This window comes from Salmo salar, chromosome 07 (assembly GCF_965601325.2).
Source record: "Salmo salar chromosome 07, fSalSal1, whole genome shotgun sequence".
Classification (NCBI taxonomy): domain Eukaryota; kingdom Metazoa; phylum Chordata; class Actinopteri; order Salmoniformes; family Salmonidae; genus Salmo; species Salmo salar.
In genome coordinates this window covers 53,610,749-53,677,426 of record NC_138297.1, presented here as the reverse complement: position 1 = coordinate 53,677,426, position 66,678 = coordinate 53,610,749, and the positions used below count along the sequence as shown (strand labels likewise).

Sequence of the window (66,678 nt, the reverse complement as noted above, 5' to 3'; positions counted from 1 at the left end):
ATTGTGTGGCTCCAATACCCAAGTGACTTTTTCTTCTGTTCTCTGGCTTGCAGAAAGGTGTGGTTCAGCACCAGAGGTAGCTAAAGTTCTATTGAGTATGCACCCCAAAGGAGCCTGATAGTGTACTTTCTCTTCCTCTATTGCAAGAGCAAAGCATTTCCTCTTGAAATGTATCTGGTTGTTTAGATAGAGAACAGACCAGGGTAAGAGGATATGTAATATACATCTATCAAGATAATGCACAACTTGTGTATCAGATAAGGTTGGAAGAAAAACCAACGTAGACTAAGTGTAGACAAAATATTGCCTCTACAACCCTAGGAATACTGTTATATGCATTCTGAAAGAACATAGGTTTCAGAGAGAAACACAGGTGATTCTGCTTAGGACCATTGCAGTATTGGAATACAGAGACTCTTAGTGAGACCGGGAGAGGGGTCAACCAGTTCTAGCAGAGATCGATATCAGAGATCGATAAGCTACACTGACAAGCACAGTTCTGCTATAGATAACTGATCCTGGGGGTGCTTTAAGTTCACTAGGCACCGCCATGCCATTTCAAGCCATCATCCTGGATTTTCCCATTAGGCTGCGGTTCACCCACTCCTGACCCCAATCTCAGAGACATCTCGCAGAGACGTGATGGGGGGGGGGGGTGGGGTGGAGATTCGTGGGCACCTTTTCTCAATATCGCCTACCACCCATCCCTTTGACACAGCCTTAACAATTGAGTAGGGGAGCAGTGGGCTGACCTTGACCGCTCAGATGACGGAGTGGGGGAATGCCTCATGTGAGCAGATCCCCTAAAAATAGCATAGGCGGCAATTAAGCGCCAATCTAATCATCCGCCTGCGTAAACGAGCCGACGATTCCGCCCTCATATTCCCCAGGCTTTCCAGACCGTTTCCTCATCATCTTTGGCTATCTGTTTAATTACGCCCCCGTCAGCCCCAGATGAGGGAGCGATAGCCTTATCACCACGGCTCATTTCCAAATCCATAAAATTAATCAAGCTAACCTCCCATCAGCAGACTGCTATGGCTTGGTGGCTCGGTGACATAGTGGCTCAGAGTCAGTGTGAGGACTTAGCTAACTGGAACTTTAGTGCTTTTCCCAGGGAACAAAGGATGTTCCTAGACCTAGAGCAGTGATGTTCCCCAAGGTGCTCCTTACATACAGTTCTAACGTACAGCTGTTTAGATGCATAATTCACAAAATATGATCATGTTGCCTTGATAAACCTGACCAATTGTAAGGTATTAGTGAGTACCTTTACAAAGTGGCATCAGTGGCAGTGCAGCTGTTCCAACTGCCAACCCTCCAGAGGAAAAGACATTGCTCGGCCAACCAAAGCCAGTCTGAGTTTCTCTCCGAGGTGCACTCCATTCTGACAGCCAGGGTCTCAGACATCGATTTTGGAAGCGAAGGTTGGGCGGAGCCGTCACCACGTCGGGGGCTGGCAGCTGAACCAGACAGGCGGATGGAGAGCTCCCCCTAGGTTTAGGCCGTCATTTATCTCTAAATGACAGCAGATGGTGGGCTTGGCGCCGGTGCCATCCTCTCAATCTCCCAAGGTGCATTTCTCTGATGGATGTGGATGAGGGGAGGGCTGGGAAGTGGCTGTGCACATCTGTGCTTCTCGATAACGGGGGGCTAAGTGTGTCTGTGTGCTAGCCGTAACTTCTCGCATATTAATCATACCACCTTCCTCTGAGTTTATTCACTTCTTAGCTACATCTCTCACCGCTAGTCCCTCTCAAGTTGTGAGAGAAGCCCTCCATTCGATCCTGTGGAGAAATTCTTACCAACAACATTTCACACTGTTATAGCCCAATGGACACTAAATTCTGTTCTGAAGATAAAGTATTCCTTAGTTTAGTTTTAATAGTATAGTATAACACAGTATAACACAGTGTATCCCAAACTTGGTCCTCAGGAGCCCAAGGGGTTCCGTTTTAATGGTATAACACAGGGTATCCCAAACTTGGTCCTCAGGAGCCCAAGGGGTGCACGTTTTGGTTTTTGTCATAGCACTACACAGCTGATTCAAATGATCAACTAATCATCAAGCTTTGATCAAGCTGAGTAGTGTTATGACAAAAACCAAAACGTGCACCCCTTGGGCTCCTGAGGACCAAGTTTGGGATACCCTGTGTTATACCATTAAAACGGAACCCCTTGGGCTCCTGAGGACCAAGTTTGGGATACCCTGTGTTATACCATTAAAACGGAACCCCTTGGGCTCCTGAGGACCAAGTTTGGGATACCCTGTGTTATACCATTAAAACGGAACCCCTTGGGCTCCTGAGGACCAAGTTTGGGATACACTGTGTTATACCATTAAAACTGAACCCCTTGGGGGCCTCCCGAGTGGCACAGTGGTCTAAGGCACTGCATCGCTAGCTGTGCCACTAGAGATTCTGGGTTCGAGCCCAGGCTCTGTCGTAGCTGGCCGCGACCGGGAGGCCCATGGGGCGGCGTCGGGTTAGGGAGGGTTTGGCCGGCAGGGATATCCTTATCTCATTGCGCACTAGCGACTCCTGTGGCGGGCCGGGCGCAGTGCACGCTGACACGGTCGCCAGGTGTACGGTGTTTCCTCCGACACATTGGTGCGGCTGGCTTCCGGGTTGGATGGGCATTGTGTCAAGAAGCAGTGCGGCTTGGTTGGGTTGTGTTTCGGAGGACACATGGCTCTTGACCTTCGCCTCTCCCGAGTCCGTGCGGGAGTTGCAGCGATGAGACAAGACTGTAACTACCAATTGGATACCACGAAATTGGGGAGAAAAAAGGGGTGAAAAATACAACAAAAAAACTGAACCCCTTGAAGTCCCAAGGACCGAGTTTGGGAAACCCTGTGTTATACCATTAAAACTGAACCGCTTGGGGTCCCGAGGACCGAGTTTGAGAAACCCTGTGTTATACCATTAAAACTGAACCGCTTGGGGTCCCGAGGACCGAGTTTGAGAAACCCTGTGTTATACCATTAAAACTGAACCGCTTGGGGTCCCGAGGACCGAGTTTGAGAAACCCTGTGTTATACCATTAAAACTGAACCGCTTGGGGTCCCGAGGACCGAGTTTGAGAAACCCTGTGTTATACCATTAAAACTGAACCGCTTGGGGTCCCGAGGACCGAGTTTGAGAAACCCTGTGTTATACCATTAAAACTGAACCGCTTGGGGTCCCGAGGACCGAGTTTGAGAAACCCTGTGTTATACCATTAAAACTGAACCGCTTGGGGTCCCGAGGACCGAGTTTGGGAAACCCTGTGTTATACCATTAAAACTGAACCGCTTGGGGTCCCGAGGACCGAGTTTGGGAAACCCTGGTATAACATGTATCAAAGATGATTGTGTTTGTAACACATGAGTTGTAATATATTCTGAGAGCTGTAAGGCCTCAACATTCTGTATTCCTTAAAACTAAGCTCTCTTTGTCACTCACACAAACACGCAAAACACGTAGTAGACAGTAGGTGTATTTGGACAGTAGAGGCCCTCCGTCATTGGCTGACCTCCTTGTTAGGGTCATCTCATGGTGTTAATAACCCTGGCCTCTTGCCAGAACCATTAGAGTGGAGATACGGCATCATTAGCCCATCCACGTCCTAACGCTCACATCTCCATGGAAACCCTGGGCTCTGGCTGCTCCGCGAGGTGCCCTTGGGATGCTCCTTGCGTCGTCATGGGGTGGCAGCTCAGGAGTGAAAGCTGATTTAGCGGCTGCATCAGGGAGCTGGCAGATTAGTGGCAGGGAAATAGGGGCCAGCAAACAGTCAGCAGGGTGATTGGCTCAGCAATAACAGAACACCCCTTTGCCGACAGGGACCGGCGCTATGTGGATGCAATGACAAAAAAGACAGTTAGCGAACTCCGTCGGGGCTTTACGAGGCGTGACTTGCTTTTGAATAGCCTTGATTGTAAATGTGCCATTCAGTAGTGTGATTATGTAATGATGGGAAACTGTTACAGAGCATTTGAAGCAGTAAAGGGCACGACACATTGGTTCATAGGGTACATTAAGCATGGCATAATGTCCATCTTAATAATACAATACATAAAACTTACATGCACCTTAATGTTGTACTCATTGTGTTATTGTACTCTTGTTATTCAGTGCTGTCAGCATGTTATAAACCTGCTGCATCCTATCAGAAATGGTCCCATTAGATAACAGTACATCTTCCAACATCCCTCCGTCTTCAGTGAGGTGGATGAAGAAATGATTTAATGAATTAAGTCATTTATGCCCAAATAAACAAATCAATTATTATGTTTGAGAATGACACTGTGCTTTATTGAGAGTTCAAAGGAGTGTCAAACTAGTGAGTTCTTATATTTCCTTTCCAAGTCTGCTGGTTCAGGCTGTTTGATCACACTTTGGGCAAGGCAATCGAGCAGATTGTCTTGACAGATTGGTGTGGAGGATGAATCTGGAACAAACGTGTGGGAAGCAGAAGATTCTGTTGGATAATTATCCTCCTTACATCCCCTCTCTTACTAAAATATATCAGTGTAATATACCAATGCATACACTTTGTGGGCCTGCAAGCCATAGCTTTGCATTCAGCTCTCTATATGCTTGTAACACGCCACGGCATGTTGATAAACCAACAGCTGTTGTTACGGTTGTTTTCATTGTTTGAATTGGCAAATGTCTTTAGTGATGGCAAAACTGAAACGTACCCTTCAATCAATTTCAGCGGCGCCCAATGATGCCAGACGGTTGGCGAATGTATCCCATAACAGGAGTTACAGTGGATCTTCTTTAGACTTAAAAAAAAAGTTTTACAGTCGCAGATCATTGTTGGAATCAAAAGCTAAACAAAGTATGTATCATACTAAAGGGTGACGTAAGGGTTATGCTACATTTGGCAAAGTCACAGACTACGGACCTGTTTAACCAACCATTATGAATAGTCAAGGAATATTCTGTATGACCCGCTATGCATTACACAGGGTTTGATATATACTTCATTACAAATGGTTTAAGCTACACTTTCTGAGACAGATAACTCCTTTAGGGTTAGGGTTTTAAAAGAGTAGGTGTCTAACATAAAACATGAATGGAATAATGGGCAATATGTGGTGTGTTTGTTTAGCGAAATGTTGAATCATGAACGGTCCAGACGGTTTACAGAGCTTCTAGGAAAGCTGACACTCACTTAGCCCCCAAAAACATCTCTATCTAGTCAAGATCCCCCACTGCCTCCTACCATCGATCCTCAGCATAGAGAGAGACGGCTCAGGTCTAAATATTGTCCTTTGTGTGTAAATAACGTCTCTTAGCGACAGACCCAGTTACAGAGGCTTTCCGGTGTACTTGGCCTGAATGGGTTATTGCTGTTACTCTGTGTAGACCACATCATCACTTGATGCAGACTGATAAACTGCTGAAGGACAGTATTCTGAAACAAGATGTAAAGTATTACAGATTCAAACACAACAGGAAGACTGCTGTATAGCTGGCTCACAACAGAGAGTCACTTTCAGTTGAAAACGGACATTTAATATGCTATTTGTCAATGGGACAGAACATGCAAAGACAGTTTGTGTCTTTGGAAAGGGCCTTTGCAAATATGTATAAGCAATATTGACAGAGCTTTGGAAGTTCTAGTGCTGTAGTGGTTCAGACACAGTTCTGAGGACCTTTGGGCAGAGTTGTGGAGTAAAATAGCAGAACTAGTTTAGCACCTGTTCTCCAAAGGAGCTGACAGGGTGACCTGCAGAGTATATGGTTGGACGGCTGGACTCAAGGTTAGAGTGTCCTCTTCCGCCCTTGAGATCACACGCAAAAACTCCAGGAAAGTTTTTACGTTGCGCCTGCCGCCTGCTCCTTGCTGACTGGCAGCTCATTAGGGCAGCGACGCGCCATGCACGTGTTTTCTCCCAGACAGGCCGCACCACGGGCTGCATGCTAATTGGGGAGGCGTAGCCGGTGTTGAAACGACCTTGTGTCCGCACCAGGCTCTGATTATGTGAGGGGGGGCGGCTTGGCGGGACGCCCACGCGGGCGATTCGCAAACACGTTTTGTTGTCTGCCTAGCAGGGGGTCTCTCTCCTCCTCCGTTCCGTCTTGCTACTCCTCACCCCTTCTTCCTCTCGTGAAGCCTTGGTTCTAATCTGACCTCCAGGTTTCATAGCAAAGTCAGCCAACTCTGACCACTCATCCAACGTGAGAGCTGTCAAAGGAAAGAGAGAGTGAGAGAAATGAAAGAAAGAGAGAGATGTGAGAGGATAACAAATAACGTTGAATAAGGACACACATAGAAGAATAGAAGAATGTTGTAGAAAATAATTCTACAAACAAAGTTAGACTTTTCCAGTTGGAATCAATGCAGCATGTACGGTTATGTTAGTTGTAACCTAATGCTATACTTCTGCCGAGTCATTCACCAACAGGCAGAGAAATTTGAAGGTGCACTATGTAGAAATCACTCTGCCATTTCCTGGTTGCTAAAATTCTAATAGTTTGCCTAATTTCAGTTTATGTGACAAAACAAGCAACCATAGTGTATAGAATCATTGTACCATCTAAATCGTTGTGAAATATTTTTTCAATAACTGAAAATATTGTATTTTCAGCTGTTTGAAGCTGGTGTACTAAACCGAAAGTAAAAGAAGCAAAAACGACAGATCTATAACTAACATTTCTATGTGAATTTAATCCAGTTGCCCAAAAAGTTACATATTGCAGCTTTAACTGCAATATTTTTGTCTTTCATAACATTGTCATCATATGGTAGATATATCATAGCAGAGCTCTCTTCTCACAATGCAGGAGGCAGGTTTTCAGAGTAAAACATTATGACTGGAGTAGGCTGAATAAAAGCCAATCAATGATCCACAGTCGCATGCACACACACACACACACACACACACACACACACACACACACACACACACACACACACACACACACACACACACACACACACACCGTGGAGAGGGTTGCCAGCCAGAGTGTTTAAGTGCCATCAGTCCTCCTGCCCTGCCCTCGTAGATAAAGAGGGACCTGCCATCAGCCACACGGCCGTCTCGTTCAGTCCTCATTAAAAAGCCATCGTATTAAGAAATCATTTCAGCTTGTCCTGATGAGCCTTTTATTGCCTACTGTAAAATATTTTCACTTATCGAGGAGTCGAAGGGAGTGGGAGTGCTATGAAGAACGAGAGGTAGAAAGAGAACGAGAAAGAAGCTGAATGGAAGATTGCAGAGGAGGACAGATTTGATTTTTAAGAGCATTTTATCATGTAATTTTGAAGGCTATTTCATCCTCAAGGGTGAAATGCTGGCTTTGGCTTCTCCAACATCAGATATGGCTGTCCTATCTTGCTGCAGGAAAGACTCTTCAGAGAATTGTCGGCTAAGTTGGGAAGGGGTCTTCAGGCCAGGTCTTGGTTGTGTTGAATTATTGAGTGCAGTAGTCTGTGTGAGGAGTTGCTCCATGATTTCTTTGGACTTGCAGTATTAGGGCAGTTTTCTGACTTGGATGTGTTCTTTGGTCTTTAGCTCAACGGGTGTATCATCGTGAAACATGTCGTAATAGCTGGAGAGATGCTGGTTATTAGAAACAGTGTTGAGGGGAGCTTCCTTCTACTAACATCTCCTATTCTCTTGCATGCAGTTTGGTTTGGTTTTGGGGTGTGGCTCAGGGGCAGCCATTACAGCAGTAGCCCATTACTCATCCTCCTAGCTGCTGTCTCGGGGCTCCCGCTCCAGTGCTAATGCAGATTACAGGGATATATGAGGGCTATTTTGTTCTCAGTGGGGTGGGAATGATCACTAGCAACCGTAGCTCTCTCAGATGCGCGAGTATACATCTGTTCCCACTGTGAAATCGCACCCAAAGATCCATCAGAGCCAGAACCCAATCAAATCTGTGGATAGTACATAAATTACACGTTAATTAGCACTTTATAGGAGTTTAATTATTCATGTACAACATGTTAATAGATGGCAAGGCCTTTGCAGTTTGGGGTAGTTCCAGAGTCCACTACTAATGGTTAGAGTGAGTCATTATTCATCTGTTGTGTAAATAGCCCATTTGTCATGTAGTGCTATTGGAGCTAAAATGTTTGAGCAATCTGTCTCTCCAATAGCGCCAGTTTGAGGCAGATCAATCGATCTTTTTACAATAAATATGTCACTGCTCATTGTGTGCCATGTAATACTGAACCATTTGGAACAAAATTGAGACGGGAAAAAAATAGGACACTTTGAAAAGAGAACCTATTTTTTGCACATCTATCAAACGAGGTCCATAGGGTCTTATAGGAGGCTTCAATTGTGCTGCTAATGGCAGTACTACTAACTCAATTTTTACTGCTGCCATTAACAATAGTGATGTTTAGAAATGGTGATAGTAACTGTCACAGCATTACATTTATATTATTTGATATAATAATTATAATAATCTATCCCTCCGTTCTTCTTTCAGGGCCCCACAAAATCATTTGGAAGAAGTTGTTTCAGCGACCAACATGTCAGCAATTATCACATTAACAGGTGGGTCGGCTGGTGTCACCATCTCACATACAGGTTAGTCATGTCTTCTGAAGACATCTATTATAGAGATAGAGCGAGGTTATCGGTCTATATAATATTTTAAGCATTGACCATGTTGATAACTGTACCTGCAATTTTGTAACCCCCCATCCTCCCTCTTTCTAAAAACAGGTCACAAGATGTGCTGGGCTCCCCCTCCATGAATCCCAAGAATCCCATCATGCCCTAGGAGTTTAAAAGCTCCAATCCAGCTCGAACTCAACCTCACATGACTCCAGTTCCCATCACCAACTTGACTCCAGTCCCTTGTTGTTCAGTCCTGCTGTTTCCACACAGCGGTCTAGTTGTGACAGTGGCTTTCAATGAGAATCCAGTTGGCCTTCCCTCTCTTGTACCCCTCATTAACGTTGGCCCCCATGTCAGAGCCCTGGGCTGCAGAGGGGAAGGCTCTCATGGTGTCTCTGCTGTACGGAGAGCCAGATCTGATCCCAGCCATGAGGAGCCCACAGGCGGAGAGCCCTGTTTAAAATTCCGCTCTGCAACGTGTCGGCTTTCCAATCCACCGGGATTGCATTATTAAACTTACACAAGCTCATTTCCATACAAAGCAGGATATCAGCGGCAGAGAGTCATGCATATTTATCGCCGTGTGCCTGGCTTACGCACGAATACACTCGCACAATAACCCGCACGCAGGCATAACTTAGTCGTGGTACATAAGTGAGGAAGGAAACCGAGGTGCATTCCTAATGGTTTGAGCATGAGAGGTCCTGAGTGAGGATGGTCAATGAAATCTACATGTCAATCACCTGACAAACCGACACATAAACAGGCAGTTTCTCACACGCAAACAGAGGAGAGGAGATGAGTTACACTTTGAGATCTGACGAGAAGTGTATTAGTGAAAATCTACACGCAAAGTAATGCACACACGGTCCAGCCAAGCCTCCACTTGTCCATGTTGACTGTTCCCTGCTAGTAGCTAGTTCCCTCAATGTCCCTGCCTGTGTGTCTCCCCCCGTCCCTACGTCCCGGCTGCCCCACTGTTCTTCTCCTCCTCCACTAGTTTCCGAGCACCGGTTTCTCCTCTCCTCCTCCTCCCCCTCTTTTCTTCCTTGCCCTCCTTCAGGTGATGTCCGTCCCTCCTCCTCCTCCTGTGAGATTGCTGCTGTGTCTTATGGCTTTTTATTCCTACGTGAGGATAGATGTGTTCATGTAGGGATAGAAGCCACTAAACACACGGTGAGAGGTCAACGTGCAGGCCAGTAGAGCCAAGGCTTCCTTTTCCACACAGAGCAAATACCCTGCGGTGAAGTTATGGTGGAGTTTACTGTCTAACTCTAGGTCTACATGCAACCGTTAAGTTACTTCTAAACAGAAATGCCAAACACATAGGCCTAAACAGAATGGCAACTCTCAAAGACCCACCAACAAAGGCCCAGTACTAAAGGCTGTAACAAAGCCAAAGAAGGTCCTAAGATATAGTCCAAAACTAGTCTGTAATTCACTGGTTATCAAACAACCTTGTTCAAGAAATCCTTAAGAAAAGGGAAGCCATGTTCTGCTAACAAATGGATGGAATACTTCAAGCTAAGGTAGGTCCACTACATCCATCTAAACTGAGGTGAGTTTCGTCCAGGTTCCCAACCCCAAATAGGATGAACATTAGAATCCTGAGATGAATCATTGTAAAGCGTGAAATGTTATTCTATGTGCTTCATAAAACCTACTTCTAGCTGCCATCATAGCTGAAGTGTAATAATTCAACACCCTCACTAATGTACATGAATGTTCACACTATAAATCTACATCACAACACATGATAGGAGCATCAATTATTGACAGTGTTTTCTATAGACCTCAACGCTTTCAGGGAGAATATGTTGGAATAGATTACTGCCAATGGATTCACTGCCTGAGGCAGAGTTGAGTTGATGCATTAATATAAAGTCTTTGTATGTATATACATGCATCTCTGTCTTTTAAGAATCTATCTCCTGGCAGACTTTGATTTTCCTGTAATAAATAATGCTCTTTTGTGTTTTGTGTTGTTGCCGTTCTTCATTTGTTTTCATATTTTCAATGGTGCGAATTGATTAATAAATTATGCATTCAGCCAACCTTCTGTACCGATCTGTTTCTTTTGCTCATCTGCACTGTTATTTAAATGATACACACACACACACACACACACACACACACACCAAAGCATTGTTTTCGCAACATCTCAAATGAAATGCTGAAAGGCTGTCGCAGGGGTTGAAAAGTCTAAATTCCTACTCATTTCGTATGTAAATAGCAATTAAAAAACACACCCAATCATGACCTTTGACCCCTAACACTTGTAAGAGCACTGTGTTGAATCCTTTCATAAATTGTCAAAGGAAAATGTTGATACATTTGTGCCAATGTGTTGTCATAAAAAAAATAAATCAAGGCAATATTGATGGGTAAAAAGTTGACACTGGCTTGGCAAACAATATTTCGGACATGATTGTCAGGGAAAGCCAGAGAGAGTTTGAGTGATTTCAGGGACAGGCGAACCGTGACAGCAGAGTGGAGCGGAGCAGTCTGGAGTGAGTGATTGAGTTAAAGTGGAAACTTGATAGAAGACCAGCATGTTTTTCTTCTTCACTGTGGTTGGGAGCAACCCGCCCACACACACCAGCCATTTGTCTGGGGGATCCAGTTTGTGGTTTCATGATGAAACTAGAGGAAATCCGACTGCTGCCGGCACACCGCACATTCTCTTTTCTATTTCTTCTCTCCTTTCTTCAACAATTCCTCCTCATAGCCTTTTCCCCCGAGCGCCGCTTCCACTTCTTACCGCAATTAGCGGAACGCAAAGAAGCCCACTTGTTTGTCAGCACGGAAATAAAATGGTAATTGGATAATCCGTGGAATTTCGGCAGTGTGTTCGGGGAGTTCGTAATTAAACCTGAACTTCTGATAAATATTGATTCAGATGAGCCCAGCGAGTGAAACGCATGCTAAACAACTTCAGGATGAGCCAAATGTAGCCTAAACTATGCCAGTCAAAGAAGGATTAAGCTGTATTTACACAGGCAGCCAAATTTGGATATTTTTTTCACTAATTGGTCTTTGGACCAATCAGATCAGCTCTGAAAAAGATCTGAGGTGATAGGTCAAAAGACCAATTTGTGGTAAATAAATATCAGAATTGGGATACCTGAGTAAATGCAGGCAGAGTCATGTGTATATTTGTTTCCCCATTAATTCAGAAAGTGATACTCAATGGTCATGTCCGAAATCTGTCTTGCCTACTTTTTACTAAAGCGGCATACTGTATTGGCTGCTAATCGTAGTACACACTATTTTGAATGTACTGTTTAGTAAAAATGATGCAGTAAACAAAACATGTCAGCATATTAGGACTCACATATACTGAGAATGCGTCATCTAATGCACAATTGCATTTCCCGCCAATTGTTCATTTTTGGTACAGCCTGTCCTGCCAGCGGATTATCAGTTGCTGTCAAACACACATGGGTCTGAAAAGACGATTCTCTTCCTCAATAGCATGCAGCCAATTCTACTAGATGAAAGGCCTAAATTAGTTTGACATTTAGCGTTTAAACAATGACTGACAGGGGAATGCTGTTTGGAAGCCACCACACAGCCATTTTGGTACTCCTCCATTGTAAAAAAAAGATTTCTTAAGCTACAGAAATGCATTTATTAACGTCTACAGTCGTTTTGACAAGTATATTCTAATACAGACACCTTAATGCATACTTTACAATTATATTATGTAAATAAGACATAAACATGAATAATATATAAAAACATATTCCTTAAAGTAGTTTTTAGAGAGTGCAAATGTTACTGTCCCAACTACAACAAGGAAATACTTAAATACATGTAATTATGTCCTTGAAACATTTTTGTGAAATGCTATAGCATACCTTCATTCCTATGGAGGACTGTGCCTTCTGAGGAGTACCAATATTTTTTATAACATTTTTTTATTTCACCTTTATTTAACCAGGTAAGCTAGTTGAGAACAAGTTCTCATTTACAACTGCGACCTGGCCAGATAAAGCAAAGCAGTGCGACACAAACAACAACACAGAGTTACACATGGAATTAAACAAGCGTACAGTCAATAACACAATAGAAAAAAATAACGTTTATATACAGTGTGTGCAAATGGCGTGAGGAAGTAGGCAATAAATAGGCCATAATAGCAAAGTAATTACAATTTAGCAGATTAACACTGGAGTGATAAATGAGCAGATGATGATGTGCAAGTAGAGATACTGGTGTGCAAAAGAGCAGAAAAGTAAATAAAAACAATATGGGGATGAGGTAGGTAGATTGGGTGGGCTATTTACAGATGGACTATGGAATATGGCGACCAATGCCTTCAAAGCCTCTCATTGGCCAATACATAGCATCAGCAATCCAGGGTTTATACACATTATTTGATTTAAAGCGTACTCAAATGTTGAAATTGGCTACTACAGTATTTATAACCCAAGTATACTGTAGGTATGGGTTTTCGGACAAGGTCAGTATCTGCGTCCTCAATACCAGTAGTTTATTTAGTCATCTTTGACCTATAGTGAACCTTGCTGCTGAGTCTTATTGGCTAAATATGTCTTAGCAAAACATATCTCACAATAACGCTTCCTTATCCCAGGTCCTCAAACAAGTGTGTCAGCAATCTGGCAGTGATCACAGTGGTTATGACTTTTTAATGGTTTGTTAATGGTCTTTGCTGTGTTGCATCCCAGCTGCCCAAACAACATTAATTGCTTAAATTGCTGCTGCTGTGTCCAGTATCAAGCTAAACCTGTAATTACTGAGAATGTTTGAGTTTTGCTCAGTCAACAACTGGATAATGTTGGCTAGAAAATAATTCCATTCCTGATAGGAATGGCTATATTCTCTCCCCACAACCATCCAGTGTAAGGTTCTGCTTTTCTTTTCTTAGTCAACCTTGTGTTCTTTTTCTTTGTGTTCTTGTACGTAGCCCTGTTTCTTTGTGTTCTGGAACGTAGCCCTGTCTTTCATTTTTGTTCATTGATTTCACCTGCGTTCGTTTCTCACCTGGTCTCATCAGCTCCCTATTTAGTTCAGTTCTTTCTGTTTGTATGGTTGTGAGGTACTGTTTGTTTTTGACTGCCTACCTGTGTTTGACCATTGCCTGCAACCACGATTCCTGCCTTCTGTGAAGGCTTAATAAACATCTGCCGCACTCTGCGCGTGAATCTACACTTTTTTCTCCCTGAGTATTCATTACATCCAGACAGGGTTGCATACTATATCTGCTGCATTTCTATAGGGTTATATTTCTATAGGGTTATATTACTATAGGGTTATATTTCTATAGGTTTATACTATTATAGGGTTATATTGCTATAGGGTTATATTTCTATAGGTTTATATTTCTATAGGGTTATATTATTTCTATAGGGTTATATTACTATAAGGTTATATTTCTATAGGTTTATACTATTATAGGGTTATATTGCTATAGGGTTATATTTCTATAGGTTTATATTTCTATAGGGTTATATTATTTCTATAGGGTTATATTACTATAAGGTTATATTTCTATAGGTTTATACTATTATAGGGTTATATTGCTATAGGGTTATATTTCTATAGGGTTATATTTCTATAGGTTTATACTATTATAGGGTTATATTACTATAGGGTTATATTCTATAGGGTTATATTTCTATAGGTTTATATTTCTATAGGTTTATATTCCTATAAGGTTATATTTCTATAGGGTTATATTTCTATAGGGTTATATTACTATAGGGTTATATTCCTATATGGTTATATTACTATAGGATTATATTACTATAGGGTTATATTACTATAGGGTTATTTTTCTATATGTTTTAGTTACAACAAATAATCCCACAATCTGCATTTTCCCCAGGACTTGAATTATAGCATGTATGTACATCCTATTAATGGTCAGTGAAGTGAATGTTATTACTACAACCCAACATTGCTATAAGAGCTACACAGTTCCATTTGATGAACCCATCGTGTCTTTGCTCAATGAAATATGATCGTCTACCTGTCTGAATAACTTAAAATATCAGTTCACAGCCAAGCCACAATTGGTGCAATCCAGTTTGTTGTGGTCCATGTTGAATAAAACAAGCCAATAGGTACTCCAAAAAGGTTTTCCTGCAAAGAAAATTGCATTCACCACTGAACAGGTGCTTGAAGATAAATGAGACCTGATTGAATGTCCAGTTGAAGACAATTTGTCCCTTCATGCCGTACACATACAACCACCTACCTACAGCATGGACTAATGTCAACATCGATCCCCAGCACTGTATATTAAGGTAGTGCATAAGTAAAGCAGCTCAGTGATCACACCTGAACCCAATACTGGGTACAGACTGAAATAGACACAGCGCCCCCTGCTGTTGGCTGATTCTGCAACACCCACTCACTTTACATGCCACTCACTGTACACTCTTACACTCGCTATCTAGAACCTAAAATGGTTCTTTGGCTGTCCCCATAGAAGAACTCTTTGAATTACCCTTTTTGGTTCCATGTAGAACTGTTTTTGGTTTCATGAAAAAACATTTCCACAGAGGGTTCTGCATGGAACCCAAAAGGGTTTTACATCAAACAAAAAAGGGTTCTCCTATGGGGACAGTCGAAGAACCATTTTAGGTACTAGATAGCGAGTGTAAGAGTGTACAGTGGCATGTAAAGTGAGTGGGTGTTCTACACTCAAAAATTCTAAGAGTGTAGAATAAACCTTTCTGAATCCATACATGATAAACACAATCAGATTGTGTTACCTAGAGTGTCAGCCATTCCAAAATGCCACAGGGCAAACTTAACCATTATGGAATTAAAGGAGCCACAATGAGTCCCAAATGATGTGGTTTGACCTCATATAATTTCACAGCTGTTAGCCAACATATGAGCCTATTTTTGTCCTATTTGGACTATCTACAATATACTCACTGGTTTCTACAATCGATCTGAAACAAAGTGTATTAATACAAAATGTACTCTCAAACTTTTCGTAATGCTCATGGCAGTGTATGAATGGGTTTGACTTTCCTCTCACAGTGGGCTATTGATTGTGTCTGTGCCCCAGCTGAAGTCTTCCCAATTAGAAGATGCAATTGCTACGCTCGACAAGTGTTCCTCCCTACAGGTGTCATCTGATTTAGCATGGTAGAACAATGATCAACAGTGCTCACAACTGGGGTCTACTTCCATCCCCTCCTTGTACACATTTGATTAAATTAATTAGTGTAATTTGCTCTCAAGCATTCAGCGTAACACAGAACCCCTACTTTTCTCCACCAAGATCCTGGTTTGTAAATACAGAGAATCACTATCATACATAAAGAGTGGGATTAGTTAGAGGGGAGTGTCTCACTGATTGGTATCTTTATGGGAATGCCTGCAGGAGCACTGACTGGGTGTACAGCCAAGGACACAGAGGAGGATATTTGTAAAACTTTTCTACCACGATAAATTTACTGTCTGTTCATGGAAAACCAATTTAAGAATTGACATGAAAATGTGGCGCTCCCTCGGAATACTAACAAGAAGTTGAAGTTATATTCTCAAATATTCATTCTATATTATCAGACTGTTTTTTTATTATAAATATTTTTTGACAACGAGCCAAATGTTTCCTTAATGCAAGAATGCAGTTATATGCCGTGTTCACGTGCTAGTCGGAACTATAAAACTCAGACATTTTTGACTTACTAAATGGTTGAAAGCGGCACACTTAGAACTACAACCAGTTAGCAAGTTGGACATTTCTGAGTTTCCTATAGTTCTGACTAGCACGTGAACACGGAAATAGGCCTACTTGTAAAATCATCATTTCTGATTCCTGGTTTCAAAGACATTATCTTTTAATTTTATTGGTAATCAATAAGTATATTTCCTCCCTCATTCTCTTACTCCAAGCCTATAAAAAGTGCCTAACAAAAGTAGAGTGGAGGGCCTCATCAAACAAAAGACACTAAAAAGAAGCCTGCGTTATGTTCAGATAACAACAGGCTTTCAGAGCAACCAGCAACACAGTACACACAGCAGTGCAAACACACACACACACAAACCAGCCAGGTCACCTGTAATACAAGTCAGTATTCAACGTCTATCCATGTCTGAGGATGTCGGGAGATGACGTGGAAACCGGCCACTATGGGCAACAGTGAGCGCTGTTACCTTCAAGTAGGTTTTGGTTTTGCCGGGTGTTGTGGACAGGGATGGTGGATGGGCGTAAGCATCCGCCTCTGATACCAAAACGTTGCAAGTTCAAAACCAGCAATAGAAAGTTGTTTTTTAGATTTTTGTTTTAAGCCTTTCCCGAACTTTAACCCTTACCTTGACCGTTTGGAGTTAATGCCTAACATTAAGATTTTGGAGTTAATGCCTAAACTTAACCTTAAACACTTTGAAATGTGACATTTGGAACAACTTCGAAATTTGATGTTTGAGAAACATGGATGAACGTCTAATTCTGACGTGAGACTGTGAGAACTAGTTGACGCACACACACACACACACACACACACGCACACACACACACACACACACACGCACACACACACACGCACACACACACACACACACACACGCACGCACGCACGCACGCACGCACACACACACACTGTTGCCGTCTCCATGATGCCAAGGATTAATTAGCACAGCAGACTATCGGCCCATCTCTTGCCAGAGAAAGCTCCGTCCCTTGATGAAGTTGGCTGTGCCACCTGTCTCAAATATGCTTCTTCACCACGTTCCTCCGCTTTTCATTCATTCCCCCATTCCTTACTCATTAATTTTGCAGCCATCCTTTATCCAGGTGGGTTCACCATCGCTTAGCGACAGGGTTAAAAGTAAGATGTAAATCCACCTTGTTCATATGCTTTCATTCTTCTTGAGGACACTTGGTCATGTTAATGAGGGAAATGTCAAACGTTACCGTGTGTTATTACAGCAGTATGCCACGTTTGACTATAACGGACAAATGTTCCATTGACAGTCCTTTATTACAGTTTGACTTGTGGGCTCTTTCATTCTAAATGTCCTGACAAACATCTAAAGTGTGTCTTTAGAGGAAACTGTATTGTCATTAGCTTATAGTTTAGTAGATTATTTTTACCCAACTGTAAAGTGTCCATAGAATCAGTGGTGATTTTAGCAAGTATATCTTGGTGGGGCAAACAATACATTTTTGGATTCACCTTGTTGTGCTGTGCTCACTTGAATAGGAATGTGGCGTGGTGGTCCTTTGTGGGCAAATTTTGTCATCAAACTTTGTTATCAAAGTCTGGCATTCTCCGGATTTATGGTGCTTTCAAGACAACTAGGAACACTGAAAAAAACAAAGTCGAATCATGATGACGTCAGTGATCTTCAGGTCGGAGCTCTGGAATGAGACCTGAGTTTCCAACTTGCAATTCCAAGTTGGATGACCGTTCCAAACTTATTTTCCCAGTCTGAGCTTGTTTTTTTCCAAGTTCCCAGTTATCTTGAACGCACTGAAGTCTGAGATGTCCCAGTTCCGAGTTTCTAGTTGTTTTGAGCGCGGCTGAAGTCATGCTGGATTGACAGCATGGCCAATGTTGAAGGTTTATCCTTTTAAGCTTGGAAAAGAGACCCTTAAACCCAGACTTGGACCACACACACACTCCACTGAATAGCAGTCTAGTGATTGCTTTGCAATGCTTGCAGTTAGCCACTGATTCCTTCCAAACCACTCATTGTTGAATTAGCGATTTCAAACTTCTTGTGTAATGTTTATGTCCAATGGCTGATGAGCACCGATAGGTTTTATCTATAATTTCTCTTCATTATTTATCTTCATATGACAAGGATTAAAAATTATTTGCCGGTAGATTGTCAACTTGATTCCTGATGATGACTGCTAGCTTGCTAGCTAAGATTTTGAAAGTAGGATGTTGACATGATCAGTCCAATCAAAGCTACTGTAGATATAACGTGATTTGACGTCATTTTAGCTGTGGCCAATGACCTTGAGCCTTCTTGGATGGGCACTTCTAATGTAACTCTATGGCAGCACCCAAAGGGCTTGAATCTTTTAGCTCTACCATATATTTTGCAGTGACGTAGTATCCCCATGAGTGACTGAGCCAACACTGAGCCAATCACGGCACAAGTAGAGAACATTACCAACCCCTGGCTGCCCCACCACCACAGAAAGCACTGAGCTCGGCTGAAACACCTGCATTTTGGAGCTGCCTTACTCAAGAAAGCAAAAAAGAGACCAAGTTTGAATGCAGCTTTATTAACTCAATGAATGTATTTTTTTCTTTACATTGTTTGCAAACTGATATGTGACACGTATTAATGCAAAAATAACATGCAAAACAGGTGCCCCACCTGCACTGAATGACGGGTCGCCACTGCATACAATATAATTCAAATTCAAATTGGCTTAGTAACAGAAGGCATCTCAGAGCTTCAGCCTGATCTGATCTGGCTGCAGAGTGTATTATCCTGCCCTGATCAGTCTGGAGCTGCTGCTAATCTAACCTCAGAGAGACGGAGCGGAGCGGCAAGGAGGGAGGCTCCCTATCAGTGCCTGAGTCGTTGAACCTGGTTAAATATAGAAGTGGACGAGATGGGCATCGATTTTTTTTGGAGTTGACGGCCCAGACTGACAGCGCTGAATGCAGCAGGCTTCACAGAGCCGTCGAGGGAATTTGCCAGACGAAGGTGATGAGATGAGATGGAAAGATCACGGCTACAAAGCTGCACAGCTACGCGCTCCAAGTTCCCTCCACCCCAGCACAGCGACGGTCTCCCCCAAAGTAATTACTGCACACACCCCCACTCTCCAACTCTGAGAATGCAATAGGATTTTGGCTGGCTGAGCACCAGCCTGCCTCATCGCACTCCTTTTTGCCAAAAAGGACGCACACACACACACACACACACACACACACACACACACACACACACACACACACACACACACACACACACACACACACACACACACTACAACACAGTCTCAGTCATCCTTATATCTCTTTCCCCCCTCCAGCTATACACCCCCTCCCATTTACAGACAAACGCTCAACTCAATTGCTATACAATTACTAAACTATTGTGCAACAATATGTTAATAGGTCTACATTCATTGTTGTTACTAGTGCCACCAAAAATAATTTTTTCTGATATCAGGATATAATTTTCTGTCTCCTACTGTATGTTTTAGCCCTGCTTTCTTTCAGCAGGAAGTCACAAAGGCTTCTGAATCTGCCTGTAGCACAATGCATGCTCCACTTGCATCCTAATACACCTCCTCCCCCTACAACCGTCATGGTCAGCCACAGATGATCTCACTCTTTGATTGGCTTGAAATGTCCTCAATGTTCAGGAGGGCACTAGGGCAGAGCGGCTGTTTGCAATCTACCGTGGCCAACAAGGGAATCGATGACCTATTTTCATCCCAGTGACCTGGGCGAGATAAACCGCAGCTTATCATTTTACCTGAGATTGATTGAGGCCAAGTGCAAAGACCCACCTCTGCTGGCTTCCTGACATGTAGAAAGACAGAAAGTTTTTATCTAGACAGCCCTGTCAGTAATTCAATAGCCCTTTGGGCAATCAGGAGAATGGTCTCCTGTTTAAGTCTATGGTGACTCATTTGAAGTCATAAGGTCCTAATCAACCAAACTTGGGATTCTGGGTTCTAAAATATTACCGCTAGGCCTGTAGCTTGGGTCTTTAATTACAACATGCTGTCATGCTGTCGTTCAGGCACCATATTGTACTGCCCATGGACTATGAACAAATGTGTCGAAAAATAACTAATGACACATTGTCCTGTTAAATAAATAATACAATTATTTAACAACTGGATTGGTGTATATTGAATAGTGGCCTTGCTTTGTCTTATCATTTCTGACTCATTTCACTACTGGTATGTTGAATCAAATCAAATCCAATTTTATTTGTCACGCGTCGAATACAACAGGTGTAGTAGACCTTACCGTGAAATGCTAACTTACAAGCCCTTAACCAACAATGCCGTTTTAAGAAAATAGAGTTAAGAAAATATTTACTAAATAAATTTGAGTAAAAAATTAAATACAAAAAGGTAACAATAAAATAACAATAATAATGTCACTCATTTAATTTGTTATAGTTTAATTTAAACTTTCATGTTATCTCTTTTGAAAATTCCCTCAATGTCCCCAACATAAAGTGGCGTGGCTTAAAATCCTCTACCAGTTTCACAATTGTGAAATGTATTTCATCAGAATCCTGTACTTAATGAAACTATTTTTTTAGGAGGGACTTTCTACCTTTTTCTATCAAATGTCACACTTCTAACTATGGAACACTACATGACCATTTCATAATATGAGGACAAAATAGAACAGGTTTTTAAACAAATTTAATGAGCCTTTTGAGGCCTTGAGACATTTCGCCTAATGAGGCATTCAGGTTCGTCTCTCGCTCTTCCTGCCCTTGTGGTCTGTCCACCCCTGGTTAAATTGTATGAGTATTGAGACAGATCTCTTTCTTTTGTCTCATCGCTCAATTATAACCCCAATCAATTGCGATGGGGACATGAGTCAGACACACAGGTTGACGGTAGGTCCGCAAACTGACAACACTACTCGAATACTGATCTATGAAACACATAGACCAATCTAACATAACTCATGAATCAGAAATAGCTGGCAATACCAAGACATTCATAGTAATTCACTGGATACACAATATGTGACTACAGATCCTTTCATGGACGAGCCAACGTGTCAACAGTGGTAGATGCTCTGTTCCATCTCTTAACAAGTTCTCTTTCAAAAGTGACTGTTCAAAGTGATTATCCTATTAACCTGTGTGGGTTCTGTACTGTAACGTGTAACAATGTTATTACTAGTAGCAATGTTCTTGTAAGTAAGCATTTCACTGTAAGGTGTGTGACAAATACAATATAGCTGTTGTATTCGGCGCATGTGACAAATACAATTTGATTTGATTTTAGCTGTATGAACTTACGGGCTTCCGAGTGGCGCAGCTGTCTAAGGCACTGCATCTCAGTGCTAGAGGCGTCACTACAGACCCTGGTTCGATTCCAGGCTGTATCACAACCGGCCGTGATTGGGAGTTCCATAGGGCAGCACCCTATTGGCCCAGTGTCGTCTGGGTTAGGGTTTGGCCGGGGTGGGCCATCATTGTAAATAAGAATTTGTTCTTAACTGACTTGCCTAGTTAAATAAAGGTTAAATAAAATAAATAAATAAATACAAATGTCCATCCCTAGTCGTCTTGCCACAGACCATATCATCCTCTCTATACCAAGGTATTTGTCTCTCTCTGGTGGTGATTACTGGTAAAAGTAAGCCCTATCAGAGCACTATAGGGACCTCAGAAAATATACTATAGTATTGTGCATCAAATAGACCAGTGGTTCTCAAATCTCTCCTCGGGAACCCCCAGCCATTCCATGTATTTTATCTATTCCAGAGCCAGCAAACCTGATTCAGCATGTCAACTAATCATCAAGTCCTTGACTAGTTGAATCAAGCAAGCTAGTTCAGAACTGTCACGTTCGTCGTATGGATTAGACCAAAACGCAGCGGGAATGTGTATACTCATCTTCTTTATTGTGAAGAAAACCAAAATAAACACTTAAACAAAAACAACGACGCGAAAACAGTCCTGTGAGGCACACAGCTACACTTGGAACAACTACTCACAAAAACCCATAGAAAAACACCCCTACTAAATAGGACATTCAATTAGAGGCAACGAGGAACAGCTGCCTCCAATTGAAGGTCAACCCAATAAACTAAACATAGAAATAGAAAAACTAGAACGAACATAGAAATATACTAACATAGAACATTAACCAAAAAACCCCGAAACACATAAAACAAACACCCCCTGCCACGTCCTGACCAAACTACAATAACAAATAACCTCTTTACTGGTCAGGACGTGACAAGAACGACAAAACATTTTTAACCGTCTAGGGGTCCCTGAGGAGAGGTTTAAGAAGCACTGAAATAGACAACAGAAGTACAAATTACCAAACATGATAACACAAATTAAAGTAACTACCTGAACGGACACACATTATACACAACCCAACACACACAAAAAAGCCTACACAACTTCTACTGTGATTGCTGATCAAACAGTCCAAAACAGAGCAACATCACAACATACAGCTAAATGTACTGCTTAAAACAACTCCAGCACATCACACAGCAGTGCATAGGCATGCTTATGCCACATCACATTATTAAGGCGTACACAGACTAACATTTAATTGACTGGTCTGCTGGCCGTGCATTACGCCAGGGATAGCCTATGCCACAAAGCTGGACAGATAATATTCTGAGATAATTGTATACTTCAGAGTTCGTACAGTGAGAGACACTTGAAATGTGCATGTACTGTAGGCTATACAGATGTAGGATCTTAATTTGATCACTCTTTTGATGCTGAGAATTTTCCTGTGCAATGCATATGAGCTTCGTGATTTACATAAATTACTGAGGTTATATTAACAGTTTCCCACTTTTTATGTAGCCTCATTTTGACCAGCTAATAACTTAACCACCAATCAAGCAACATTATGGACCAAACGTTCAAATCCTGTTGCTGCAGGATTATTTTGCTACGACAATACAGGTCAAATTAATATCCTACACCTGTAGGCCTACCTAACTCGACAATGAACAACCCATATTAAGGAGCCAGAAATGCAAGAGCTAAATCTTAACGTTTATCTATGTAAACTGACAAACTTACCGATCCTGCTATGTGCTAGAAAGGCCTGCCTTTGAAGTTACAGCAGGAGGCCCCGCTGGAGAGGGTTATCGAAAACTTCCAACGCCATTCATGCTTCATCCAACTGTATTTAAAAATATATATATATATTTAACCTTTATTTACGTAGTCAGTTAAGAACAAATTCTTATTTCAAATTATGGCCTACCACGGCCAAAACCTAACACGGGCGACGCTGGGCCAATTGTGCTCTGCCCTATGGGACTCCCAATCATGGCCAGTTGTGATACTGTCTGGAATCAAACCAGGGTCTGTAGTGATGTCTCTAGCACTGAGATGCAGTGCCTTAGACTGCTGCGCCACTCGGGAGCCCATGAAAACTCAATAAGGTTATGTTCCCCATTGACCAAATGAAATGGTGCATTCAAGGGAACTCGGAACTTGGACAAAACAAGCTCCGACTGGGAAACATTGTTTTGAACGGTCATCCAACTCGGAATTACAATTTGGAAGCTTGGGCATCATCTAATGCCATGTTTAAGACAACATGGAACTCAAAAACTCAGACATTTTCAACTTGGAAACTTGTTGTAGAAAGATGAGGCCCAAGTTTCCCACTTGGGAAATTTCAGAATCAACCAATAGGAAGCTCCACGCAAATAACTTAATCCCAAACTACTTTCACTTAGAGTATCGTGTTCTCCAATAAGTGTTATTTATGGACTTTAATGTTCCCCCTTCCCTTTTTTCAGAGGTTCTGAGTTTCTGAATTGTCTTCAACGCAAAACTAAAGCACTGACTTCTCCGACCTGAAGATAAAATAAAATAAAATAAAATAAAAATGTATTGGTGGTACACATGGTTAGCAGATGTTAATGCGAGTGTAGCAAAATGCTTGTGCTTCTAGTTCCAACAGTGCAGTAATATCTAACAAGTAATCTAACAATTCCCAACAACTACCTAATACACACAAATCTAACAAGTAATCTAAGAATTCCCAAACAACTACCTAATACACACAAATCTAAATCTAATACACACAAATCTAATGCGAATATGTACATATAAGTATATGGATGAGCGATGGCCGAGCGGCATAGGCAAGGTGCAGTAGATGGTATAAAATACAGTATATACAGTTGAAGTCGGAAGTTTACATACACCTTAGCCAAATACATTTAAACTCAGTTTTTCTCAATTTAATCCTAATAAAAATTCCCTGTCTTAGGTCAGTTAGAATCACCACTTTATTTTAAGAATGTGAAATGTCAGAATAAAAGTAGAGATAATGATTTATTTCAGCTTTTATTTCTTTCATCACATTCCCAGTTGGTCAGAAGTTTACATACACTCAATTAGTATTTGGTAGCATTGCCTTTAAATTGTTAAAACTTGGGTCAAACGTTTTGGGTAGCCTTCCACAAATTTCCCACAATAAGTTGGGTGAATTTTGGCCCATTCCTCCTGACAGAGCTGGTGTAACTGAATCAGGTTTGTAGGCCTCCTTGCTTGCACACGCTTTTTCAGTTCTGCCCACAAATTTTCTATGGGATTGAGGTCAGGACTTTGTGATGGCCACTCCAATAGCTTGACTTTGTTGTCCTTAAGCCATTTTGCCACAACTTTGGAAGTATGCTTGGTGTCATTGTCCATTTGGAAGACCCATTTGCGACCAAGCTTTGACTTCCTGGCTGATGTCTTGAGATGTTGCTTCAATATATCCACATCATTTTCCATCCTCATGATGCCATCTATTTTGTGAAGTGCACCAGTCCCTCCTGCAGCAAAGCACCCCCACAACATGATGCTGCCACCCCCATGCTTCACGGTTGGGATGGTGTTCTTCGGCTTGCAAGCCTCCCCTTTTTTACTCCAAATGTAACGATGGTCATTATGGCCAAACAGTTTCTGTTTGGCCATAATGCACAGGAGGCTGGTGAGAGATGGAAGGCTCATAATAATGTCTGGAATGGAGTGTTATCAAACACATGTGAACCATGTGTTTGATACCATTCAATTCATTCTGTTCCAGCCATTACTATGACCCCGTCCTCCCCAATTATGGTTCCACCAGTCACCTTTGATTCCAATGTGATAATGATGGCAAATGCAAACAAAAAAATAGCACAAAAGTGATCCATTAAAAATGATAAATGAAATGATACATATATTCACATTCCAAACAAAACGGTAGATAAACACAGTTGAAACCTGTGTCTCTGCTTGGCATCTATCACAGTCTATTAGTATCTATTAGTATTAGTATCACTTTGCTGGTGCAACACAGGTAACTTACCAGGTATCACAATAAACAAATATAAGGTTTTTTACATTTATTTTATTTACATTCATACACAATTTTAGCACATTTTATTTTCTATCAAAGTGGCTATAACAAAATTTACTTCAAAGATTTCTCTGCTGTCTGAATGCTAAGAAAACGTGTACAAATAAATGCATGTCATTTTCACCTTGAATATTTAAAACCACAGGGGGGAGATGTGCTCAGACTTGATCATGTGCATCTGTCTATGTGCTTTACAACTCATATCGTGCTTTACAACTCATATCACCTCTGGTTGGCTAGGAGTCTACTTCAGACAGACGGTGCTCACAAGCACCTTGGAACTTTGGCAGTAACAGGTGAGACAGACAGCATCCATTGACCTGTTGCCTTATAGGATAGACCTACACAGATTAAGGATTTACTCTACAGAATAAGAATTGATACCGAATGGAATATGAAAAACAAAATGAAGTTTGGATTGATTCGGATTATGAGGAGGAGGAAACAGGTGAGTTTCTCTCTATTTCTTGTTTTGGATCAGTGTTGTCAATGGTTTCTGATAAAGGTTATTCTTTCCTCCTATCCTAGCTAGGTTATTCCCCTCAGGAGTTTAAAGGAAATTCCAAATAGAGAATTTAAGCTTTTCTTTACTATCAGGTTTATTTATTTATGGGAATTTCATTTCCCTTGCTTCCTGAATTTAAATACTGTATGAGGACCTTAATTCTCAAAAGGAGTTAAGAACAACCGTGTTATCTACTATAAGAAGTATAAGGCCCTCATCCTGACACCTACATGTTTCTCTCTCCCAGGTGATTCCTCTGATGGGCTGCATGGCATTGTCTACTGCTGGAGCCATCTTTGCCTCCCTCTACTTCCTATTTACAAAGAATGATGTCATGTGAGATTTGATGTATACTATTTAATATGGATTATATTTGTTTGTCTTGCTATTTGTTTTGTTTCTAGTAATGTGAACTAGAAGTACTAACCTGACTTATCTAAAGTGAATTTGCTTATCAGTCTCTGACAGGTCTGCCGGTTTTTTACTTTCTCATTTGATAAAAGACAAACCCTGGCATAGCAGGCAGGGATATATTCTGTTTTAATAATTTGTCTTCAACTTTCTTTCAGTTTAAATACAAGTAGAAACCCTGAACCCTGGGAGGGAGTGGACCCATCTAAACCACAGAAGGTGATTTATAACATTATAAGCACTATTTCTATGTCTATTTCTGTCATCTCTACGTTGGCATTGGCATCAGTAGCCATTTGTGTCAGTGGTTCCTTCTCTATTCTGCTTAGTCACACAAACAGAGCAGCATTGCCAAGTATAACTATAACTCACTCATCGTGGGCAGGATGTATCTATCCCATTTTAACTGTCATCTAAACGTCATTTAAACTGTAATCTAAACGTCTGTATTCATGGGTGATTCTCTGCATGGGCACCTATTGGTGAAGGAGGCAGGCGCCAGTAGTGTTACATGATGGGTGATTTATTGACTGTGGATGTAGCGAGAAGCTAGCAGTGTTGGGGAAGCTACTCTGAAAATAAAGTTTACCAAGCTACCAATTACTTCACACTGAAAGAAGTTAAGCTACTCTAAAGCGACCCCTGTGAAAAATATAGTTTACTTAACTAAAGTTGCGTTGAAAAAGTAGTTCACTATATGTAAATCTGAAAATTATAGGTAGGTAATTTAGCCTATTAAACACAAAAATGATGTTACAAGTGAGAATTAAGTAAGTCTTATTCTGAAAAGGAAAGGAAATGATTGCCTACCTCACCCATATTTAATTTTCTTTCTGCAAAAAAAGTAGTGTGTAGTTCCAGTAGTTAGCTACACCACTACATGGTAAAAAAGTATTGTGTAGTTCCAGTAGTTAGCTACACCACTACATGGTAAAAAAGTAGTGTGTAGTTCCAGTAGTTAGCTACACCACTACATGGTAAAAAAGTATTGTGTAGTTCCAGTAGTTAGCTACACCACTACATGGTAAAAAAGTATTGTGTAGTTCCAGTAGTTAGCTACACCACTACATGGTAAAAAAGTAGTGTAGTTCCAGTAGTTAGCTACACTGCTACATGGTAAAAAAGTAGTGTGTAGTTCCAGTAGTTAGCTACACCACTACATGGTAAAAAAGTAGTGTGTAGTTCCAGTAGTTAGCTACACTGCTACATGGTAAAAAAGTAGTGTGTAGTTCCAGTAGTTAGCTACACCGCTACATGGTAAAGAAGTAGTGTGTAGTTACAGTAGTCAGCTACACCACTACATGGTAAAACAGTTATTATCTACTTAATAAAAAAATCTAAATAGACAAACTACATGTAGTTCAGTGCTCCCCAACACTAGAAACTAACAGGGTTGGTATCAATTCCATTTCAATTCAGGAAACTGACATTCTAATCAAGCAATGAGGAAAAATGTCACTTTGCATTGTGAATTGACCAAATGTAAATGGAATTGACCCCAACCCTGGTGAGTATTTGTAGTAAAATGTGATCAGAAGTGGTGCTTGTTGTTGTAAGTGTTGCTGTTGTGTAAGTGACTGTGCTGTTCCTATTCTGAAGCTGGTCACTATCAACCAGAAGTGGAGGCCGATTGAAGAACTGGAACAGGTGAAGAGCATGACCAAGTGATCTGCTCTCTCTCTCTCTCTCTCTCTCTCTCTCTCTCTCTCCACCCACTCCCTTTCCCTTTCCCCTCCCCCTCCATCCTGATTGGGAGCCCACCAAGTTGCCTGCCTCCCCTTCCATCAGTCGAGCGGAATCATTTCTACACTGACCAGATTCTCTGATCCTGCAGTACATCTGTACTGCACTATAGCTGACTATAAGTGTGACCAAAGCTATTTGTTTGTGAAACATAATGTATGTGTGAGGGTGAAATAAGTTATTTCAATTGAAAATGAGCATTGCTCGTGTTATTAATGATTAATGAGGAGTGTGTGCCTGTGTGATCCAATCTAAAGCAATGGCTGTAAGATGACAATGCCACCATCAAAAAAATTGCTTTAAGAAAAGGTGGTCTTTCCAGCTAAATATATTGTACTATAGAAGTAATAATGCACTGATAGTTCCTTCAGAAAGTATTCATACCCCTTGACTTAAGCAACATTTTGTTGTGTTACTGCCTGAATTAAAAATGTAAATGAATAACTTCACCATGCCCAAACGGATATTCAATATCTGCTTTTTCATTTTTACCCATCTACCAATAGGTGTCCTTATTTGCGAGGCATTGGAAAACCTCCCTGGTCTTTGTGGTTGTATCTGTTTTTGAAATTCAGTGCTTGGGACCTTACAGATAATTGTATGTGTAGGGTACAGAAAATCATGTTAAACACTATTATTGCACACAGAGTGAGTCCATGCAACTTATTATGTGAATTGTTTAGCAAATGTCAGCTTTTTGTGTTTTATTAATTTGTAAAAATTTCATACAACAAAATTCCACTTTAAAATGATGGGGTATTGTGTGTAGGCCAGTGACAAAAAAATATATACATTTTAAATTCAAATTTGTATGACCTTCAACAACTAAACTTCAACAACTAAAAAAAGAATCGTCCTTTCACTATTCAACTGCGTTCATTTTCAGCAAATTTAACGTGTGTAAATATTTGTATGAACATAACAAGATTCAACAACTGAGACATAAACTGAACAAGTTCCACAGACATGTGACTAACAGAAATTGAACAATGTGTCCCTGAAAAAAGGGGGGGTCAAAATCAAAAGTAACAGTCAGTATCTGGTGTGGCCACCAGCTGCATTAAGTACTGCAGTGCATCTCCTCTTCATGGACTGCAGAAGATTTGCCAGTTCTTGCTGCGAGATGTTACCCCACTCTTCCACCAAGGCACCTGCAAGTTCCCGGACATTTCTGGGGGGAATGGCCCTGGCCCTAGCACTCACCCTCCGATCCAACAGGTCCCAGACGTGCTCAATGGGATTGAGATCCAGGCTCTTCGCTGGCCATGGCAGAACACTGACATTCCTGTCTTGCAGGAAATCACGCACAGAACGAGCAGTATGGCTGGTGGCATTGTCATGCTGGAGGGTCATGTCAGGATGAGCCTGCAGGAAGGGTACCACATGAGGGAGGACGATGTCTTTCCTGTAACACACAGTGTTGAGATTGCCTGCAATGACAACAAGCTCAGTCCGATGATGCTGTGACACACCGCTCCAGACCATGACGGACCCTGCACCTCCAAATCGATCACGCTCCAGAGTACAGGCCTCGGTGTAACGCTCATTCCTTCGACGATAAACGCGAATCCGACCATCATCCCTGGTGAGACAAAACCGTGACTCGTCAGTGAAGAGCACTTTTTGCCAGTCCTGTCTGGTCCAGCGACGGTGGGTTTGTGCCCACAGGCGACATTGTTGCCGGTGATGTCTGGTGAGGACCTGCCTTACAACAGGCCTACAAGCCCTCAGTCCAGCCTCTCTCAGCCTATTGCGGACAGTCTGAGCAATGATGGAGGGATTGTTTGTTCCTGGTGTAACTCGGGCAGTTGTTGTTGCCATCCTGTACCTGTCCTGCAGGTGTGATGTTCGGATGTACGATCCTGGGCAGGTGTTGTTATACGTGGTCTGCCACTGCGAGGACGATCAACTGTCCGTACAGTCTCCCTGTAGTGCTGTCTTAAGCGTCTCACAGTACGCACATTGCAATTTATTGCCCTGGTCACATCTGCAGTCCTCGTGCCTCCTTGCAGCATGCCTAAGGCACGTTCACGCAGATGAGCAGGGACCCAGGGCATCTTTCTTTTGGTGTTTTTCAGAGTGAGTAGAAAGGCCTCTTTAGTGTCCTAAGTTTTCATAACTGTGCCCTTAATTGCCTACCGTCTGTAAGCAGTTAGTGTCTTAACGACCGTTCCACAGGTGCATGTTCATTAATTGTTTATGGTTCATTGAACAAGCATGGGAAACAGTGTTAAAACCCTTTACAATGAAGATCTGTGAAATTTTTTGGATTTTTACGAATTATCTTTGAAAGACAGGGGCCTGAAAAAGGGATGTTTCTTTTTTTGCTGAGTTTATATTGGTAATGCAAAAGCAAAGTGCACTATCTAAAATCTAAATGTGTTTATCCAACTTTCTTGGCTTTCTCATAGTGTGTGTGTGTGTAACGGCGCCATGATTGGGATAGCCTGAACTCAGGGCCCGATAGAATATCAAGGCAAATCACAGTAACTTCAGTGAAAACATGGTGGAACAAAGCCAGAGTGCACTTAGTAACTTCATTTACTGCTATTTGCCTTGGTTTTTACTTGGATTTTGTAGTTACAGCAAATTTGACACAAGATAAACCAATACTACAAAGCCTGATTTCAGTTTTAACTCAATTTTTTGACCAAATGTGTAGTTACTGCTCTTTTCAATTGTATTGTTTTTTTGTCCATTGTGTATTTCCGTTTGCGGAATGTTTAGATAAAGCCTGGAATAAAATAAAAAGGGATACCTAGGATTAAATTGTACAAATATTTAGCTTCTATATGTGGTAAATGACACGTGTGTACAGTATATAGATTGTGTATAGGCTTGTCTCCCATATGAACCTTCTCTTTGTGCCAGAGTGGGTTCAAATGCCTTCTGGTTCTTTTGTTCTGTATTTATTTATCTGTATATGTTATGTTATGTATGTATGTATGTATGTATGTATGTATGTATGTATGTATGTATGTATGTATGTATGTATGTATGTATGTATGTATGTATGTATGTATGTATGTATGTATGTAGCCAGGCAAAAGTTTGGACACACCTACTCATTCAAGGGTTTTCTTTATTTTTCTATTTTCTACATTGTAGAATAATAATGAAGACATCAACACTATGAAATAACACATGTGGAATCATGTAGTAATCAAAAAAGTGTTAAACAAATCAAAATATATTTTAGATTTTAGATTCTTCAAAGTAGCAACCCTTTCCCTTGATGAGAAATTTGCACACTCTTGGCATTCTCTCAACCAGCTTCACCTGGAATGCTTTTCCAACAGTCTTGAAGGAGTTCCCACATATGCTGAGCACTTGGCTGCTTTTCCTTCACTCTGCGGTCCAACTTAATTGGTTTGAGGTCGGGTGATTGTGGATAAAAAGGGGCCTTTTATTGTCCCAAGCACAATGTGCACCTGTGTAATGATCATGCTAGTTTAATCAGTTTCTTGATATGCCACACCTGTCAGGTGGATGGATTATCTTAGCAAAGAAGAAATGTTCACAAACAGGAATGTAAACAAATTTGTGCACAAAGTTTGAGATAAATAACCTTTTTGTGCATATAGAACATTTCTGGGATTTTTTATTTCAGCTCATGAAACATGGGACCAACACTTTACATGTTACGTTTATATTTTTGTTCAGTGTAGTTGAAAACGATGTGTTTGCTTGGTGTCTGTCAATGACTGACTGCACCATATTCATTTGCTGGGCCAATACAGGTAACCACCAGGTGTCACAAGAAACAAAATAGAAAAGTTTTCTAAACATATTTATTTTCCCTAAATAATAGTCTCTTTACATTCCATCAATTTAAACACATTTTATTTTCTATCAAAATGGTTCTAACAATTATATTTACTTGAAAGAGTTCTCTGCTTTCGAGACGCTCAGAAAACGTGCAACAGAAGTGCACTTGGCATTTTCACCTTGAACATTTGAAACCACAGGAGGGCGATGCGCTCACACTCACAGAGGAAAGTTGATCAACCGCCGGCTCAATTGAAACACTGTGAAGGATTTCGATAGCGAATATGTCTACGTGCTTTACAAGTCGTATCACCTCTGGTCGGATAGTAGCCTACTTCAATAGATGATCAGGATGCTCTGCTCACAAGGACCTTGGGACTCTGGCAGCAGCAGGTGAGACGGACAGCATCTACTGTATAGTCCTGTTGCCTTATAGGATGGACCTACACAGGTTAAAGATTTGCTAGACAGAATAATACTTTTTACCAAATTAATATTCGACTCAATCATTTAAAACAATCCTATGTGTTTTCTTTTAAATACCTGAAGGGAATTTGAAAATAAAAATCTAATATGGATTTATTCAGATGCTGAGGAAGAGGAAAGAGGTGAGTTTCTCTCTATTTCTTGTTTTGGATCAGTGTTTCTATGGTTTCTGATGAAGGTTATTCATTCTTCCTATCCTAGCAAGGTTATTCCCTTCAAGAGTTTAAATTAAATTCCATTTCCCTTGCTTCCTGAATTAAAATATGTAGACCCTAATTCTCAGATGGAGTTAAGACCAACCATGCTATCCATGTATAAGGGTATAAGGTCCTTATCCTGACAGCTACATGTTTCTTTCTCCCGGCTGATCCTCTGATCGGCTTCATGGCATTGGCTGCTATAGGAGTCACCTGTGCCTCCCTCTACTTCCTATTTACAAAGAATGATGTCATGTGAGATTTGATGTATTTTATCATGTATTTGCTGTACATTTTTAGGGCTGATTTCCTAGACCCAAATAAACCTAGTACTGTACAAAAGCATTTTTGTGGAGATTCTCAATTTATAATTTTTAGTCCAGGGTAAGATTTAATCTGGGTCTAGGGAATCCACATTTCTTCTTATTGCATGCACATTATATTTCCTTGTGTGGCTATTTCATTGTGTTTCTAGTAATGGGTACGATTAGAAACTTGAAGTACTAACCTGGTATGATCTAGCTTTAACTGTAGCCCCATGCTGATTTCCAAATGTGTTTATCAGTCTCTGACAGGCCTGCCCCTTTAACTTTATATGTTGATAAAGACAAACCCTGGCATAGCAGGCAGATATATATTCTGTTTGAATCATTTCTCTAACTTTCTTTCAGTTTAAATAAAAGCACAAACCCTGAACCCTGGGAGAGACTGGACCCATCTAAACCACAGAAGGGGATTGATAGCATTATAAACACTTTTTATGTCTGTCTATTTCTTACCTGTCTATGTTGGTATTGACATTTCTTGCTTTTTTTGGGGGCTTAATTAGTGTGCTGTGTATGCTTTACATTATAAACACTCTTCATATGCCTCGTTATTTCTGATAGAGGACCACTCTAAATTGATATTGATATTGGTATGGGTATTGAGACCACTCTGTGGTTAACGTTATGGGTATAGGTTGTGTGCCAACGCAGTGGTTCCTCCTCTATTCTGCTGAGTCACTCACACAACAGAGAAACGTTGCCAAGTAGGACTATAACTTACCATAAAGGGCTGGGCATCCATCGGGGGGCGGGACTCTCCTATTTCTACTGTCATCTAAAAGTCATTTAATCTGTTATCTAAACATCTGTATTCACAGTTGATTCTTTGCATGGGGACCTATTGATAAAGGAGGCAGATGCAGTAGTGATGATTTGATGCCCTGTGGGATTGATTGACTGTGGATGTAGTATGAAGCTAGCAGGGTTGGTGTCAATTCCATTTCAATTTTGTCAATTCAGGAAGTTGACTGAAACTGTAATTCTAATCAAGCAATGAGGAAAACTGGAACTTGAACTTTACTTTACTTTGTCAATTGACTAAATCTAAATGGAATTGACCCCAACGCTGGTGAGTATTTGTAGTAACATATGACCAGTAGTGTTATCGTTGGTGTTGTGCAGCTGGTCACTATCAACCAGAAATGGAAGCCCATTGAAGAGCTGGAGCTGGTGAAGAGTATGACCAAGTGATCTCTCTATCTCTCTATTTCTCTCCATTCTCTCCCCTTCCTCCCCCTCCATCCTGAATGAGAGCTGCCTCCCTGTCCTTCCCTGCACCCCCCTCCCAGTCTAGCAGAATCCATTCTGCACAGACTAAATTCTCTGATACTTAGTGTGCGGAAACGCTTCTCCTATGCTGGTGGGGTATCACTGTGCTCAATACTGTTCCCAGGACTGAGGATGTCCACAGCTGTAGTGTTACTTACATCGCCAGGCAGTAAAGAGTAAAATCTTTTGTCTGCACTGTAAACCAGCTGTCTGTCTGTCCCAGTGATGTAACTGCATTGTACTGCACTATAGCTGACTATAAATGTGACCAAAGCTGTTTGTTTGTGAAACAAACTGTATGTGTGTGTGAAATAATAATTATTGCAATAAAACATTACCATTGCTCGTGTTATTAATGAGGAGTGTCTACATGGAGTTAAGTACGTCCATTCTGGTGGTTGTTTTCAAAAGCTTGTGTCCCCAACTATCATCAAGGTAACTTTATCACAGCTCTGTCTGGCTTGTCTCTGTCCCCAGAAGTGTGTCTGTTGGAGACATTAACCTGTGTAATAAAAGCCCTTGTGCCAAACTGTCCATGAGGTGACATCATAGTTCTGTCTGGATTCTGTCTGTGTCTCAAGCTGTCAGTCTAGAATTAGTATTCACAAAACATTATTGGCCATGCATTGTCTTGACTGATGGAACAGTCCTAATGCACCAGACTGGGCTGCTTGGAGCCAATCCCTCTCTTAACATGATTACTGATTTCATTGAGGCAGAGGGAGAGCAGGATGGGGATAGAGTTACCCTCAGGACACTGTGTGTGTCTGTTGTGTCCGCGTGCATGCACCTTTGTGTTGCTCTCCTTGTGTTTGGCATTCAGAGACAGTCCTCTTACTGGTTGGTGGAGCAATAACACCTACATGTCCCTCTCATAAAGTGTTATTATTATATCACCACTTACTACAAGTATACACTGAGTGTACAAAACATTAGGAACACCTGCTCTTTCCATGACATAGACTGACCAGGGGAATCCAGGTGAATGATCCCTTATTGGTTAACTGTTAAATCCACTTCAATCAGTGTAGATGGAGGAGACAGGTTAAAGAAGGATTTTTATTTGAGACAATTGAGACATGGATTGTGTGCCATTTAGAGGGTGAATCGGCAAGACAAAGTATTTATGGGGCCTTTGAACAGGTTATGGTAGTAGGTGCCAGGCGCACCGATTTGGGTGTGTCAAGAACTGCAACGCTGTTGGGTTTTTCATGCTCAACAGTTGCCCGTGTGTATCTAGAATGGTCCACCACCTAAAGGACTTCCAGCCAACGGAAGGCCAGTGGTCATTGATGAAAGAGGACAAAGGAGGCTGTGACACAAATTGTGCAGAGCAACAGGCGGGCTACAGTTAGCCAATTGACAGTCCAGTACAACATTGGTGCCCAAGGATCTATAAAAGAATGCACAACTCGTCAACACATGAGTGGGAAGCATTGGAGTCAACATGGGCCAGTATCCCTGTGGAATGCTTTCGCCACCTTGTAGAGTTCATGCCCCGACAAATTGAGGCTGTTCGGGGGGGGAAAAAAAGGGGCACTGTAGCTGCCATTACCACAAATGAGCATGTGTCATTTAATTTAACCACTGGGTGAGCCTGGACAGGTAGACTCCCTGTGAGGCAAAGTCTGAACTCTTGTTACCTCGGTACCCATATACAGTTGAAGTCGGAATTTTACATACACTTTAGCCAACTACATTTATACTCAGTTTTCCACAATTCCACCACTTTATTTTAAGAATGTGAAATGTCAGAATAATAGTAGAGATAATGATTTAATTCAGCTTTTATTTCTTTCATCACATTCCCAGTGTGTAAGAAGTTTACATACACTCAGTTAGTATTTGGTAGCATTGCCTTTAAATTGTTTAACTTGGGTCAAATGTTTTGGGTAGCCTTCCACAAACTTCCCACAATAAGTTGGGTGAATTTTGGCCCATTCCTCCTGACAGAGCTGGTGTAACTGAGTCAGGTTTGTAGGCCTCCTTGCTTGCACATGCTTTTTCAGTTCTTCCAAACACATTTTCTATAGGATTGAGGTCAGGGCTTTGTGATGGCCACTCCAATACCTTGACTTTGTTGTCCTTAAGCCATTTTGCCACAACTTTGGAAGTATTCTTGGGGTCATTGTCCATTTGGAAGACCCATTTGCAACCAAGCTTTAACTTCCTGACTGATGTCTTGAGATGTTGCTTCAATATAGCCACATCATTTTCCATCCTCATGATGCCATCTATTTTGTGAAGTGCACCAGGCCCTCCTGCAGCAAAGCACCCCCACAACATAATGCTGTCACCCCCGTCCTTCACAGTTGGGATGGTGTTCTTCGGCTTGCAAGCATCCCCCCTTTTCCTCCAAACATAACGATGGTCATTATGGCCAAACAGGTCTATTTTTGTTTCATCAGACAAGAGGACAATTCTCCAAAAAGTACGATCTTTGTCCCAATGTGCAGTTGCAAACCGTAGTCTGGCTTTGGTGGTGTCACGTCCTGACCAGCAGAGGGCGTAATGGTGTTCGTTTTGGTCAGGATGTGGCAGGGGTTTTGTGTGTGTGAATGGTTGTGTTGGTGATTGGGACTCCCAATTGAAGGCAGGTGTGTTGAGTTGCCTTTGATTGGGAGTCCTATATAGGAGTGTGTGTTTTTCTTTGGGGTTGTGGGTAGTTGTTTTTGTACTGCATTTAGTTAGCCTGCAAAACTGTTGCTGTCTTGTTTATTGTTTTTTCACCGTGGATGCTTTACTCTTCTTGAATTAAACTATGAGTATCCACATTCCCGCTGCGCCTTGGTCCATTCTTGAAGACAACTGTTACAGAACTACCCACCAAACCAGGACCAAGCAGCAGAGGAGGAGGGAGCAGCGCCAGGAGGAACGAAAGGAATGGACTTGGCAGGACGAACGACGATTCTGGGAGGACAAACCAAGGGAGCTAAGGGAACCCGAGAGGCAGCCCCAATAATTTTTTTGGGGGGGGCACACGGGTAGTTTGGCCAGGCCAAGGAAGAGCCGTAAGCCAGCTACCCGTGATTACAGGGAGGTGCGTATGAGGTGGAGGGCGCCATGTTACGCTGAGGTACGCACCATCTCGCCTATACGTACGCACAGGCCAGTCCGCCCTGTACCAGCGCCCCGCATGTGCCAGGGTGAGGTGAGCATCGAGCCGGAAGGGGTGATTCCAACTCTGCGCTCAAGACCGCCAGTGCGCCTCGACGGTCCGGTGTTTCCCGCTATACGCACTAGCATGGAGGTGCGTGTCTCCAGGCTGGCACGTCCAGTACCAGCCCCACGCATCAGGCGTCTAGTGCGTCAGCCCAGCCTCGCCAGTCAAGAGTCGCCAAAGCTGCCCGCCAGTCAAGAGTCGCCAGAGCTGCCCGCCAGTCAAGAGTCGCCAGAGCTGCCCGCCAGTCAAGAGTCGCCAGAGCTGCCCGCCAGTCAAGAGTCGCCAGAGCTGCCCACCAGTCAAGAGTCGCCAGAGCTGCCCGCCAGTCAAGAGTCGCCAGAGCTGCCCGCCAGTCAAGAGTCGCCAGAGCTGCCCGCCAGTCAAGAGTCGCCAGAGCTGCCCGCCAGTCAAGAGTCGCCAGAGCTGCCCGCCAGTCTAGAGTGGCCCGACTGCCCGGAGCTGCCAGAGTGGCCCGACTGCCCGGAGCTGCCAGAGCGGCCCGAATGCCCGGAGCTGCCAGAATGGCCCGACTGCCCGGAGCTGCCAGAATGGCCCGACTGCCCGGAGCTGCCAGAGTGGCCCGACTGTCCTCCGGGCCAGCCCGAGTGGCCCGCCTGTCCTCCGGCCCAGCCCGAGTGGCCCTCCTGTCCTCCGGCCCAGCCCGAGTGGCCCGCCTGTCCTCCCACTCAGCCCGAGTGGCCCGCCTATCCTCCGGCCCAGCCCGAGTGGCCCGCCTGTCCTCCGGCCCAGCCCGAGTGGCCCGCCTGTCCTCCGGCCCAGCCCGAGTGGCCCGCCTGTCCTCCGGCCCAGCCCGAGTGGCCCGCCTGTCCTGCGGCCCAGCCCGAGTGGCCCGCCTGTCCTCCGGGCCAGCCCGAGTGGCCCGCCTATCCTCCGGCCCAGCCCGAGTGACCCGCCTGTCCTCCGGTCCAGCCAGAGTGGTCCGTCTGCCAGGGTCAGCCCGAGTGGCCCGTCTGCCCGGCGCAGCTATCGGCGCTACCGAAGTGGGCGACGCCGAAGGTGGAGCGAGGTCCACGTCCTGCACCTGAGCCACCTCCAGGAGAGGTGGGTTGGGGAGGGAGGATGTAGCACAGTGCCACCCTCCCTTCCCTCTCTTATTGTTTAGGGGGATATTTTTTGTTGTTTGGGGGTTTGTTTTTTCTTTTAGGTGCATTCCGGGGTCTGCACCTTGAGGGGGGGGGGGGGGGGGGGTACTGTCACGTCCTGAACAGCAGAGGGCGTAATGGTGTTAGTTTTGGTCAGGATGTGGCAGGGGTTTTGTGTGTGTGAATGGTTGTGTTGGTGATTGGGACTCCTAATTGAAGGCAGGTGTGTTGAGTTGCCTTTGATTGGGAGCCCTATATAGGAGTGTGTGTTTTTCTTTGGGGTTGTGGGTAGTTGTTTTTGCACTGCGTTTAGTTAGCCTGCAAAACTGTTGCTGTCTTGTTTATTGTTTTTTCACCGTGGATGCTTTACTCTTTTTGAATTAAACTATGAGTATCCACATTCCCGCTGCGCCTTGGTCCATTCTTGAAGACAACTGTTACAGGTGGTTTCGGAGCAGTGGCTTCTTCCTTGCTGAGCGGCCTTTCAGTTTATGCGGATATAGGACTCGTTTTCCTGTGGATAGATACTTTTGTACCTGTTTCTGGGATTGATTTGCACTTTTCACACCAAAGTACGTTCATCTCTAGGAGACATTGCTGTTGGTTATTGCGATAGGCAGGGTTTGTATCCGTTCTAAACTGATCACCCAGGCCAAGAGCAGAGGGCAGTACTAAGGTTCTAAGCCAGGCTAGTCACAGTGTGATGGTTATTAGTATAGAAGGAAAACAGGATAGTCAATTGTATGCTCAAGTCTGGACGGAACACACCATACTGCTGACAACTACGCCATCTAGTGGTGTTATGTAATACAACAGCACAAACAGAATCTCACCACTCTGGTCTTCCATAGATGCAGAAGAGACCAGAAACAACACTCTTGTCCGAAAATATATCAGTCAATGTCAAAACCCGGATGTATGACCTCTGTCATTGCCATATTATAACTAAACATGTTAACCTGACTCACGTCTCTCTGCCTCTTCCCACTGGGCACACACTGGTTGAATCAACGTTGTTTTCACGTCATTTCAATAAAATTACATTGAACAAACATGGAATTGATGTTGATGTGAAATATGTGCCTTGTATCTAATAACGAATCAACTTTTTAGGTGAGTTTTCAAAATACTATATTTATTATTTCAGAATGTACTAACAGGTTCTTCATTCACATGTTTCCAGTCAACATATATTCCAGGTGAGACAGTGACTGACAGTTATGCTGTATTATTTAGTAAAAGAAAGCGTGAGTGACAGACACAAAGACAGATCTCACTCTCTCTGTCTCAGTCTAGTGATAATTTAACTCAAAATTGATAACCAAGAATCATTCACAAAAAACTAACAGCTGATCATGTGATCAATGACCGGCCAGTACTGCATCCTGAGGTTAGGAAGGGAACGGAGGAGCCTGGTGGGAGAAGCTATAGGAGGACAGACTCATTTTAATGGCTGGAATGGAATCAATGGAACTGAGTCAAACATGTGGCTTCCATATACTGTACAGTTCCATTTATTCCATTCCAGCCATTACAATGAGCCTGTACTCCTGTAGCTCCTCCCACCAACCTCCTCTGGAAGAGAATAGCAGTCTCTGTTCTAATGTCCATACCAGTGTACCACTTAGAATGCATGCACATTTTTTAGGCTAGGAGGTAGACTCTCTGAAGTTTGTGCAAGTGTGTGTAGCCCTGTTCCTGTGAGTCAGGACCTGCTCGATGCAGCTGGTCAGGCTGTACTATAGGTATGAAGCAAGAGCTGTCAGGCCTTGGCCTGCAATGACACTAGAGAGCACTAGAATCACAATACACACAGAGAGAGCGTTAGGACATTGTCTGCTTCTCAATTAATCTTTCCTCGATTCCTCGCATCCTCTCACCTCTCTTGATGCCTCCTTGGCCTTTTCTCAATTGGATTTCCTCGATTCCTCACTTCCACTCCCTCCTTCCTCTCCTTGCCTCCTTTTGAAGAAGTTCAAAGGTAATTGAGGAGAGGAGGCGAGTAAAGGAAACATGGAAACAAATTTGCTTGCATAAAATTAGACTCTCCTTCTCCACTAGCGCAAATTATGTTTACATAATTGCATGCATGCTTTTCTCCTCTGAGAAAACAAGATACAATAAGCGTTTATTTGACATCAACACATACACTGAGTGTACAAAACATTATGAACATGTTCTGCTATTTCCATGAAAGACTGACCAGGTGAATCCAGATGAAAGCTATGATCCCTTATTGATGTCACCTGTTAAATCCACTTCAGTCGGAGTAGATGAAGTGGAGAAGACAGGTTAAAGAAGGATTTTTAAGCCTTGAGAAAATGAAGACAGGGATTGTGTGTGTGCCATTCAGAGGGTGAAAAGGCAAGACAAAATATTTAAGTGCCTTTGAATGGGTATGGTTGTAGGTGCCAGGCGCACTGGTTGAGTGTGTCAAGAACTGCAACGCTGCTGGGTTTTTCACGCTCAACAGTTTCCTGTGTGTATCAAGAATGGTCCACCACCCAAAGGACATCCAGCCAACTTGACACAACTGTGGGAGTCAACATGGGCCAGCATCCCTGTGGAACGCTTTCGACACCTTGTAGAGTACATGCCCCGAAGATTTGATGTTTTGTACACTCAGTGTATAATGGTCATGGAGTTAGTATAATGAATTTTAATTGACACAAAACTTAGCCCAAAAAATGTCTGCACACTACACAGGTAAAGTAGTGCATGAGAGCGCTTTTGAGAACACCGAACATGAGACTTTCAAGATGGTGACACGGTAGAAATGTTACAAACTAAACAGTGTTTAATAGACAAACTCTGCAAGGTAATGATTGCGTCTTTAGCATGAATGTAAAAAAACACTATTGCTAACACATACAAATGTGAGCTCTCATCTGAACATGAATTAATAGAGATTTAGAAATACAAATGGACCTATTCCACTCTTAAGATCACTCTGCTGAATGACAATACAAGAGGCACGAGTGTCATACTGTAGTACCTGGTGGTAGGCTATGTGCAAAAGTGTGTTCATAACCGATGGCACACAAAATGTACTTGCTACAGATAGCCTTGGCGATCTGTTTAGTGGGAATCTGTCATGCTACAGATGGCCTTGGAGATCTGTTTAGTGGGAATTTGGCATGCTACAGATAGCCTTGGAGATCTGTTTAGTGGGAATCTGTCATGCTACAGATAGCCTTGGAGATCTGTTTAGTGGGAGTCATGCACCATGGCCTATTTATGCATCTACTCACCGGCATAGCCCCACCCCCTGCTGCCAGAGAGAGAGGGTGAGGAAGGGAGCCTCTGAGTCAGCACTCCGCACAGCCTTAGAGGAACATGCCCTCAGATTGCAGACACAGCAACCCAGATAGAAAGGCAACGATGAGTTCACCTCTCTGTCTCTTAGGTAAGACACAGGTTCCTGCTTGATGTGTGTGGGCAAAGTTTCTTGTCAAAGTTTCCAACACAACAACTTGTACTACACATGTTCTGCAACTTGACATGGTCACATGTCTTTTGTGCTGTTTGGCTGAGCTAGCCAAAGAAGTTGTGACTGCTTAGTTTTCCAGCTTCAAGGATGACGGCTTCTGGGCCTCTTTCTGTATCTAGACTATACTCTTTGGCTGCAAGGAGGCACTGTAGGCTACTTGGTGAGTGAAATGAAGACGTGCAGCTGTGTAGTGAGGCCTAACACTACTCAAGCAAACAAAAGACACTGCTGTGTATCATAGAGCTGCTTGGCGTGAGGCAACTGACATTGATTGTTTCTCACCTTGACACATACACACATACACACACATTTAGTGTCAGGTTGCCTTTTACTGAAGCTGTACCCTGGGAAGAGGCAGGTTGCCAGATAAAAGTGACTGACTGATGTCCCCTTTTGACATAAGATGAACCCATAGTCTTGTTTCATTCATATCAAATGACTATGATAACGTTGTAGCTCATCAGAAAAGATGTATTGTGTTTCACAGAAATTAGAGGTAAACTTCTCCCACTCTTCATGGGTCCTAGTGACCCCAAAAAGTCTCTTCAAAATGTACTTTGAAGAGAGATAACGGTTTCGTGGTGAATAATAACATTGAATGTAATTGTGTGAAATACACTCTTAGAAAAAGGGTTCCAAAAGGGTTCTTCGGCTGTCCCCATGGGGAACCCTTTTTGGTTCCAGGTAGAACCATTTTTGGTTCCAGGCAGAACTCTTTTGGGTTCCATGTAGAACCCTCTGTGAAAAGGGGTTCTTCATTAAACTCAAAAGGGTTCTACCTGGAACCAAAAAGGGTTCTTCAAAGGGTTCTCCTATGGGGACAGCTGAAGAACCCTTTTAGGTTCTAGATAGCACCTTTTTTTTTAAGCGTGTAGACACTGATATGTGAAGTACTGATTGAATTCAGCATAAGAGAAGCAAAGCATATGGCAGCATAATCTGCCAAACATTAAAAGACGGTTTTCCAGCCAAAGATTTAGCCTACTAGTCCTGAATTTAAAAAGTACTTTACTCAGAGATTCTCCATTGAGCATGCTTTAAGTCCAGGACTAGGCCAAAACTCCACCCATGCAAAACCTGCTGAAATTTCAGGCAGCCTTTTCAAACAGCTCTTACACTAAAAGGGCATTATCATAATTTTCACAATTTCACAGTATTATTTCAACCTCATAGTGTGGAAATAGCATGTAAACACAGGAAAATCAGGTTTTTGACTGCACCGGCCCTTTTAAACAGCCCAGCTCTAACTTTCTATCTTTTTCCCCCTTCTACATTGAAAGATGTGTAGGTAAAGCGAGGGATACTTTCAGAAGTTCCCTGCAAAGGCGAAACCCTAATTTCAAATCCCCAGGTCCTTCATCTTATGTTTGTGAATGTAGAACACGGCATTGAGGATATCGGCCTTTGAGTAATGACCTGACGGATCTGGGCTATTTCCCCTGGGCCAGAGGGCCTTCCTCCACAGTGCTGTGCTTTGCTGAGGAGCTTTTCCATCCAAAGTTGATAAACACGCACACAAAAAATGATGAAATATGCTCCACATTTTTCCAGTATTTTCCTGTTTTAAGATGTTGCAATGCAAACTGTGTCCTATAAATTTGTTTTTTTTATGCCCATACTGAAAATATATTAGATACCTCCATGTTCGTTTTAGACATCGATATAGCTGAGATTCCACTTCACAGCATCTGAGCAAGCATATAATGTATAGCGCACATACTTTTCATCCGCTGCACCGAAAAGTTTTATCCTAGGACTCTTTAAGTGCAAGTGACAAACAATTTTTTTGAACAAACTTGCAGGAGTCAACATCATGTTTTTAAGCTGTACAGGGTGGCAGAAGCTGCTATACCATATCAAACTGTCATTCTGTACTACATGAAACTGAATGGTGGAGCAGAAACATGGAAACAACATTTGTCTTCTTGACCCAAAAGACCTTGACCTTAGCCTACATGCCATAAGTAGTTTTGCTGATGAACCTCTTACTGCAAATTAAATTCACATGGACATTTTAGGAAATGGCACCATGATTTTAATGGATTGGTTGTGGATCATATCAAACTTACAAGCATTTCGCTACACCCGCAATAACATCTGCTAAACACGTGTATGTGACCAATACAATTTGATTTGATTTGATCACGACAGGTCTGTTGTAGACATCCTGTTGGACACCAAAGATCAGTTCCTGGTGATCCAGGATTCATCACACCACTCCACAGGTCGATAAACACTGGTATTCCTCATTGGGTAGAATCATCTGAGAATTTGATTGCATAAGTGTTTTGGAACAGTTGCATAATAAACAGCTCCCTCCAATGTGAAATCCCGACTAAAATATTGAGACTCAAGGTTATAGCACAATCTGACAGTGCTGAAAGATGCTGTGGACCAGCTCTGCACCTAGCTGTTTATCTGTGTTAATGATAAAAGCCATCTGTACTCACTGTACCATGCAAACCATCCACAATTTAGAGTTTATGTGTAACGCATTCATCTACTTATATTTGACTGCTGATTCATTCATACATTTTTATGTAGACATTTTGTGCAGTATAATCCCCTCTTTGAGAGAGTCTGTAATTGTATGTAGCCACAGAGCTACAACAATAATCATTTGGTGGGTGCTTATAATTATTTGTCCTATTTTTTTGTGCATATGCCAACTACACCTGAGACACCCTCAGAGTGGTATCACGGGTTACCCTATCCCTACATTCGGTTGAAAACACAAACACTGGCATTAGAACTAGTGAAATGAAATAGGCTACTTCATGCCGCCATATTGTTCTATAATAGCATTATACACACAATGTGCTATATGCTACAGAATTTGTTGTTTGACGTCAGTCAAATGTAGGTACTTTTCAATAAAAGGTTGTGTGCTTAAATCAGAAAATGCCTCTAAGGTTCAAATATATTTAATGGGCTTAGGCTACAGCAATATGCTACACTCATGGTTAACTTATAAAGATGCGTATTTTGTAAGTCTCTAGCTGTAGGAACACGTCCATCTATTGATCTGCAGCCAATGAACAGTCAGGAGAGTGTGGCAGGGTGCCACCTGGACGACGTGCATGAAAACCACGCCTGTCCCAAACTCTTCGCCCACTGCTAAATCCATCGACCTTATTCTCCAAGCTTTCTGGAAGGACGAAGTCAGGGTGGACGATAACATAATGGCAAGCCAAATTATCCATAAAAAAACGTTATACGTCCTGAGTAGTTGTAGGCTAGGTTCTGTATTTATTTATAGTCATTAAAATATTAGCTACACGTGTGCTCGAGACATGTAGGTTGGCTAACATATCTCAGGAATTGAACTTGCTTGTGATGATGCTCGTGGATCATGACTGTTCTGGGACTGATGTTCGGTTGGTTCGTCAGCTCAACAAGGGTATGAGGATTCAACCAGGGATATGCAGCGGAGGGACCGAGCAGCAACGGGGATGTAAAACTGGAGACGTCAATGAAAATATTGTTTGCCTGCAATCTCAGGATGAAACGGGACGGGTGTGTCCTGGAAGCCCAGCACTGGCGACAGACACGCGGGTATCTTCCTGTTCCACAGCAGGTAAAGTCCAAAGAAAGCATTGCATATTTTTTTCTGTAAGGTTTTGGCGACACGAGATTAATGAAAACAAACGAATAACTCCTTTACATAGGAGCGCTTATATCTGATTCTGTAGATAAGTGTTGGCGCATGGGTGGTGATACAATGTAGCAAAATGTACAGTGTGCTACAATTTACACTAACATCCCACACTTTAAATTAACAATTTTAAGAGCAGCCATAAGCAAGTACAGAGATGCTTAATATAAATCATGTATAGTCCTGATGAAGCTTAAATGTGATTGTCTTTCTATAGGCCAACTCTGAGTTATTAAACATTAACATTTTAATTTCCCTTGATGACCCAGATTTAATTGGTTATTTCTCAGCTCATCAGCCATAGGTTTCAGGGTTAATTTTTTATTTGACTGGATGACCCTCATAATCGTAGCCAGCAAAACTTCTCACATTCACCCATTATGGAGAGTCATTGACATGCATGCACACCAGTATTCCAATATGACACAAAGTGTGGAAATACAAGATGTGAGTCTTTTTAAACCTTTTGCATTATGTTATCTGAAGTAGGCCTAAGTAATTGTTTGTAAATGTTGGCATCCTTTCCCCTCAATATAATTAGTAACGTTTCCAAAATGTTAATGCCTTTTTGGCTAATGAATGCGTCCATTGCATCTTTTGAGCAGTCTGACTCAACATAGGTCTTGTAGTGGACGTGGAGACAGTATTGCAATTTAGGACTTATTTAGTGTGCCTTTACTTTAAATACACATTGGATAGTAAGGCGCAAATGTTTTCAGTCCATTTTCAGAGTGGCGACAACAAACATCCCCCTGAATTAAAGGAAACCTGTATCTCTGAGTACAGTATTGATTATATTGCAGCACTTGCCCCATCCCAGACACAAAAGTCCATTCAAAAACAGACATTATTTATTTAGTAAGTTTCAGCAGCCTCTGGCAAGATTTAGCTCCTCCATAAAAGCTAATCGAACCAGTGGGGGCGTTTCTGTCTTCAGTTCTGAAACACAAAAATGTCCTCCAAGAAACTCCAAAGCAGTAAATCGACTACTGTGTGTGACCTTGCATGGGATAAATCCAGGTTATCTGGGGTGAATAAACATGTTCTTGAAGGTTGAGTGTGATGTGAGAGTGGCTCTGATCAAGGGCAACCAATGATGATGTTGTCTTTCCAGACCGTGAACCAAGCAGTGGCAGTTACAACGTCTCCACTGGAACGGGAACCTTTTACAGCTGCGTCAGTCAGATCACCATCGGTAATTTTACTTTACAGAATGTCTTACTCTATATCCAAAAGAGACCGCAATGGGAGGCCATATTTGGTTTGGCGGGAAAAAGTCACTCTGAAACTTTCAGAAATGTTTGGAAAATAGACCCTGTGTGAAAACGCTGACCACGCCAAGAAATCAGACTTTAAAAAAATGAGTCTATTCTTTATCAGGTAGAAGTAGACAAGATCCAATATCATGCATCTTTTACACCTGCACATGAACAATTCCTCAGGTGCTGTATGTGGAGTTGTTGACAATGAAATTGATATCGAGTAGCCTAGATAAAAAGCTAATGTTAATGGATGCATGGATGAGTGACCAGGCACAAGTCATTCACAGATTGATCATTCTAAATGTAGCCCACATGCTTTACCTTGAGCCACCTCTAGTCTTCATAAAATGACAAATCAATAGCATTTCTCAATAAGCTGCCTTCAGAGGAGTCAATATACCCCCTGGATGAGCGTGATTTAAAATCTTTCCCCATTGTTTGGCCAGGATAGGGTACTCTGCCTCACTAGGGGTCCCCTAAAGTGCTAATGGACGATCAGACTCCTCTAATTCAATCCTATTGGTTTGTTGTAGTCTTTACTCTAGTAAGTGCTGTTGAATATTGGAAATGAATAAGCGTATTATAACCATGGACAATTCCTGGATTACAAGCAAATGGTGGTCTAAAGTGATGAGCTACATCTAATCAAATTTATTGAATTGATTTATTGATGCAGAATATTCACCTGGTCAAACATACTGACTGCTGCACTCACCATTGTTTGAATTCACTTATTGACCAGGCCAGCTGATCACAGCCCATGATGAATCCAGATAAAATTCTATTTTACTGTAAACAAATTGACAAGACTTTCAGCACGCTTATAGGGAAGGACTTTCAACAAGCACTTGCACAAATTACTGACGATTGGCTGAGAGAAATTGATAATAAAAAGATTGTGGTCGCTGTTTTGTTAGACTTCAGTGCTGTGTTTGACATTATCGATCATAGTCTGCTGCCGGAAAAACGTATGTGTTATGACATTACACCCCCTGCTATATTGTGGATAAAGAGTTACCTGTCTAACAGAACATAGAGGCTTCCTCTCCAACATAATCCCCAGGGCAGCTGTCTAGGCCCCTTACTTTTTCATTCTTTCTAATGATATGCCACTGGCTTTGAGTAAAGCCAGTGTGTATGTATGCGGATGACTCAGCACTATACACGCCAGCTACTACAGCGAGTGAAATCAATGCAACACTTAACAAAGAGCTGCAGTTAGTTTCAGAATGGGTGACAAGGAATAAGTTAGTGCTAAATATTTCAAAAACTAAAGCATTGTGTTTGGGACAAATCATTCACTAAACCCTAAACCTCAACTAAATCTTGTAATAAATAATGTGGAAATTGAGCAAGTTGAGGTGACTAAACTGCTTGGAGTAACCCTGGATTGTAAACTGTCATGGTCAAAACATGTTGATACAACAGTAGCTAAGATGGGGAGAAGTCTGTCCAGAATAAAGCGCTGCTCTGCCTTTTTAGCAACACTATCAACAAGGCAGGTCCTACAGGCTCTAGTTTTGTCGCACTTGTACTACTGTTCAGTCGTGTGGTCAGTTGCCACAAAGAGGGACCTCGGAAAATTACAATTGGCTCAGAACAGGGCCCTTAAATGTACACAGAGAGCTAACATTAATAATATCCATGACATGCTGAATGCACCGAGGTGTCTGTTTAAACTACTAGCACACAGCTCAGACACCCATGCATACCCCACCAGACATGCCACCAGAGGTCTCTTCAGTCCCCAAGTCAAGAACAGACTATGGGAGGTGCACAGTACTACGTAGAGCCATGGCTACATGGAACTCTATTCCACATCAGGTACAGTGCATTCGGAATGTATTCAGACCCCTTGAATTTTCCACATTTTGTTAAGTTCCAGACATTTATATATATATATATATATTTTTTTTTTTCTTCTAAAAAATGGTATCACATTTACATAAGTATTCAGACCCTTTACTCAGTACTTTGTTGAAGCACGTTTGTCAGCGATAACATCCTTGAGTCTTGGGTATGACGCTACAAGCTTGGCACAACTGTATTTGGGGAGGTTCTCCCATTCTTCTCTGCAGATCCTCTCAAGCTCTGTCAGGTTGGATGAGGAGCGCCGCTGCACAGCTATTTTCAGGTTTCTCCAGAGATATCAAATCCGGGCTGTGGCTGGGCCACTCAAGGACATTCAGAGACTTGTCCCGAAGCCACTCCTGCGTTGTCTTGGCTGTGTGCTTAGGGTCGCTGTCCTGTTGGAAGGTGAACCTTCACCCCAGAGGTCCTGAGCGCTCTGAAGCAGGTTTTCATCAAGGATCTCTCTGTACTTTGCATTCATCCGTTCATCTTTCCCTCGATCCTGACTAGTCTCCCAGTCCATGACGCTGAAAAATATTCCCACAGCATGATGCTGCTACCACCATGCTTCACCGTTGGGATGGTGCCAGGTTTCCTCCAGACGTGTCGCTTGGCAGTCAGGCCAAAGAGTTCAATCTTGGTTTCATCAGACCAGAGAATCTTGTTTCTCATGGTCTGAGAGTCCTTTAGGTGTGTTTTGCCAAACTCCAAGTGAGCTGTCACGTGCCTATTACTGAGGAGTGGCTTCCGTCTGGCCACTCTACCCTAAGGGCCTGATTGGTGGAGTGCTGTAGAGATGATTGTCCTTCTGGAAGGTTCTCCCATCTCCACAGAGGAACTCTGAAGCTCTGTCAGAGTGACCATCGGGTTCTTGGTCACCTACCAGACCAAGGCCCTTCTTCCCTGATTGCTCAGCTTGGCCAGCTCTAGGAAGAGTCTTGGTGGTTCCAAACTTCTTACATTTAAGAATGATGGAGAACATCGTGTTCTGTTTTGCTAGCACAGACTGGAATATATTCCGGGATTCTTCCGATGACATTGAGGAGTACACCACACGAGTCACTGGCTTTATCAATAAGTGCATCGAGGACGTCGTCCCCACAGTGACTGTACGTACATACCAGAAGCCATGGATTATAGGTAACATTTGCACTGAGCTAAAGGGTAGAGCTGCCGCTTTCAAGGAGCGGGACTCTAACCCGGAAGCTCATAAGAAATCCAGCTATGCCCTCAGATGGACCATCAAACAGGCAAAGCGTCAATACAGGACTAAGATCGAATTGTACTACACCGGCTCGGACGCTCGTCGGATGTAGCAGGGCCTGCAAACTATTACAGACTACAAAGGGAAGCACAAGCGAGAGCTTCCCAGTGACACGAGCCTACCAGACGAGCTAAATAACTTCTATGCTCTCTTCGAGGCAAGTAACACTGAAACATGCATGAGAGCATCAGCTGTTCCAGACGACTGTGTGATCACACTCTCCGCAGCCAATGTGAGTAAGACCTTTAAACAGGTCAATATTAACAAGGCTGCAGGGCCAGACGGATTACCAGGACGTATACTCCGAGCAATGCGCTGACCAACTGGCAAGTGTCTTCACTGACATTTTCAACCTCTCCCTGTCGGAGTCTGTAATACCAACATGTTTCAAGCGGACCACCATAGTCCCTGTGCCCAAAAACACTAAGGTAACCTGCCTAAATGACTACCGACCCGTAGCACTCATGTCTGTAGCCATGAAATGCTTTGAAAGGCTGGTCATGGCTCACATCAACGCCATTATCCCAGAAACCCTAGACCCACTCCAATTTGCATACCGCACCAGCAGATCCATAGATGATGCAATCTCTGTTGCACTCCACACTGCCCTTTCACACCTGGACAAAAGGAACACCTATGTGAGAATGCTGTTCATTGACTACAGCTCAGCGTTCAACACCATAGTGTCCTCAAAGCTCATCACTAAGCTAAGGACCCTGGGACTAAACACCTCCCTCTGCAACTGGATACTGGACTTCCTGATGGGCCGCCCCCAGGTGGTGAGGGTAGGTAACAACATATCCGCCACGCTGATCCTCAACACGGGGGCCCCTCAGGGGTGCATGCTCAGTCCCCTCCTGTACTCCCTGTTCACTCATGACTGCACGGCCAGGCATGACTCCAACACCATAATTAAGTTTGCTGATGACAGAACAGTGGTAGGCCTGATCACCGACAACGGTGAGACAGCCTATAGGGAGGAGGTCAGAGACCTGACCGTGTGGTGCAAGGACAACAACCTCACCCTCAACGTGATCAAGACAAAGGAGATGATTGTGGACTACAGGAAAAGGAGGACCGAGCACGCCCCCATTCTCATCGACGGGGCTGTAGTGGAGCAGGTTGACAGATTCAAGTTCCTTGGCGTCCACTTCACCAACAAACTAACATGGTCCAAGCACACCAAGACAGTGGTGAAGAGGGCATGACAAAATCTATTCCCCCTCAGGAGACTGAAAAGATTTGGCATGGTTCCTCAGATCCTCAAGGTTATACAGCTGCACCATCGAGAGCATCCTGACAGGTTGCATCACTGCCTGGTATGGCAACTGCTCGGCCTCCGACCGCAAGGCACTACAGAGGGCAGTGCGTACGGCCCAGTACATCACCGGGGCCAAGCTTCCTGCCATCCAGGACTTCTATACCAGGCGGTGTCAGAGGAAGGCCCTACAAATTGTCAAAGACTCCAGCCACCCTAGTCATAGACTGTTCTCTCTGCTACCGCACGGCAAGGGGTACCGGAGTGCCTAGTCTAGGTCCAAGAGGCTCCTAAACAGCTTCTACCCCCAAGCCATAAGATACCTGAACAGTTAATCAAATGGTTACCCAGACTATTTGCTTTGCCCCCCCCCCCCCTGGAATGCTGCTGCTAATAACTCTACGTACATGTACCTCGACACCGGTGCCCCCGCACATTGACTCTGTACCGGTACCCCCTGTATATAGCCCCGCTATTGTTATTTACTGCTGCTCTTTAATCATTTGTTATTCTTACCTTTTACTTTTTTGGGTATTTTCTTAAAACTGCATTGTTGATTAAGGGTTTGTTATTAAGCATTTCACTGCAAGGTCTACACCTGTTGTATTCGGCGCATGTGACAAATACAATTTTATTTATTTGATTGGATTTTCTTGGGGAACTTCAATGTTTTGGTACCCTTCCCCAGATCTCTGCCTCGACACAATCCTGTCTGGGAGCTCTACGGACAATTCCTTCAACCTCAAAACTTGGTTTTTGCTCTGACATGTACTGTCATCTGTGGGACCTTATATAGACAGGTGTGTGCCTTTCCAAATCATGCCCAATCAATTGAATTGACCACAGGTGGACTCGAATCAAGTTGTAGAAACATCTCAAGGATGATCAATGGAAACATGATGTACCTGAACTCAATTTGGAGTGTCATAGCAAAGAGTCTGAGTGTTTCTGTTATTTTTTATATTTTTTTGTAATATGTATATATTTTATTTGTTTGTACTTTTTACCCCTTTTTCTCCCCAATTTCGTGATATCCAATTGATAGTTACAGTTTTGTCCCATCGCTGCAACTCCCGTACGGACTCGGGAGAGGCGAAGGTCAAGAGCAATGCGTCCTCCGAAACACGACCCCACCAAGCCGCACTGCTTCTTGACACACTGCTCGCTTAACCTAGCCGCACCAATGTGTGAGAGGAAACACTGTACAGCTGGCGACCAAAGTCAGTGCGCATGCGCCTGGCCGCACAAGGAGTCGCTAGAGTGCGATGGGAGAAGGACATCCTAGCCGGCCAAACCCTCCCCTAACCCGGACGACGCTGAACCAATTGTGCGCCGCCTCATGGGACTGACTCCCTGTCGCAGCCAGGCTGCGACACAGCCCGTAATCAAACCCGGATCGGTAGTGACACTTCCAGCACTGCGATGCAGTGTCTTAGACCACTGCGCCACTCGGGAGACCCCTGTTTTTATTTTTAATACATTTGATAAAATGTAATCAATTTTGGAATAAGGCTGTAACTTAACAAAATGTATAAAAAGGGAAGGGGTCTGAATACTTTCCGAATGCACTAAATGATGATTTTAAAAAACAGATAAAAATATACCTTATGGAACAGCAGGGACTGTGAAGAGGCACAGACACACGCCTACACATGATAATACACCCACTCTACACACAAATACACATGGATTTTGTATTGTAGATATGTGGTAGTAAAGTATTTGCCTTAAGGGAACATAATGTGTTGTGAAAAGTGTTATGAAATGTAATGTCGTGTAATATGTTGCCTTAATGCAACTTTACTTTTAGATTTGTGTATTGTTGTGAATTGTTAGATACTACTGCACTGTTGGAGCTAGGAACACAAGCATTTCGCTACACCCGCAATAATATCTGCTAAATATGTGTATGTGACCAATACAATTTGATTTGATTTAATGTTGCTGGACCCCAGAAAGAGTAGCTGCTGCCTAATGGGGATCCTTAATAAATATAAAATAATACAAATCTAGCCCAATTCTAGGCACCTGCATAGTAGTGTACCTTGGTCCCTCTAAGAGGCAGGAAGTGCTGGCAGTGGTGATCTGGGGCCTCACGTTCCTCAGAGAGCTAGGCAGGGCAATTCTTTTTATGATGACTGCGACAGAGATGTTGCTTAGAACACACTGTATCATTCAAACAGCTCATTGCATGGATGGTTTTAGAGGGCATCCTGAAGCACACACAGGTGTGGATTACCTTGTATACTATAGCATTTCAAGTGGCATACAGTTGTAATGGAGGCTGAGATTTCCCAGGGACCCACTACATTTGCAATGATAAGAATAAAGATTTATGTTAATGAATAAATAGTAGTAATATAGTTGCCAGAGGCGATATATTTTTTTCCTATATTCTTAATTCCATTTTAGCGCTTGCTTCAGTGTAATATATAGCCTAATAAAAAATGCAATGAATGATGTATTACTGTCTACTGATGCTTTACACAGCATTAATAAGAAGGCTACTAGCTCTTCAGTATGGGCCATTCTACTGTCAATGTTTGTCTATCGAGATTGCCAGCAACGGTTGTGACTGAAATAGCCAAATCCACTCAATTGAAGTGTATCTTATAATGTGCTGGGGTTGTGTTTCCAGAAAAGCTAAAGAAGGCCTTCCTCTCTCTTTGCTCTTTGGTGTAATGCCCGTTGAGCGTGGACGGAGACATTTGCGTTCATACAATGTCTTTAGGGTTGTTGGGTTTGTTGGCAACCTTTATGTGGTATGCTTCAAAAGGAAAGTCAAATGCATAAAGTAAACTCTTAAATCAATTCAAGTTAAATGTACACTATGCAGCATGCTATCAATGTTACCATATTTTTTTTATTTAATTCTACAGATTTGACAGAATTTATAGACTTCCACAAAGGTGCTTGCAGGTGGAAATGTTTCACAACATACCTTTTTAATATAGATTTAGTTGTCAACTGTCAAAACATATACTTTTTGTTATAAGTAGCCTTCTCATACTTAGTTATGATACTTCCCAAGATGTATGTGGAAGTAGACCACTGACAAACGAGAAACGAAGATGGAAAGGGAAAGGACAGTCATGGAGTTGGCAACATCAACCACAAGAGAGCAGCATTGTTATGGACTTAGCCCCCTCACATTTTTCCTTTTGAACTGGGAGAGCGAAATATGTCAGCATTTTGCTACATTGGTTCAACTTGGGAAGCAGAACCCTGAATTTCTGAGATATGGGAAATGTAATCGTAAGTGGAAACTCAATCCTCCAGAGAGCAACAACCTTTAGTTTCATTATGAAACAGGAAATTATTTGAATAATATCACTCATTTCCCTTTTCAAGCAATGGGATTTTTCTGCAATGTCTGACTTTCTGGGATCTATTCAGTATCAAGGATTTTCAAAGAACCCTGACATTGCTGTAAGAGAAATAGACTAAGTATGCAAGTTGCAAGGACAAGTGTTCACATTCACATGCTTTCCAGGGTTATGTGTTATAGGAAGGGAGTCTATGTTTTGAGAAACTTTCAGTCTGAGATAATAATATTCCCTACAGGGTTTGATCTCGGGGGCCAAGTGGCCATTGGTATCTCTCATTGGAAGAGTCCATTCCCTCCCAGAGGTCACCCCCTGTGTGACAGTCCTGACGGGGTTCGCTCCGAGGCCTCCGCTGCCGCAGCCCCGCAACTCCCTGAGCACCAAGAGCCAGTGTCCTGTCCTGCCTCCCTGTCAATCAACCCTATATCATCCCTCTGCAGCGCCAGCCAGGAGACCATCAGCGACAGCAGCACAAGTAAGGTTTCACCTTTCAACTTTGAACCGTGACTTCATTCTAATCTCAGCTCGATGGTTTGGTCGCTAAAAATCCGGTCTAGAAACGGCTTATCCTGCCCAAGCTCAGAACCTTTGCCGTTGACCATAATCCATAATCCTAATCGGTGTAGATGGCAATAGTGAGAGCCATCAGGAGATGACCACTGAACAAAAATATAAACGCAACAATTTCAACGATTTTACTGAGTTAGTAATTTGAAATAAATTCATTAGGCCCTTTAGGCCCCCTGATGAGTTATATCGAGTCAGTCTGTTTCACAGAAGAGAGTATCCTGGAATCACATTATAGTATGAACACACCTGGATCATTCCATGTCATTACAGCAAGTCATGACACCCACTATCTCAGATTGTTCTGAAATTATTTCTGATGTCCTGCAACATTATTTTGTTGAAATATAATTTGATCTCTGAGAAATTAAGCTAATTGATTGCATCCAAATTGGCCATTTTTAATTTATAGGATTCATATAATACTCAATAAATAAATTACCGTGGGGTGTTGGTGGTCTGTGAGTGGCTTGACAATTTCTCTGGATTTCTAATGTCTAACTCATTGTTAGAAAAAAGTTTGGTCCAAATTGGATGTTAGGCACTATATTTATTGAATATTATATGAATCCTATACATTTAAAATTGCCAATTTGGGTGCAATATCTTAATATCTCCACACAATAATGTAGCAGGAATGCTAATCTTATGTTTCTAACAACAGAAACAATTTCAGAACAATCTGAGATGGTGGGTGTAAATCCTCTTTCTTGTGCTTCTTGAGGTGGAACAACCTACCTCTGACCTTTTGAAATAATATGTGGATGCTTTCCACCTTATTGGTTGACTGAATCTAATATTTGAAATACCATACTGTACATCACAAAACCTAACCATGCTTGAAAAAATTCAGTGCTTGAAACAAATATGGTTGTTAGATAAGTACACACACACAGTCTATTTCTGGTTAGTACCAGTGGTGGAAAAAGTAAAGTATCAACAAAAAAAAAGTATCAAAAGTAAAAGTATAAATCTCTTCAAATTCCTTATATTAAGCAAACCAGATGGCACCATTTTATTGTTTTAAATGTACGGATAGCCAGGGGCACACTCCAACACTCAGACATTATTTTCAAATGATACATTTTGTGTTTATTGAGTCTGCCAGATCAGAGGCAGTAGGGATGACCACGTGTTCTCTTGATAAGTGTGTGAATTTGACCATTTTCCTGTCCTGCTAAGCATTCAAAATGTAACAAGTACTTTTGGGTGTCAGGGAAAATGTATGGAATAAAAAGTACATTTATTTTCTTTAGGAAAGTGAAGTAAAAGTTGACAAAAAATAAAGTACAGATGCCCCCCAAAAAGTCTTAAAACTTCTTTGAGATTGGTGTCCCTTCCACGGGACGGTTGAGCTAACGTAGGATAATGCGATTAGCATGAGGTTGTAAGTAACAAGAACATTTCCCAGGACACAGACATATCTGATATTAGCAGAAAGCTTAAATTATTGTTAGTCTAACTGCACTGTCCAATTTATAGTAGCTATTACAGTGAAATAATACCATGCTATTGTTTGAGAGTGCACAATTTTGAACATGAAAAGTTATTAATAAACAAATTAGGCACATTTGGGCATTCTTGATACAAAATTTTGAACAGCAATGCAATGGTTAATTGGATCAGTCTAAACCTTTGCACATACACTGCTGCCATCTAGTGGCCAAAATCTAAATTGCACCTGGGCTGGAATAATACATTATGGCCTTTCTCTTACATTTCAAAGATGATAGTACAAAAGAACGGTTGTTTTTTTTCTTTGTATTATCTTTTACAAGATGTATTGTTATATTCTCCTACATTCCTTTAACATTTTCACAAACGTCAAAGTGTTTCCTTTCAAATGGTACCAAGAATGTGCATATCCTTGCTTCAGGGCCTGAGCTACAGGCAGTTAGATTTGGGTATGTCATTTTAGGCGAAAATTGAAAAAAAGGGGCGGATCCCAGAACTTTAAAGTATTTTTAATTAAGTACTTTACACCACTGGTTAGCACACTGTGTTCCAGTTGGATCCTGGCTGAAAACAAATTGTTAAAATAGTGTTACTAACATGGTAAAGCATACAACAGACTTGAAAACACACTTTTGGAAAGCAGCCAGCTATTATACAGTGAGGGAAAAAAGTATTTGATCCCCTGTTGATTTTGTACGTTTGCCCACTGACAAAGAAATGATCAGTCTATCATTTTAATGGTAGGTTTATTTGAACAGTGAGAGACAGAATAACAACAAAAAAATCCAGAAAAACGCATATAAAAAATGTTATAAAATGATTTGCCTTGTTAATGAGGGAAATAAGTATTTGACCCCTCTGCAAAACATGACTTAGTACTTGGTGGCAAAACCCTTGTTGGCAATCAGAGGTCAGACGTTTCTTGTAGTTGGCCACCAGGTTTGCACACATCTCAGGAGGCATTTTGTCCCACTCCTCTTTGCAGATCTTCTCCAAGTCATTAAGGTTTCAAGGCTGACGTTTGGCAACTCGAACCTTCAGCTCCCTCCACAGATTTTCTATGGGATTAAGGTCTGGAGACTGGCTAGGCCACTCCAGGACCTTAATGTGCTTCTTCTTGAGCCACTCCTTTGTTGCCTTGGCCGTGTGTTTTGGGTCATTGTCATGCTGGAATACCCATCCACGACCCATTTTCAATGCCCTGGCTGAGGGAAGGAGGTTCTCACCCAAGATTTGACGCTACATGGCCCCATCCATCGTCCCTTTGATGCGGTGAAGTTGTCCTGTCCCCTTAGCAGAAAAACACCCCCAAAGCATAATGTTTCCACCTCCATGTTTGACGGTGGGGATGGTGTTCTTGGGGTCATAGGCAGCAAACATGGCGAGTTGAGTTGATGCCAAAGAGCTCCATTTTGGTCTCATCTGACCACAACACTTTCACCCAGTTGTCCTTTGAATCATTCAGATGTTCATTGGCAAACTTCAGACGGGCATGTATATGTGCTTTCTTGAGCAGGGGGACCTTGCGGGCGCTGCAGGATTTCAGTCCTTCACGGCTTAGTGTGTTACCGATTGTTTTCTTGGTGACTATGGTCCCAACTGCCTTGAGATCATTGGCAAGATACTCCCGTGTAGTTCTGGGCTGATTCCTCACCGTTCTCATGATCATTGCAACTCCACAAGGTGAGATCTTGCATGGAGCCCCAGGCCGAGGGAGATTGACAGTTCTTTTGTGTTTCTTCCATTTGCAAATAATCGCACCAACTGTTGTCACCTTCTCACCAAGCTGCTTGGCGATGGTCTTGTAGCCCATTCCAGCCTTGTGTAGGTCTACAATCTTGTCCCTGACATTCTTGGGGAGCTCTTTGGTCTTGGCCATGGTGGAGAGTTTGGAATCTGATTGATTGATTGCTTCTGTGGACAGGTGTCTTTTATACAGGTAACAAACTGAGATTAGGAGCACTCCCTTTAAGAGTGTGCTCCTAATCTCAGCTTGTTACCTGATTAAAAGATACCTGGGAGCCAGAAATCTTTCTGATTGAGAGGGGGTCAAATACTTATTTCCCTCATTAAAATGCTAATCAATTTATAACATTTTTGACATGCGTTTTTCTGGATTTCTGTTGTTGTTATTCTGTCTCTCACTGTTCAAATAAACCTACCATTAGAATGATAGACTGATCATTTCTTTGTCAGTGGGCAAACGTACAAAATCAGCAGGGGATCAAATACTTTTTTCCCTCACTGTATATGTAGGGCTTGTTTAATTTGCAGTAGCGTGACACTCACTCTGAGTGTTGCATGCAAGTAGGGTAACTAATGGTAGAATTCTCTAAGGGATTCCTCCTTTTTAAAATATACACACTGTACACAACAAGTGTGTGTGTGTGTGTGTGTGTGTGTGTGTGTGTGTGTGTGTGTGTGTGTGTGTGTGTGTGTGTGTGTGCATCAATGTGTTTATGTGCATGTGTGTGAGGTGCTGGCTTTAAAAAACACATTGACACCCAGAGCAGCAGCAACTGTCATTCCTTTGGTCAACAACCACACTGATAGAGCCAGCCCTGCTCCGATTGGCTACCCTCAAAGCTCCTCTCCCACGGATTGGCTGACGGGGATAACTGATTAAGAATACTGATTGTCTTGCAGCTCTCTTGCTCTCCCCCTCGCTCGCTCTCTCCCTCTCTCTGCATAAATATTCTGCTTGTATTTTTCCCTGAGAGAGGATCTAAGCTGGTCTGCATCTGTTTCTTCCTGAGCTTTGCCTCGTGCCGGCTGGGCAGAGATTTATATAATCTGAGGGATGTTTTGGGGATGAGCAGTGTGTGTGTGTGTGTGTGTGTGTGTGTGTGTGTGTGTGTGGGAGCTCAGAAGCTAGAGCAGAGCGCTGCGGTGCTCGGGAGTGGAGGTAAACATGGGGAATGCAGCTGATTGCCTCTGCAGAAGGTCCTTTTCCTTTTCCCCCTGCGGGCTTTAGTACGGGAGCCAAGTTTAGCTAGTTGTAGCTACTGTAGCGCTTGCAGAGCCTCCGCTGGGTCGGCCCCGGGCTGTGTCGTCCTCTCATCCTGTTGCCCTCTGAGGGGTTGAAGCTCTCTCCCTCTCCACCTTGCATGGTGAGTGCTGCAGGCAACTTGTTTTAGACCCACAGCAGTGTTTTCTTCCCCCCCTCTGTAGTGGTTTTGCTGCATTGATCTCTGTCGCTCTCGCTCGCTCCCCCCCTCTCTGTTTCGATCTCTCTCTTTCTCTGTCCTTCACTCATATGCTATGACCCACATGTGCTCTTCTTTTACTGTCTATCATCTCTGTTCTCTTTTCACACTGTTGTGTTCCTGAACCGTACAGGCATTTGACCTTCACACACGCACACACACACTCTCTCCCTCCTTTTCCCATCTCTCCTTGGCTCCCGTTCTCCCCTTCTCTCTCCCCCGTATCGCCCTCCCTCCAACACGGTTTCACTCCGGGGGTTGTAAATGAGCTGTGTGTCCAAAGTGTAGCACTCCTCCATTATGCATGGTTCAGAGAAGGAGAAGTGGGTCAGGACTCAGTGGAGACGCCGAGTGTCCAAGCTCTGTTGCCCATCAGGCAGGCGTGAAACGGCCATTGTGTTGCCCCGGGGCCTGACAGAGCCTGAAGGTTTGTTGTCCCCTGACTGTGCTGGTGTAGTGGTCCAGAACCACCCTCTGTCTTCCTGATACCTGGTCCCCATGGCAACCCTCCCCCCTTTTTTATTTCCCGCTCACTTACCCAACCAGCTAGCCTACTGTGAGCTGTCATGCTAAGGCAAGGTTATGTCATATGAACTGAGGAGGCGTCAGCGATTTCATTGGGGAATAATTTTTCGCAAGAAAGATTTCTCTACTGACAATCATCAGTGGCTTATGATTCAGGGTTGCAAATCAACTAGCAATACTGTTATACTGTAGCATTTTTCAATCAATTCAAAAGTTATTTTCGCAGCATAACTAGCAGTTCATGCACTTTGTTGCAAAACATCTTAATATTCAACAAACGTTTTATTGTACTCAAGAATGTAATGCAATGTAACTCACCATCGTTGCATCAGTGGGAGCCTGGAAGCCTTGGGCTTGTTTCCTTGATGCGTGGAGAAGTCCGCTAAATAGCCATTTGAAAGCCAACCGAAACTAGCTTTGACTATTTATTTTAACCCTACTTCTGATTTTTAAATATTCTCATGTAGCCTAGCTTGTTGGTTAATCGGTGTATCTGACTGGGTATCATGCAACATTTGCTGTTGTCTGTCCTGTTCAACAGTTTTAGATTGTTTGTAGATTCCATGATGAATATATTGTGTAGGTGGTCTAGTTTTTGACGAGTTCACCATTTCCAGACATTCAGATCCAAAAGTCCATCCCAAAATATCTCGGCGCTCTGTCTGTTTTCCTCTGCTGCCAAGGCTGAGGTGACCTCACCAGTAGCTTATGTTACAAATGAGTGGAGATTCCATATGAAACCAGGACAAAGAAATACCATGATTTTTTGGGATTTTCACTGTTTTATTCATATGATTTTTCTTTGGGGGAGGTATTGTTGACATATTTGACATTTGTATCTAAAAGTATAATTGAGAAATAATTAATAAAAGTTGGCATATTTATGACATTTTGTCCTGGTTTTGTCTGGAATCACTCAAATGCAGGTATGACAGAGAGTCTTATAATGATACAGATCTAATGAGTGCCGACTGTTTAAGCCATAGAATTACATACAGAATCACATGAATTATAGGACCTCTATGAGCTCAGCTCACTAGATTTGTGTGGTCATAAATACCATGAAATGTGAAATAAATATTCTGAATCAATACTAACCAATCTCTTTTTCATCATGTAAGAGGTAACATTGATGGGAATGAGAGAGAAATCATTTGACTCTACTGTTGTGAATTGTTAGATACTACTGCACAGTTAGAACTAGGAACACAAGCATTTCGCTACACCAGCAATAACATCTGCTAAATATGTGTATGTGACCAATAAAATTTGATTTGATTTGCTGTGAATTGTGAGCCAGGCTAAACAGTGGCGATTTTAGCATGTAAATCTTGGTGGGGCAAACAAAACAAAATGTGGGATGCATGCCAGCAAAGCCACTACACAACACAACACTAAACAATACATTTATTGCACTATAACAGTGACCACAAACTGTTAGGGCCTATATTTATTTAGTATATAACCTTTATTTAACTAGGCAAGGCAGAATGACAGATTTATACCTTGTCAGCTCGGCAATTCTAACTAGCAACCTTTCGGTTACTGGCCCAACGCTCTAACCACTAGGCTACCTGCCGCCCCAATAAAGCTGTCCCAACAGCAGAGTCCCAACAGCAGTCCCAACACCTTACCACGGCTACACCTGGCTTTCAGTGGAGCTTTGTCTGGCAGCTTAACAATTAATTCAGCCTCATTTACTGCCTTTTAAAAAAACATAGCTGATATGGCTGACTTGCTTAAACAAATGTGGTTTCTACTGACAATTGAGATGTACAAACTATGGCATAAGAGGACGACAAGCGGATAACAGGCAATCCGTAATTTCGATTAATGAGCGAGCGACGACGGACGTAGTCAATATAACCATTTGCTCAGCACTTTTGAAATGTACAGCGACAGAATTCAGAACATGGGCCCGTTCTTACAGTGTACTCCCTGTACAACAAGTCAGAACTGTAGGATGAATAAAGGGGGCACATAAACAGACAATGAAAGCTCTTACAATATTCAATTATTACATTTCTCTAAAACAGGTTATAGGCTACATGTGCACCACCAAGTTAGAATAGTAGGCAGAATTAAGAGGTGAAAATAGACCAAATTATTAGGGTGAGGCACATTGAACGCCGTTTGGGTCTTTGCGTGTCAAAAATATACATGTCATAACATTTTGACGCATTAAATAAGCTTTTAATTTGACAAGTCAAATAACACAATTCTATTATAGAATGTTGTGTGTGCTGAATTTGCATGTGCAAGCCAAGCGCCACCACTACTATCAGTAGCACTGTACAAAAAAAGTTGGCAAATAACCACACACCTGCCACAAACGATGTGCTTACAATACCACGTTGGTGAAAATTAACCAAATTATTAGGGTGAGGCACATGGTCTACTAACAGCATACTACACAACATACACTTAGTATTACTTTCTTAGCTACAGTATACATATCTCCCTTGCATATTACATCATTTATACAGCAGCATACTCACCATTTTTGGACTCACCTTATAAGGTGGCGCAGCGGTCCTTTGTGGGCAAATTTTGTCATCAAACTTCATCATCAAAGTCTGGCATTCTCTGGATTTATTGTGGGTACGCTGGAAAAAAACACACAGCCACTCCATTGAATAGCAGGCTAGGGGTTGCTTTGCAATGTTGCAGTCAGCCACTGATTTCTTACAAACCACTCATTGTTGAATTTTGATTTCCAACTTGTTGTGTAATCTTTGTCCAATGGCCGATGAGCACCGATACGTTTTATCTATAATTTCTCTTCATTATTTCTCTTCATATGACAAGGATTAAAAATGATTTTCCAGTAGATTGTTGACTTAATTCATGGTGATGACTTGCTAGCTAAGACTTTGAAAGTAAGATGTTGGCATGATCAGTCCAATCAAAGCTACTGTACATATAACCAGGGGCGAAAATCTGATATTAACTTTGGAGGGGACAATTACATGACATTTTCTCAAGAGCAATTCCTGAGGGGGACACCAAAAGTAGTGCTGTAACACATAGCCTACATTGTAATATGGTAAATGTATATTGAGGAACCAAAGAAATAAGGTGTTTGCCGTACTCCTAACTACCGGTACCCAAAACTACACAACTAATCACAACAGCAATACCATTGCCTTTAACAAATCTTAGTTCAGTCACCAGTTTAAGTTGAGAGTGGGGGTATCCATGGCATTTTCCAATTATGTTCCTATTTTACAAGTCCAAAAAATTGAGAACCTTTCATAATGTTGCCAAACAAAGACTCAACAAACTTATACTGAGACTCCCTGTCTCTGCCAGTCTGTCCCTGCATATCTGTCCCCAACTCAGCTGTCTGTGTGCCATCTGTTGCCTGCTCTGCCTAATGACATCATTGTGAAACATTTCCATTAGAATTTAATTTCTTTCTTATGAACATTTTATCAACTAGTCTTTGAGATATTAGGCTACTAGGGTTCTTACTTTGCGTTTTGGTGTACTGAAAAATACTCTGATGTCCGTCTTATTTTTCTGCCATTTTTCTACCTGGCTGGCTGGCTACACACACACACACAGTGTGTAGGTTATTTACAGTAGGAGATGGGCTTCTATCATCTTATCTTTTATCATTCTATTTGGGCTTCGATCTAAAAGGTAGCTAGCAAATGTGAACCGGATTAAAATGACGAGTTGACAGCTGTATGAGTTCACCATTTACACAACATATGCTGCAACCTTTTGTAATTTTAATAGTTTGTTTCATATTGGCTGGCTTCCAACAATAGCTGAATTTGCAAAGCTAGCGAGCACCAATTCCGTTTCAGTGGTGTTTGCTATAATCTTTGCTACCCGGGTTAAATAAAGGTGAAATAAAATAAATAAATAAAAGTTCCCTTGCGACAATTTAGCTTTTGCAACGAGACCATTAAATATATTTAAGACAATGGTAGAAGAGAGTGTAGTTCTGTTCAGTTTGGACTTCAGTTTATCGCTAACCTTATCACAAGGACTTTGAAGCACTAACTTACATCATCTGCATGCTGATCTTGGAATAAATTGACGATAGCAAAGATTCCATCTTTGACGAGGCCACATAAATTGAATAATTACTAGCTAGCTTAATAGTTAATATTTGCCCGCTAGCTCTGCATATTCAGCTAGTGTGTGTGTGCGCGATTGACTGGATTAACCTCACGTCAGTTACGTTCATTGAGTGCCTTTCAGACAGTGGATATCACCCCTCTGTTACCTTGCCAACTAAGGAACTGGCAGTGGATCAAACCATTGTGAGGCAAAGGGTGGGGGGGTCGCAATCTTTTGAAACGCGCTATTAAGTGTCTATAATCAGCACAATTGCTTTCATTGCGTATTATTAATTTTAAATTACATAGTTATGTTTCAGTGATATATTGGGGGGGACAAATCATATTTTTCCCAGGATGGGGGGGTCGTGTCCCCCCCGTCCCCCCCGGGATTTCCGCCCCTGCATATAACGTGATTTGACGTAATTTTATCTGTGGCCAATGATCTTGAGACTTGTAATATAACTCTATGGCAGGACCCAAAGGACAAAAATTGGCTCGCCCCACCATAGAAAGCACTGAGCTAGGCTGAAACACCTCAATTTTGGAGCTGCCTCACTCAATAAAACAAAAAAGGTACTATGTTTGTCGCCACTGTAGCTAAATCATGTTAGCTAAATGGTGCAGCTTTACTCACAGATTAGCAAATAATGTCACCTAAGAATCACTTTAGTCCCATGTTACATTTCCTGAGTGTAATTTCATTACATCCACTGAATGTAACTTCATACTTTGTTTTGCTGTCTGCTAACTTCATTGCATCTTGGTAATGGCCCCCATTCCTGGAGGAATAGAGCCTATTATTCCCTCCATGTGGGAGACTCAATCAATCTTGCTGCATAGTGGTCACTGAGGCAACAGAACCACTGTTGTTAATTATTGATTGGCTTTATGTTTCTCTATGGACACCTAGGCTTCTATGCTTATATCTTATCATTCAACATAATGGTCTATTAGTAGGCCAATCATCTTGTCATGTTCAATATTTATAATTTTCCAGGGTCTAATCTACTGACTAGTTAATATAAATAATGTAAAGTATATCTTAAATGTAAAGGGTTTTCTCAATGTTATGACTTGTGCTTAATCTTGAATTTTGAGGGTACTGTGTTAGTCGTGGTAACAGCACGATATAGACCTCGTGTTTGGAAGTAGCAGGTCATTTGGATTTTGATGGGCACAGATGGAATTTTAAAGTGTGCAAATGATATGCTTTGATGTGTCAATTCAGACGGACAGAGCTACGTTAGACAACTCTTTCAAATGTCATGTTATTATGGATGGAATCATTCGATTTCTATAGTGCCCTAGCTTTTATCCCTCACATCTCCTTTGGGGCTGCAGTAACCTCTACTCGTGCTATAAAATACCTCCTAGCAGCTGATGGCTGAGTGAAACGTTTATTACAACTGAAGTCACTGAGGGAACCCGCCCATCGATTTCATCCAGGAAGGAGGAGTTCATGGTGGTTTTATTACCTGCTGTTATTTCAATACCTCAGCCACTGCGGGAAGGACGCGAGCGTTGAGCGTTCTCCCTCGCACTCCTTCTCTGTATGTCTGGGGCTCAGCAGAAATATTCTGCTGAGTCGCGGAGCTGTCACAAAGGGAAATTCAGCGTTCAGACCAGCGACGACCTTCCCCAGAGCCTCGTCAGATGGAAGAGTGGGTCACAGACCTCTTCAGAGGGGTTGTTGTTAGCCTACTCACTAGGCCATGTTAGATAATGGCTCCTCTCAGGGGGCGCACAGAATCACTTCAGGGCACGCAATTTCTTTCTCTGATCAATTGCATTAGTATCAACAAAAACATTTGCAAACAATATAGCTCAGTGTTTGTATTATTTATTTTATAGTCTTTTTTGCTCATCTTTATTAAGGGTGTCAATCATTTCAGACCTGACTGTATAGAGATAGATATATCTCTACATCTTCTTTTGGGCCACTGTAAAGTTTACTCATGATATGCATGTCTGTATAATAGTGATTGGGGGGTGTATTATTTTGGGACAATATTATATCAATATTTGACACAGTATTTTTTTTTTTTTTTGCTACTATTGGTAGCGTTAGCTAGCGCAATTGGCTGTGGGCCTACCTGTGACAAAACTCTGGTATTTACCTCCTATAGCTTGTTCTCCATCTTCTTTTTAAATAT

General features: G+C 42.3%; 1 protein-coding gene and 2 long non-coding RNA genes across 3 annotated transcripts; all 3 read left to right on the top strand.

Annotated features, from left to right (window-relative positions):
- Positions 1-7,157: 7,157 nt before the first annotated feature.
- LOC106609520 (uncharacterized) lies at positions 7,158-10,626 on the top strand. The gene is made up of 2 exons (XR_001329709.2): positions 7,158-8,506; positions 8,678-10,626. It is a non-coding gene; the product is annotated as an uncharacterized LOC106609520 (long non-coding RNA).
- A 15,292-nt stretch (positions 10,627-25,918) lies between these two features.
- nmes1 (Normal mucosa of esophagus-specific gene 1 protein) lies at positions 25,919-29,119 on the top strand. The gene is given in 4 exon segments (NM_001146483.1): positions 25,919-26,067; positions 26,372-26,460; positions 26,694-26,754; positions 28,135-29,119. Coding segments are annotated over 4 exon segments (273 nt in total). The 5' UTR covers positions 25,919-26,013; the 3' UTR covers positions 28,204-29,119.
- Positions 29,120-32,278: 3,159 nt separating this feature from the next.
- Positions 32,279-34,875, top strand: LOC106609490 (uncharacterized). Its single transcript, XR_006770662.2, has 3 exons — positions 32,279-32,439; positions 32,596-32,654; positions 33,401-34,875. It is a non-coding gene; the product is annotated as an uncharacterized LOC106609490 (long non-coding RNA).
- Positions 34,876-66,678: the final 31,803 nt, after the last annotated feature.